Here is a 58,641-nt window from a genome sequence, read left to right as displayed (position 1 = left end):
TTCCATTCTAAAGCAGCCTTCAGCTCGAAGTGAGTGAAGTCCAGCAGGAGCAAGGCTAGACTTAGAGAGCAAAACAACCCTGCGAAGTAGCACTCTTGCCACTTGTGGATATAACCACCATACAGATCGTGTCAACATCGGACCTTCTCTGGAATGCCATATACTACCCCTGCCACAATGCCTGACGTTCGGTGGGCACTCAAGAAAACCTCCTCAGACCCTTACTGAAAAACCGGAAATTGTCTCATCTCTAAAACTCCCCAGGATGTGTCTGCCTGTGTGTGTTCTCCCCTCAGCACGATCAACCTTGTAACATTCATGGGGATGTTTCAAGCATGTGGCATCCTCCGGGGCTATGGCCGGAGCCCACAGCAGTGAGTTTGGTGTGTAAGAGCAGCTGAGTAGTCTTAAAAGCTCTTTGATGACAATCTTCCTAAGAGGCATCACACCCAGCCTTGCCCACGGAAGCAAGCGATACTGGAAGTATTTTATGCCTTTCTTGATGACTCAGGGTTCTAGGACATCCACGGCTGAAGTGTGTAGCAGTGCAATCTGGTCAGCGTAGGTTTAGGGTCTCAGGAACTGTGAGTGCTGTTGCCCTTGCTTTCGGGTGTCACTGTAGCTCGTAGCTTACACAAGTCCCTTGTACGTCACTCCTTTAATGTGCAGAGGAAGGGACAATCACAAAGAAAGCCCGGTTGCTACTTAGCATCAAGGAAAGGCCAAGAAGACTGACTGTGACCGCACGAAGGTCATCACCTCTCTTCCAGAGAAGTGGGTGTTACATATAAGCAGGTTGGCTGCTTCCTGGAGGGCACTGGGGGCCACCTGCACAACAGATTATTATAAAGCAGGCCATTGCTTCCTCTGGAAACAGTTTTATTCTTGGGGGTTGTTTTCTTTTAAAAAAACAACAGCAACTTAAGAGATGTGACCCCAAACATGGCATCATTAGATATTAAAGCTAAACACCTCGGCCATTTGCCGTCATCAATTGTTAGATTTTGCATCCAGCCACAGACTGCCGTGTACATCATCCTGCCTGGCTCCATATTTGAGTGATAGGAAGAGAGGCAGCCTGCTCCTAGTGTCCCAGTGAGTAAGAGACAAAAACCTCTCTTCTAACCAGGCCTGGTGGCTCCTGGTCCATTGCTTCTCTTAGAAAAAAGCCCTATGAAATAAGCACTAAATGCTGCACACATTGGTTGCATAAGGGCCCAGTGTACTAAAAGTACATGAGACAGCTTATAAAGATGCAGCTCCATTATATCACACATTTGGACTATCTGAGACCTAATGTGTTAGCCATAATAAACCTTAATTGATACGTTCAACAATGATAATTTTGCTGTCTCCTATAATACACAGGACCCTGAAGCAGGTGGTTCGAATATTCTTATGAAAATCAAGCCCATGGAAGTCCGAACTGATTATCTTTAAAAACCCTTTCCAGGTGTAAAGTTCAATTTGTCCAGCTGCCACGGTCTGATTTGTATACTGACATCATTTTTACTGCACTGACAGCAATAGGCAGCGTTTAATATGCTGCTATGAGCACCGCCTACAGATCAGGCTCTGGGTCCTCCTTGTGTGGCCCATGACATCCTTAGAATGATCCTATGAACTTTGTGCCAGCACCATCAGTTCTCTCTTCAGATGAGGAAACTGAGGCACTGTAAGGTTATTGGGTTAGCAATTGGCAGAGGCGAGGCCAAGCACAAACAGCGGAACCCAGAGTGTGGCAGTGCCTTTACCACTGCTTTATTATCAAGCAGTGGACTCCAAACCCTTCCGATTTTGAAAATATTGATTTCCAGCACATGGAAGCCAGGCAAGCTGGGTCACATCCCTGACCTCCCTCATGGTGTCCCTTAATGTCTCTGTGATGTGCCCTGTCTCACGCACCACATCTGTAAAGTCGAGGGGACGTATCTGACAGGTCTTGATATCCACTCTAACCCTAACACCGTGACTGTGACATCGCGGTGATGCTTCTAGAGAAGGAGAATCTCGAGTCGGGTCCTCCGTACAGTGTTCCCTTTGTCCCCACTGCTTCCAACATCAAAGTGAACGAGACCCTGTAAGGGCCTACGAGGGGTACTGACCAGGTCCTCTCAGGCCACTGTGCACTACAACAGGTCTACACTGTGTGCATTTTTGATCTGTGCCTATCCCCCAAACCACCTTGAGAGGCATCATTCTTCACGTGAGGAAACACACTCTGAAGCTAAGCCAACGGGGAAGCCTGTGAGCCATGAGAAGGGACGAAGGAGCAGTGTAGCCATACCTACTGGACCAGATGAAGGGATATTTGTCTGTTTCTCTCCTTCCTGTCCCAATCCACATGGGATCCTGTCTCCAAAATTAGCCAAAAGAGAAGGGAGCCCTGCTAAGGTGCAGAGTGTGGAGGAGGAGCTGCCCTACCCCCCAGGTGGAGTGCTATGGCATGCTTTCCGGAGACTGTTGAACACGCATTTAGATGGGGAGAAAGTTTTGATGGGCCAGTTTGAGTTTGGAAGCTAAAGGAATGGTCTGGGGGAAAACTTTCTAGAAGAAATTTATTTTGACCTAATTATGAAGCAACACAAGCAGAATCTCATCCTCAAAGTGGTTGAAAGGAATGAGTAAGACTGGACCTCTAATTTTGTTTGCCACTTGCCTACAGCATTTACTTGACCCATATTTCACTCAGATTACCCTCCCAGTCTTCATGAGAGGAGAACATCTTGTGGCCTTGGTGGAGTGTGGATGTACCTATTCAACAATTATTTACTGAGCACTGCTTATTGTGTGATGGGGAAGCCCCACCAATGGAGGAGGGCCCAGAGGAGTCTCAGAGGTCCCTTGGGCTCCTGCTACTTCCTACAGGGCTGCAGCTTCTTCTTTCTTGGATTCATCCCTACTAGATGTGCGGGTCATCTCCACTTGTACCTCAAACTGATACAGGGTTATGGAAGATGGGATGCTCTTGCTTTCTGGGCTCCTGTGCTTGTCGGGATGGTCCCTCTTTATTTAGTCCACCCCTCTGCATGTGTCCCATGTCCTAGGACAGTGGCCACGGGGCTGGCTCTGTTGTCCTTTCAGCCATATAGAAGGCTTCTCAACGGCTGCCCAAGTCAGGATCAACCTCCCTGAGACATCCACATCACCTCCTCCCCAATCTAAATGTATGCCCTTCCTTATCCTTCGTTTCTCTTCTAGTCTTCCGTTGCTTCCCCACCCCTGTGCTGATGCCTGCGCCCTTGCCTTCACATGTATGCTGGTCCCTCTGCGTGGAGCACACTCAGTCAGCCACTTAAGCGTATTGAGTCCTAAGTGAGCTCAAGGCCACACCAGTCCCTGGAATTGACACAAGAAGAAACACCCAACCTGTGTCCCACAGGGCTCACCTCCTAAAGGGATACACAAGAGCAAACTATTAAATGAGTTAGCAGACTACTGCGATTTACATTAGGTGCCATGTGGGAAGCATGAGTGGCGAGAGAGAACACAGAGACAACTGAAGTCACTGGGACAGAGAATGCCAGCAAGCTGAGACCCGGAGCCCCGAGTCAGCTGTCAGTGTCTGGCAGGGCTCCAACAGAGTCTGGCATACCCTGGGACCCATCCGTCAGCAACAGCGCGGCAGCAGGCCCAAGGTGGGCAGGCAGCACCATCCTGAACAACTTCCTACAATGAGGGAAATATCTGTGATGACTGCTTCAATCAGTTAAAACTACGTGAAATTTAAAACTCTGTCACATTCCAAGCACCCGGTAGCCACACATTGCTGGTAACCACTATTCTGGGCAGTGCAGGGCTCTGTAACTTGTGTCTAGTTTACCTTTCTAAGAGTAACATGAGAAGCCATTCACAGGTGTTAATAAAGGTGCTGACAAACTGTCCCACTTCCTTCCTTATTGCCCGGTTCATTCCTGTTATCCCTGAAGAACAATCTCCAAGCCAGATTTGATCTCCCTCCTGGAGCCTGTTGTACCTCCCCGTCCATATCCCTTGTCCTCCTTCATGAGACCCATGAGTCTCTATGATCTTGAGCAGCTTGGGGGAAGAAGGGAAGGACGCTGCTGTTCATTGCAGATTCCTCTGTATATGTTTGTTTGTAATAGTTTTTCATCTAGTGCACGAACAAGCCCGGATGTAGACCATCCCAGACTCTTGAGTCTGCTGGCCTCAGGGCACCACAAGCCTTTGTCCCTAAAGCCCAGTTTCCCTTAAGAGCTCCACCTGCTCCAGGGATCTCAGCAATGCACACTCAGCTCGCAGTCCTTATCTCTGGGTGTCCATGTGAACACAGGAGCCTGTCTTTCTCAGTTCCCAGGGTAAATTTATTCCAGAAACCCAGAACTTATTTAACCTACTTTGTCCAGGATACCCCAAGACAACCCCACCTGGGAACTCATTTCACTGGGATTCCAAAGCCCAAGCCTCACAGAGACCCTTGGTGACTCCTTTCAGAGTCCCGAACCCTGGCTTGGTGCAGGGTATCAGACCAGAAATGGACCTTGACTCATGAAGAGACCGTATGCCATCTTTCACTGAACTGCGGTCCTACAAGTTACAGGGGCACACAGAAGCTCCCAGCTGTGGCCCAGGAGATGGGGAAAATGGAAGAAGCCTAGAAACAGCAGAGGCCACGCCCACGTCCTTTTGGCAAGCACTCCAATTGGAGGACTAGAACATATGGCCAGGGCTAGAAACTTGCTATGTCCCTTTGGGCAGACACACAGCCTAACTATGTCCAGGAAGGAGCAGGGCTGACAGAGGGAGGAGACAGGCACCGAGGGGCTGGGCAGGAGGTCCTGGGTGAATCTAGGGCATGCTGGGCCAGCCAGCTAAGGGATGAGGCCTGGGTGTGCACTGAGGGCTCCTGGGCCACCAGGACTGTCTCAGAGCTGCCCTTCTGGTCTCTCTGGGTGGGGTGGGTGGGGCAGTTGCCAGCAGGGAGGGAAGGAGATGAATAGTAGCAGGGATTCAGCCCAGCGCTGGCTGACAGCAGCTGTCAGCACTAGACTTGTACTGCGCCCTGCCCTCCTGCCAACCCAGATCTTACTCTGCCCTCCTCACACTGTCTTCCTGAGGCCCGGCCTTCCCTCTCGCCTCAGCCTACAGCTAGTGGTCGTGCCCTGTGACCCCTGGTGGACCTCAGGGTTCTGGCAGTCCCTGCCTCACTCAGACACCAAAAGTCACTTCAAAATAGACTCCAAGAAGGGCCCTGGGAAGACAAGAATGGGGTTCTAGAGTCAACAGAACAATGTGTGCACCACGGCTTTGCCACTGCTAGCTGTGTGACCTTCAGTAAGCCACTTAGTCTTTCTGTACCTCAGTTTCCTTACTGGTAATGTCACGTTAGTAAAACCTTCCTCACGGGGTTCTTATATCCATAAATAGACCACACACACACACACACACACACACACACACACACACACACACACACACACACACACACACACACACACACACACACGGAATCCTGTAGGTGCTTGATAAGAAGCTAATAAGGGCTTGCTTCTTTCTCCAGCAGCATCCACCTCCTGTCTAGCAACCAGTCTTCCATACTCCTCAGGTCCTTTTGTCTTAATGGCAGGTCCCTCAGGCATTCCCTTCCTCCCTGGAACAGGGCCAAACGCCTCCCAGGGTCCACTAAAACTGCAACCCCCCCCCACTGTTGGTCCCTGCCTCCCCCACCCCTCTTTGAATTAATTCTTTTATATCAAGAGTGGCCTGTTATCCCCCTTGGGTTCTTGGGAGGTGGAGGGCCCCCCAGAGACCTTGTGAATCCCTTGACTTATTGGAATTGCCACGTTGGCATAGGGAGGTCTGGAGAGGTAGGCTTGTGATGAACATCCTCGGTGTCCAGCCCTGCCTCTTCCCACCTCAGGGGCACCGGTCTTCTCCCTGTTGGGTGGATGGTGGGGGGGGGTGAGGTGATGATCTTGATGCTTCAGAGGCAAGGGAGAGAGCAAAGTGCTGGAACAGGCCTGAGCTGGGAAGCGCTGCTCTTATAATGCTCTTGCAATGTCTTACACTGCGAGAATCGCTAGTATTGAGGAGGTGGGGCCACAGCCCAGGGAAAGGCCCGGTGGGAGTTGCATCTGGTAGGAGCTTGGGGTGTGTGCCTGGGAGCCCAGCGGGGCCCTGTGTTCTTCCTTTTTGTCTCACAGTCACCTGCCCAGTTCCAACCCCAGGCCTGCACAGCTTGCTGGTGATGTGATGAGTCACCTGCCTTTGCCTCCAGACGGCAGCCACACCCAAGGCAGCTGGCATCCTGCTTTGCTTCTGCTCTGAGCTGCTGGGCAGGCAGCCTGCCAGGTCATGGATGGGCATTGGTGGGAGCCAAGAGACTCCAGGGCCTTAAGCCAGGCTAAGAATCTGCTGAGTGTCAAAGCCTCCCGTCAGTATTGCCCCATCAGTCCAGTCAAAAGCCTTCCATGGAAAGTCAGGCACCTTCTTGTTAAGATCATCAGTATCAAGCCACAGCATCTCCCACAACTATGCTCAATAAAATCCAAGCTGTGGGTTGCAACAAAGGGTCTAGAGTCTCCCACCTGAGTGGGAGCCATGCCTGGTCACTGTGGTTCTCTGCCAGACATTGCTGCTATTGCACCAGAGCCCATCAGAAGCAGCTCTGTCCATTGGAACCGTCTCAAGCTTTCCCAATAACTGTCAGGATGCCTTCACCTTGGAGCAACCCCTCCCTTCCTCTCTCAAGTCTTACAACAAATGGCCAACTCTTATGCCCACTTTGGGGCATCACGCTGTCCCTCGGTGCACCCTAAGCTCTTTGTATCACCAGGACACCTGCCACCTAAATATTGAAATGCTTCATAAATGACTATCTAGCCAACCTGCGTTCCGTTCACATATTTTGTTATGGCATCCCTGTCGCCAGATCCCATGTTGGAAGACACCCACGTGGCCTTAACTTTAGATATTGCTGGGGAACACGCAGGGCTTGGACTGATTTTGACAAAGAGCCCTTGGGGGTTTGAGGGAATCCATTGATACCTTATTCTTCTAACCATCCCCAGACTTATGACTCTGCTGTCCTCACAACAACTAAGGGAGTAGAGCAGAGGGGCAGAAGACCTGAGGAAGGTAGTTCTCACTCCTTTCCAAAGCAGCATCTGGGTGTGCTGTCCACATGATATCCTGTCCTTGACTGGCACTCTCCAATAGCCTTTGCTATGCCAAGAAAGACCAAGTGGCCTTTATCATGGAGGATTTTTATCCTCACTCCTACTCTCTTGGAAGCTGGTCAATAAAATGGAGCCGAGTTGGCAAGAGGTATGAACCCAGGACTCTCCTGTTGATTCCTGAAACTCAGTTTAGGCAGCGATCCCAGGTGCATGGCTGTGGCACTCAGCTGAGGGCAAGGACAATGCTGGAAATGGCTGGTGACATGGGAATCGGATTTGGAGGGCCCATAGGATCCAGAGCATTCTGGAGACCACAGGAACAGGCAAGGTAGGTTTGAAGTTCAGGGCACAGGGTTTGTTTTCATTGCTGCAAAAGTGATCATTTGGATTCTCACAAAGAATGAATGCTTTCTTGGATCACTTGCTGGTTCAGGTAAATTTGCCTGTCCATCTGTTTTGATAATGTTCAAATCTGTCTAGTGTTTTATGGTCTTGGCTTCCTGTCCTGTATCTTTTGGGATCTGCTCCTCAATTCCTTGAGAAGTATAGTCACCTCCTTATGACACCTCCTCCTGTTGTGAGGATGAGAAACTGGATCTTGGAGAAGGAATGGGACTTGCCCAGAGCTACCACCACTTAGTGACAAGGCTGGATCCTGACTATGATCCTGAGACAAATGTTTTCCTCCAGGCCACACCATACATTCCTTAAGACATCTCTGGGAGGAAAAGCTGCTGAAGAGCATAGTCTCTGGGGACCTTTTAGTTAAGTAATGTCCCTGCCAATATCAATATCCTTACCACCAGAGCTTGAGAGGCAGGGTGCGTTTGAGAAAGAGGTCTTTGCTGGACCACAGCTGAGATCAAGTACTTTCCTAAGAGAAAGGTGGATGGAGGTCTGAGCCACAGATTGGACCAAGTAGAGACAGAGGCAGTGATAAGACCTCTGCTGCCACATGTAAGGTGTTCAAAAGCCTCTGAAAACTAAGAAATATGAAACAGGCCCCCACCACCAGATAAAGCCAACATTTTGGTTCTTGGCTTGTGGCATCTAGAACTTGGGGAGGGGAGAGAATAATTTTCTACTATTCCTAGATACTAGGTCATGGGAGCTTGAGCACAAGAATGTGATATTGATATTGACCCTAAATCCCCCCCCGTGGAAAGCATGAGCCATTAGCTTTCCTCAGTAATGGCAAGCATCTCGGTGGGGATAGGGACCCATGACTAGGGATGGAAGGTGCCAGAATGACACCATCCCTGGCAGTGGCACAGTGTTGGGGCCAGCTCTTGACCAGCACCAGGAAGCCAACCACTTATTCCCTGGCCCCACCCGCCCCTGCACCTGTGTTGATAGTTGGTTTTACTCCGAGCTGAGAGAAGAATGATGTCCCAGTGGCTCTCAGCAAAGTGAAGTGGCCACGGAGACATCACCCCTCTGCCAGGAGAATTTATGGAGCCAGTTACACCTCTCTGCCAGGAAGTCAGAGAAGCCCAGCCTCTCATAACTGCCAGGCTCTCAGCCTGGCGGCCCATCATTTTCATACTTTCCTACTTAATGGGATGTCTGCAGGCAGTCAAAGCAACGCAGCCACAATTAAACACAAGAAAACATAATAGGACTTTGTCTTTCTATGGGCCTCTCATTGGGGAGCTCTAGGGAGGCCACTTGTTACTTTATAATAATGGGGAGACTGAGGTCTTGTCCAAGAACAGAGCAAGCGTAGGGTCTGAACAAGTTACTCATTGGTACACGAAGTTCTGAAGGGCCTACCAGGTTGTAGAAGGAAATTTTTTTTCTTTTTTGGATTGGCATCTTCTTAGAGATGACCATAATGGAGTCCAAACAGCCTGTCCAACTCAATGAGGTATGAAGGGCTGGTGGGCTGTAGTGGCACTGAGGTAGACAGCATTGTTCTACTAGTCCTTTGTTCTTTGTTTGGCTTTATACAAAACAGGGTTCTGGGCTAGGCTTTGGCTACCAGCTTGCTGTGTGACTTTGGACAAGTCATGGCCTTGTCTGGGTTTCAGTTTGCTTGCTTATAGAAGATGCTCTAAGTCGGTAGTTCTTGGATCTTAAGGTGCAGCTAATCACTGAGGGATCTTGTTAAAACACAGATTGTGGTGTGGCAGGTATGGGGCAGGGCCTGAGGCTCTGCATTTCTAACAGGCTCCCTGGTGAATGCCATGCTTTAGGTAGCACACTTGGAACCAGCTAGCTAATCGTGGTCTGTAAAGTGCCATCGGCTCATCGTCACCACTGTCCCCAGGGTACCATCTGAAAAATAAAAAACAAATAGGCTAAGATGTGTAAGAGGACTTTATTGCTGTAAAGCCCTGCACAAACACAAAAGACCGCCAATATTATGATTAAGACCTGATGCTCGAAACCAAAAGACTTGGCTCAAGACCAAGCCCTAACACCACTCACCAGCTAAGGACTCCTCAGGTACCACTTCACTCCACATGCCTGTGGAGCAGGGGAGTGGATCAACCTCATAGGCTTTTGGGGAGGATAAAATGAGATAGGACCATTAAACTGCTAGACACAGATGATCCTGTGTATGATGACAATCACTGGTCCCCACACCCCCTATAGCAGCTGCCCACGCTGTAGGTTGGAGCAGTTGCGGGAACCTGGAGCTTTCGCCTTTCCTTGCTCCTCCCAACTGGACTTCATCTCTAACAACTCCTCCATCCCTAAGACCTCCACCTTTCTACTGTCCTGGAGACTAGACCTCCAGTCCCTCCATCCAATCCCCTTGATTGTACTGTGGCTGCAGAGTCTATGGTCTCAGCTGCCCACACCTAGTTGGGGGTGTGTCTGGCAGGGAGTCAGGGGGATCTGCACTTCTACTTTTCCCCTGGGAAACCACTTACTATCTAAAGTGTTTGAGGCTTGGCACGGATGACAGACAGTTTCCATGGTGATGACATGCTTGTTCCCCACATGATCTTGCCTCCCATCCTCTGTTGGCTTGGGAGAGAGGCGTATCTAAGGGGCCTCCTTCTCCAAGCAGGGGCTTCTTCCTTCTGAACCATCTGCCCTAGCTTAAGCAGTTTGCAGGAGGATGCTGGGATAGGCAAGAGCAGCAGGGGCCAGCCCCGTGGAAAGGATGAGTTACGGCCTCTCTCCCAACCTGTAGCAGTGAAGTCTGGTTATGTCTAAACAGAACAATTACCCTAATTGCTGTTTGTGCTAATTATACTGTCATCATTGGTCAGACAGCAGCATGGCATTACTCACCCACATGGCCGTGGAACAGCAGCCTGATGTAGGACCAAGCCTCCGGAGAGGTAGAGGCAGAGTGCAGACCCTGGCACAGTCTGTCCAGTTCTCCAGATCCCCCGGGTTCCACAGCAGGCTGGGACCCTTTGGTAGTGATTAGCATGTCTTAGTTTCCAGATGTGAAGGCTTGGATTTGCTATATGCAAATTTTATATAATATGCCTAAATGTACAGAGAAGGGCAAACTGCCATATTGTTCATAGTTCTGTGGATGATGACACTGGGGAAAAAACTAAACTTTCCTGTTCCTGTTTAAATCAAGTAAGGGATTATGTGTAACAGTCTTGCTTGGAACCATTCAGAGTCACTGTGTGAATAGTCAGTTCAGGGCTGGTCCTGCCCTGCTGATGGGCCCCTTGCCCAAAATGGACATTCATGGGAGCGTGGTGTTGGGAGGTTCTGTCCTCTGCCTTGCTCTCAGACTGCTTTTCTAGGGGACGTGGTGGTCCCCGGGGACTGTAGCCATCCTTTGTAGGGGTCTTGGGTGTGTGCCCTCATAGGTGAAGAGCAGGGCTCCTGTCCTGAGGTCTTCCACCAAACCTCTCTGTTCTACATAAAGGGCTTCCCCCTGGTTTTGAATCTGACAGTAGAGGAGGGGGCAGGCTTCATCCTGCCCACCTCCAACCTTTCCTGGTCTGTTTCTTAGTTGCAGAACGCTTGAGTCACTTCTAACTCTGTCAGCTTGAAGTCTCTTTCTTATCCCTCTTAAACACCCTTTCCTGGATGACAAGCCTCCCTGCTTTGTCTGATCCAGGAAGAGCTTCAGGGAAAGGGATGAAAAAAAGTTCTGGACGACACAGTAGAGATTTGAAAGCCATCAAATGTACTGCACAGGAAACTCAACGCAAGCCTGGGGAGAGGAGCACGCTGGGACTCGGCATCAGAAGAACTAGTTCTTGTTCCAACAGTGTCGCTGCTTTCTAGTGCTACCTTTTCTGGACAGAGAGAGGGGTGTGAGGGCAGAGGCATGGAGGCGACTGCAGGTGACTTGTGGGCAGTGTGCAATGTGTTGTGCAGAGAAACGCGTGTACTAGTACTGAGGCCACAAAAGTGTCCTGAGTGCTGTAGGTTTCGAGCCCACCTGGCTCTTAGGGACAAGGACTTCCCCTTCTGGTTCACCTGCTCATGGCAGCCCATTTGCCTTGTTGACTTGCATGGAGGCGTCATGAATCCATTGCAGAGACGGAAGGAGAGAGAGCATAAGTAGAAACATGAAATGAGTCTCCCAGACTTCTAGTCCCATTCTGGGATTGCCACTCAGGTAACCTTGCAGCATCCTCCTGCTTAGGGCCCATGGTAGCTAATTAAGTGGACCCTTTCTAGCAAAGTAAAGAGGAGCCTGGTCCACAAGGAATAAAAACAATGACGACAGCATCCCCACTGACCAGATGACTCCATCTGCCTACCTTTCAGGATGGCACATGGTACTTCTGGCCATCAGCCAGTGTCCACCGTCTTCCCAGTGCCTCCCATGGACTCTTGCTTGTGGTGGAAATCTCTGTGAACTATGAGTCACACTGAGACCCAGACGTGGGAGGCCCGTGCACGAGGGAGTCTTACAATGATGAAAGGGGTCAGGGGTTGTATTGGCCTTACCCACTGTGAGATCTCTAACCCTGAGAACAGCTCTAGATAGTGGCATGGTGAGCTGAGGGATCCTTTCTCTACCCATCTCTCTTTGTCTACTGCTGCTACTAGGGCAGCCATGTAGTTACCAGAAAGGGCAGGTTGCTGAGCTGATAGCCTGGGACCAGCACACAGATGGTAACGCTAAAGGTTTCCAGAAGGTTCCTGGGTGTAGTCTCTCATCATTTACACAGATGCCTCTGACCCAGTTGCTTGTAACTTTTCAGGTGTTTTTATTTCTTCCATGGGTTCCAGACTAGATAGCATAAAGAAATCTCTCTCAGGGGCTTTTCCCCAGAGGCACATTTCAGGGGCCACAGCTACAGCTCAGGGCGAGAGTACTTCATGGACAAGCTCAAGGTTCTACATTCCAGCCCCAACAACCCACTCCTGAAAGGGGACATAATTTAGGAGTCTTTCCAGGTCTGTTCTGGGGCTCAAGAATATAATTTTTTTTGGTTTTTCGAGACAGGGTTTCTCTGTATTGTTTTGGAGCCTGTGGAACTCGCTAGGTAGACCTGGCTGGTCTCGAACTCACAGAGATCCACCTGCCTCTGCCTCCTGAGTGCTGGAATGAAACGCGTGCACCGCCAACGCCCGGCTCAAGAATATAAATTTTAAGTCCAATTACTGTTTTGCATATTTTCATACTTTGGCAAAATATCCCACCCAAGCCATTCAGAAGAATACCACTGTAGCATTCACAACTGCATGAGCCATCCCTAGAACTCATCTCCAGAACTATTTGGCCATCCCATCCTGAAACACCCATATCCCCTGCTTCAGCCTCTCATGACTACATCCTAAGTTCTCTCTTTCTAAGTTTAAATTTTATTCATTCATTTATTGTGTGTGTGTTTGTGCACGTGTGAGTGCAGGAGACTGTGCAAGTCAGAAGAGGGCGCTGAGCCCCTTGGAACTGGAGTTACAGGTGGTTGTGAGAACCAAGACCCAGTCCTCTGCAAGAGCAGTAAGTGCTCTTAACCGTTGAGCCATCTTTCCAGTCCCAATACATCCTACTTTCCGTTATTGTGATTTGAATACTTTGGGAACCTGTGAAAGTACACTCACAGAACATCTGCCCTATTAGCATAGTTTATTTTACTTACCATAAAATGCTATCAAATGCCACTCATGTTATATTATGTACCAAAATCTCCAACCATGTTGAGGCTGAGTAATATTCCACTGTGTGTATATACCACATTTTGTCTATTTGTATGTCACTGACACTTGGATTGTTTCCATCTCCGAAGAATTCTGCTATCGACTTGGGCACACAAATATCTGGTCAAGTTCCTGATTTCAATTCCTTTGGCCTGTATGCTTTTGGTACTCCTCACTCTGCCGTATCATCCTTTCCTCTATGTTACCGGCAGGTCTTTCTCAATTTCTATCTTCCAAGTCTGATGGCTTGGCGAATTGCAAGAGTCTACCTGTCAGTCACTTAGACTAATGCTGCCATGACACGGACTAGTGGAGGTGTGTGTGTGTGGCAGCAGGGGGAGGGGGGAGGTTCTGCATCATCTCTGGATGCAGCTTGCCCTGCAAAACCCTGCAGCTCATACTTCCCCTGTCTGTAGGAGAATGTTTTCTAAGCCATTCCACCAACATGGCAGGCCTCTTCTATGCTGAACACCATCCTTTTCCCTTGACAAAGTTATGTTTTCTAAATAGATCTAACTTTTCCTCAGTAAACTCTGGGAACTGTTCGGAGTCCTCTGTATTTGCATTTTAAAAAGAAGGAAAGGAAGCCTTTTAGGCTTGAGAAGATGGTAGCGCAGCTCCAATTTCCACTCACCTCTATCCAAGCTCAGACATCAGTTTTATGTGCCTGTGCCCAGCATGTGCCAGGGAGAGGCACTCAGGCTAGGCAAGAGTGAAGCGCGGCCTTGTTTCTGAGGAGGCCTCAGGCATGAGGCAAGCTTTACAGGCATGAGGCAATCCAGGGAACAATACAAGACAGATGTGATTCATCCGCTTGATATCAAAGCAAATAGAGGGTGTGGACAGAGCTGCTCATGTTAGCATAAGCAATGAAAAGAGATGGTGTAGCCACTGTGAAAACACCTGGTGGGGCGGGGGAGGGAGCAGGGGAGGGCCACAGTGAAGAGGGGCTCCAAGAACTCCCTAGGGAAGAGGACCCACGCAAAGGCCAGGAACTGGTTCTCCACCGGCACCTCCTGGTTCAAGGTGGGGCCTGACTTTAAAGACTAGATCATTATAAAACTGAAGGAGATGGAGACAGGGCACAGGGGTGGGAAACCAAATCCAAACAGGCATCTAATAATTAGATATATAAGTTGTATGTCCACTAAGATTTAGGAATAGAATGGCCTAACAGAAAGCCTTGAGGCCATTATCATCGATGTGGAGAAAATGAATCAGAGACCAAAAGCAACATGGTAGGTTTCGGGAACAAAAACAAATGAAGACCATGTAATATAAAAATAATTGCTATCCATAAAGACAGGCAAATGAATCCGAAAATATATTGGAGGTGCAATTAAGGAAAAACTCCCTTTCGGTAAGGAACGGAGTGTGCAAAGATATGAGCACAGGCTACAGCAGAGAAAACTGGAGAGGGATCAACAGGGACACAGCGGAGGTATTGAACTTTAAAGCCCATGGAATTTCTCAGGTGTCAAGGCACAAAGCCAAATGGTTACAGGAGGAAAAACTCAGGCTCAACGCAGACTAACCCTCGTTCCAGACGACAGCAAAGCAATGCCTCCCAAAAACAGAGGAAGAAAGCTAGCTCAGGTCAGTCCTGCCCCAGTTTAAAGTCAACAGAGCCTCAGGTGTGAGGAGCCATCTTAAACCACACCTGACGCTCATCTCTGGATGCAGCTTGCCCTGCATCCAGAGGTGGGGCTCGGTGGTGGACCATGCCTGGCATGCACAAGGCCCCAGGTTTATTCTGTGAGCCCTGAATGAGTTGGTCATGGATGTCCTGAACGGAGAAGCCAGGGAAGAAAGGCTGATAGCGAGCTTCACCTCCATTTAGTCACACGGCTTTACAGAGCGGGTATAAAAGAGCCAGACTTACAAGAAAATGAAAATCATATGAACAACAAAAGTCAAGAGGTAGGGAAAGGGGGGTTGGGATGAAGCTGAGGAGCCGGCCATTTTCTCTCTCTTCGTGGCTTGTCAGCCAGGCCGTCTAAAGGAAAGCATATTAAAAAGTATAATTTTTAAAAATAAATTTTCTTATTCATAGATCTCATAGGAACAAATGTCTCTCATGGTTATGAAACATTCATCAAAGACTGAAGAATGCTTTCAAATTCCTTTTTTCTTCTCTTATATGGGAGTACAAATAGATTAATACTTTCAAGTTGTTTTAAATGTATCTGTTATATTATCACAAAATTATAGAATTGTTTACTTATCCACCATCCTACCTATATATTTGGAGACATGTCAGAACTGATCTTTAGTTGATATTTATATTGTTTACTCTGATGGACAGGATTTGGGGTGGTTTATTCTTTCCTTACATACTTTGGAGCTGCTTGGATGTTTACAATAAGCATGTACCATTTTGACTTAAGCTGTTGAAGTTATTGCTTAGAAATACTAAAAGCTTGGTGGAAATAAGGATGAGAATGGACACTTAGGACTCCCTACTGACCCGTCTTGACCTTCTGATGACAGAATGGATGGAAAGCTTTCGGAGCTTGTGCAGTTCGGCCTGGGCCTTGCTGACGGGCCATGTTGGTGGGGGATGCATCTTTTGCCAGACACTGCACGCTTTGCTTCCTCTTTACCCGTTCTTCATCTACATTGTAGGAATTCCATTTTGTAAATGAAAACAACAACAACAACAACAAAAAACTGAGGTCAGAGAGAAAAAGAAGATGAAGAACCTTGTAGACAGAAGCATGAAGAATTTCAGGAACTGGAATGCATCAGAGACAACACTGTGAAGACCTATCGTCCAAGTCAGTGGTTTACCAGAGCACTGAAGAGGGGCACGTCTCAGCTGCAGGGAGGGCAGCTCATATTAAAGGCTCCAAGGGGCGACCCTGTGACTGTGTGTGTGTAGGCTGCAGGGATAGCTGCAGAACTAGCCCATCATGTCAAGACCAGAGAGGAACTGGAGTAATGATTGGTGCGGTGAGATGTAGTACCCACTGTCCCATACAACATTTCATGGCCCTACAGGCAAGGTGTAGGCACTGGGAACAGCTTCCAAGCTCCCAGCACCCTTGAGCTGCCCCTGGATTTGACTGCAGTTCTTTCATGGAGGTCTCCATGCCTGAGGGAGAAGAGAGGAGGGTTAGGATGCTGCAGCAGCAGGCAAAGGCCATGGTGATGAATCTACTCACTAGACCTGCAGGGCATGGAGACTCAGCTCTCAATTGGGGTCACGCTCTCCAGGTCATAAATGGCTCTCCTGCTCCTTGCCTTCCAAAAGGTCATTAAGTCATTAATTACATAGCAAGTGGCAATAAAATGGTCTCGGTCTTCCTCATCTTCCCCAGAACCCAGGGCTCTAGGACCCACAACTCAGGGCTTTTGTTTTGAACCAGCTGCCTTGTTGTGCCTGGGTTTTGACGTCCTGGATGCATCTGGTCACTACCGGGATAGTACTTCTATCATAGTACAGGAGTCTTGGCCTTGAACTCCAGACCTACCTACATAATCTTGGAAAAGCTGTTCAGTTCTTCCTAAGTAGCCAGAAAAGAACTCTAGACCCAGACAAGCAGAGGGACCCAGAACAGTTCCAGTAAGCAACTGTCCGTCATTGCTTTGATGGATGAAGCTCATTTGTTTCTCTTCAGACAGAAGTCCCAGATCTCACTTCCACCTCCAGGGCTCTGAAATACCTTGTGAGACAAACTGCAGGTGAAGAGCGAAGGCTTTGGAATCCAATAAGTTTGATTCACGTTGTTGCCTTGTCACTCACCATTCCCGTGACCCCGGTAATTGTGTCAGCCTCTGAGAGTCTGTTTTCTCAGACATAAAATGGAGGTAAGATTATGTATCCCACGTGTCTGTCATGTAGTTCATGAAGAGGGGTAAGACGCACCAGAGGTCCCTTTCCTGATGGACACGTTTGCTGTTTCTTTCCCACTCCTGGCCCTCCTCAGACTGCGTGCATCTGGGGACCTGGCACGGCCAGCCTTCCTCCATAGGCTCAGTTCTCCACTGGCTTTGACAGGCTGTGACTAGCTGCGAGTCCAGCCCAACTGCTTGGCCTCTGGTCATCTGACCAGGCTTGAAGGGTGATCTAAAATAAATGGAATGTGAACTATGCACGTAATTTGCAATTTTTCAATGACTACATGCAAAAATAAATAGCTGGTAAACTTAAATTTAATTATATTTATTTAAGTCAATATATCAAAGTAGTATTTGATATTTCAAAAAAAACTTCATTTAAATTACTGTAAAATTTTATGTCATTTTCCTCCTATATACAATGTTTGAAATCCAGACTCTTTAGCCATGTCTGGTACCATGCAACACAGATTTTTAATGCAAAGGAACCAAGGGTTCCATCCAAGGAGGTCAATATGGACCAAAGAAGCACACTAAAAATTCATTCATTCACTCATTCATAACTGTGACTCCCCTTGCTTCTCTCCACAGTGGTAGGAGGACACTTGCTCTCAATTCTCCACTTTTTTCTGGTCCCCCAAATCAGCCATTCTTACCTTCCTCTCCTCCCTCTGCTCTCTGGTCCTGCCTGCCACAATACGGTACAGCTCTACATAGTGGAAGGAAAACCAATTTCAGGCCTCCTTCCCAACAACTGTGCTCTCAACAGGCCCCCTTCCTGGGCAGGGAAGTGACTAAGGTCAGAGACAAGTCCCCCTGGACCTCCATCTCTGAAAGAACTAGGGCACAAGAGCATGCCAAATAAATACTCTCCCTACGATTCCACTTAACATGATGCCGATAGCCCAGTGAAGGGCCCGAGAAGCCATGGCAAGTGGGTCACAAAATCCCTGGCCCCACAAGCTTGCTATTCAGAGGGAACCAACCTCATCGATGTACATGAGGCCTCACCTGAGTCTGGAAGAGCCTGAGGCCTAGAGACTCCAGAGAGCCTAAGGAGTTCTTTATCTTTCCATATCCAGGAATCCTAAAACATAAACAGATGAGAGTAGACCTGCCCACATAAAATAAAGCATGTGAAACCCGAACTCCAGTGCCAGGAGCTTCTCCTTTTGCCCCCAGTAAGTCCAGGTGGCTTCTATGAGGCCCTTGGATCCCACCCAGGAATCTAGCCACCCGCCAGTCTTGTGACATAGGATCTTCACAGGGCGAGGCCTCCATCATCCCTCCCCTGGACAGCAAGCCAGTCTGCCTTGCCACAGCCTTCCTAGAGGAAGGTTAGTCCCCACCAGCTACCGTCCTGGGGAGGAGGAAATGCAATAGTTAGGCCTCCTGGTGGTAACAGTCACTGGTCATAGTCTACTCCATGTTGCATGACCTTGCCATCCCACTCCATGTCTGGAATGCTTGCTGCGTGACTGTTCAATGATGTCAATTTCCTACCGCCGCAGTCATCCCCAGCTGAAGCAGCTAACCCTCCACTGTTAGATTCCTCGTTATGAGCACACATTCCTGGGAAGAGCTGGGTTTCTGTTGGTAGCAGCCATGTCATGCTAGGCACATTCCTCTCAGTCCGGCCAGACACCTCATCACCTATGAAACACTGTGGGAACACCTGCTCGCAGACGGCCGTGGGAATTAATGAGAGCATGAATCCAAAGACTTCTCACACCTTGTAGGCACTCACTGCAGGCTTGGTCTCTTTCCCCTTAGCTGCCGTTCAAGGAAGAGCCTGCCCACCATGTTCCAAGCTCTCAGTAAGAACGGTTTTTAATGTGTGTGTCTTGGAACTCAAGGGTCTCACTGAAGCCATCTAGAGCTACATGGGCAGAGGCTGGTTGCTCCTGGGGAGTGGGACTATGTATGAACTCCTCAAGGCCAGTTTCACCAGAGTGGCTCCACCTTTATCCTCTTTGCTGTAGGTGTGAATAGAGTTTGAAAGAGAAAAAGAGAGATGGAAGTCACTTCATTTTCCTTTGGGGGAGGAGGCAGTGTTAGAGTCACTCCGAATGTTCCAGCATTTGACATGCTGTTGTAGGCTTCCCTACAGTACAACCTCTACCAAATCAGGCTGCTCTGAACCCTTGGCCAGAGAATTGTTTACTGTTATACAAAGAAGGTTGGGATGCCCGTGGTGTATACCGAGGCAGACCTTGAAGGGTTCTTGTGGAGACCTAAAGTCCTAATGAGATTGTCTAAAACAAAAAAGCCACACGAGCAGGGTCTAAGGTTGGCCCATGTGAGTCAAATGTGTCTGCGACAGGATCAAGTGTGCTCTCCCTATTGGGGGGTCAGAAAAAAAATCATTGTGAAATTTTCAAAGGCACAAGCATAGAACCAGGAAGTGAAATAAACGTGAAATTTTAAAATAATAAAAATCAAGAATTTTTTTAAAAGATGGAAACTCATTTTTTAAAAGATGGAACTCATCTTTTTTTAACTGCCTCATCCTCTGATTGGAGGAGAAACAAATGTCTTGCTCCAAATCCTGGTGAGACTGGGATTCGGAAAATAAGGATGAAGCTAGTGTGTGTGCTGAATGCGGCTTAGGAATAGAGGACTGCTCACACTCGGGTGTCAGAGCCCACCCCTCCCCTGCTTCCTGAGCCTTGGCTGTCAGCATCCAGTGTGGGTGGGACACTCAGTTCCCTGCCTTGCTGGATTCTGTGCACTCAGCAGGGCATGTAAGAGGAGGAAAGCAGTAAGCCATAAGAACCCAAAGGAGAGGAGGGCCGCGGCCATGGGAGTGGTCCAGCCTACCAGCTGGGTGGAGTGATACCAAGCCAGAACGCCCAAAGCCCCTTCTCAGAGTGTGAGGAGCCCCTGTGTACAAGGAAGGCAAATCGGTCAAGGAAAGCCATTCCATAGACTGATACCCTGTGCCAGATGAACCCTGTGCCACCGTAGGACACAATGGTGACCGCCACACAGGCTGTGGCTACACGTTCCTACCCAGAGTTGGGGATACAACTTGTCTTGGCTTTTGTGCATTTACCAAAACCCATCAACATGTACGCTTCAGGCCTGTGCATTCTGCTGGAGGAAGACTGTGTCTCAATGGCTTTACAAAGATATTGGAAGGAGGCAGACTCAGAAGGAGAGAAGTTATGTACGTGCCTCTTCACAAAAGCCTAAGGAGAAAAGACTGCAGCAACTTCTAGAGATGGGTGTGGCTCCTTGGGAGGGACAAGATGGATGCCACATCCAGAAGACAAGGCCAGTCACACCCATCTGTGTGTGCACATTTTTGCCTGAATCTCTGTCCAGTCCTTCCTTCCCAGGCGTTCATATCAGCACCTGCCTCCAAGCTGTTACTCGTGTCCTTTGTCCCTTTCTGTCTTCATTCTTGCCCCCTTTGGGGAGACAGGGAGTCAGAGAGAGAGAGAGAGAGAGAGAGAGAGAGAGAGAGAGAGAGAGAGAGAGAGAGAGAGAGACAGAGACAGAGAGACAGAGAGACAGAGAGACAGAGAGACAGAGAGACAGAGAGAGACAGAGAGACAGAGAGAGAGAGAGAGAGAGAGACAGAGAGAGAGACAGAGAGACAGAGAGACAGAGAGAGAGAGAGAGAGAGAGAATTCCTCCGCCGGCAGCTTCATCTCCCAGTATCTCCCCACTGCCCTCCCTTCTACAGAGGAACAGGACATAGACACACTGCCCATGGGGAAAGTTGGGAGCAGTCATGGGCCAGTTGTGGACAGGGGATCTGGAAGCACAAAGGGAGCTAGAGCCACCCCAGATGACAGGGTGTAAGCTGCCAGCGGCTTGGGGAGGCAAGCTGGGAGCTGTGTCTCATCGCTTGGGAAGCCCGATGCAAGCGCGGACAGCTCCTCTGACGCAGGTTGTGTGTGTGTGTGTGTGTGTGTGTGTGTGTGTGTGTGTGTGTGTGTGTGTATGGGGGGTAACGTGGGTGCTGCCAGAGGAACAGTAACTCTTACCTGGGAGCCCATAGTATCCCCCACTATGGAACCTCCCCAGGACAGGGAAGGAGGTGTTCAAACAGTGCATGTGCCGTGCACCTGGTACATTTTTTTCTTGGGAATTCAGGCCCTGTTAGATCTTGCCTGGCCTCCTTCTGGGCAAGGGGGTAGTCCTTCCTGGCTGTGCAATGGGAGGGCTCCTGGGTGACACCTCCCTGGAGGATGCCAGGTTTCAGGTAGGAGGTCTACTAGATACAGCCAATAGCAAACAGCCACACCACACCCACATTAGCTGGAATAGGTGAGATCTCCCCCACTTTGTCCTCCCTGGGTCAAACCCATCTTTTCCCCTCCCTAACCTCTCATAATTGCTGTGAGGCATAGCTGGCCTTGCCATCTGCCCCCTTATGAGTTTTCCTATAACAGTATGGGGCCCAGCCTTCCCAGAACTTGGAAGGGGGTGTTCATTGCCCACCTATATGACTTAGCGCACTGGTAAGGAACAAAGGAGCTCATGGGTCCCCAGCTCCTTGATGGAAGCCGACACTATCCAGTTCCATGGTAAGACCCACCGGGGTAGGTGCAGCCGGAAGCAGGGGTTCCCAGATCCTGGGTTGCTCAGTGAATTGGGAAGGGCCTGCAGTGCTGCCAAGGTGAACAATGGGGACCAGATCCTTTATCACTAGAAGGCAAACACACAGTTCCCAGCAGAGAACTGAAAACTGTCAGCTCAGCAAAACGGGGCTTTTCCTTTGCTGTCACCCGGAACAGCACCATAAGAAGTGGAGACTAGACTGGACCTCCAGGAGGGTCCTTGTGTGCACACATGCCACCCTCGCCTCTGTGGCAGCCTACTCTGTCCCACATCTCTATGCCCACCTTTCCCAAGTCAACACACTTTACTCCAGTTCGGGGACTGTGACCCGGCTGCACCAACTAATGCTGGCACCAGGGATGGCACAGGACACTGGTGTGAGGGGCACCCGATTGCTCTGCGCAGGGGGGTCTCAGCCAGAACATGAGTAGATTCTCTATGCTGTAATGCAGCTTGGCGATGGGTCTCACACCCTGCAGCATGAACTATGTCCGTGCCCACGATTGCTGGAAACTGGCAGACAGGCCCTGGCTGTTTGTTCCTGCCACTGGGAGCAGGAGGCAAGGAAACAGCGGGATGGGACTGGCTTTTCTGAGTTGGAGGAAGGTCCACACAGGCAGGAGTGACCCGTTGAGAGCTGCCGGGGGAAGCATACTGGATGGCTGGACTTGGCCAGGACTAGCGGAGTCTAGAACACTGCTAAGACGTGTAAGGGAAGCCAGGAGATGGTAGGCCCTGTTGAAGGGGCTGAGAAGAACACCCGAAGCTGACGTCAGCGTAGCCCATCAGCTGTGGGCCTGCAGCTCAGCTGCTCCACAAGGACAACTAAGGCAGAGAGGCTCCCGGCCTCCTCCCTTGGGCCCCTCCCTCACCAGCCTGTGCCCCACATCGCGGCACCTCACCCAGGACATCGCGTCCTTGGAATACGACAGAGCTGCCAGCAGCTGAGGCCGCACCCTGAGACATCTCTCTGTGCTCTTAGCCAGCTCCACCAGATTCTCCAGGCTGAGATGGGCAAGGAGGGAAGGACCAACCCGACGCCATCTTCCAGGGAGAATGCCTTCCCTGGGAGCTCCGAGCCAGCTCTTAGCCGGAGCCCCTGGTGAGGCCTGGTTTCCTTTTCATTGCCATCAGTCATGTCTGTTGTCACCTTGCCCCTAGATTGGACTCTGCAGTCTTGTCCAGGTCATCCGAACCGATGTTCTGAAGGAACTCCGCCCTTACTGGGTCCCCAGAGAGACAGAAGAGACAGGGAGGTGATATGTAGGACAGACCCCTCTGTTCTGCTCTCCACGTCTTCAGTGTCCAGCAGAGGTACAGAAGGAAGCCTGAAATCTGCCTAGGATCCCCGAGGGGAGGAAGCAGAGCGAGGAATTTCAGGGAAGACTTTGGAGGGCTAAGCAGAGCGGGGACGGGGGTGGCGCAGCCAGAAGCAGTGGCACCAGTCTGTCTGTCAAAGAGCTTGTCCTCTGGCTGGCATTCAGTCCCATCTGGTGGACATTCGGAGCTGAGCTCCAACTTCCAGAAGACCCAGATGAGGGCTGCTCACGTAGAGAACTGCAGAAGGCAGACAGGAAGGAGATGTCTCTTTCCGGGTCAGAAACTGGGCTCCCAGGGACAGCTTGAGGTGTCCCCAGAGGGAGAGGCGACTTCAGAGAACGAACAGCAATCCTCAGGCACCCAAAGCTCCAGCCTTCCTTCCTCTCCCATCATTTGCCCCTCTGTTGTCAAGCTGTCCGGCATATTTCCCCACTGTAGGCATCCAAGACCTCCCTAGCCCAGCTGCAAGGCCTATAGCACCCCCTGGTGGTATATCTGGAACAAACTGTGGTGTACAATAGTGTCGTAGGAAGCCCAAGGTGGTGGTCTCTCCCAGCTCTGCCCTGCTGCGCTCTGCCCTGCTGCATGGACCTCGTGATACTGGTACCCTGGTCTGGGAACCTTACACCAGCTCCAGCTCCCAAAGCTCCTCCATGGGGAGAGAGCAGGACCACAATGGCCTCCCCCCACCTTGGGGAGTCAGGCGGGTATGGGGCAGTGGCACACGGGATTTAGAAATAACAATAGTACCTTGACGGAAAGGCGGCATTGTTTTGACAAGGACTTTAATTTTGCAGATGAGAAACCGGACTCAACAATGTTAACTAACTTGTCCAAGGTAAGAGACCATTAATGGGGGAGGCTTGATTAACCAAGGCATCCAGGGAGCCCTGAGCTAGAGGTGCTTGTGGAACACTTAATTGCAAATCCAGAACTAGATGGATTTGCTACTAATTCACTGTGACTCTAGGAAAGGCCCTTTCCCTCCCTGGACTTTACTTGCTCTTTGAGGGAGTTATACTTTGTTGTTTCCATGAGTGCCCTGAACTCATGCCTAGATGTGGAGTTGGCAGGGTTAGGGACCCCAGCTGCAGCCCAGCAGTAGTCTAGCTGCAACCCCATCCTCTGTACCCACAGTGAACTGAATGGATCCCTAGAGTCTTAAGGGGTGATGTTTAAAGTGGGTCATCAGATTATAGGTCGGTGCTCAGGGAATCAGTCTTCTTGTTCCAGCTCCCTCTTCCAGGAAGGACCCCTGGCATTTCCCTTAAACCCTTCACTGCTGGAAGCTGCCCTCAGAGCCTTTTTCACTCATGTGAGGCTGCAGTTCCTTCATGGTCACCAGAGGGCGCTCTCACGTCTTGCATCAAGGCTGCCCTCCAAACTTTGGACAGGACCTGCTTTGCATCCAGCGTCACATGGCTTCATAGCACCAGTCCCTAGAGTAGACTTTGGAACTGTTCCCCTAGGTGAAGACATTTCTCAGGGAGTCCCACAAGGAGAAGCCCAGCTGTGAGTGCACCTTGCAGGGCCTGGTGCTGCCTGGGGCATGCACAAAACAAAACAAGACAACAAACACCGAAGCCAGAACAGCTGCGCTAGACTCTGTGCGATTCCTGCACCAGATGCACATGTCACAGACATCCTGGGGAAGGTACCTGTTACAGGGCACCAGGTGAGGCCAAGCCACCTCTGGGCAGGAGGGCACAAGCGTAGGAAGGCATTCATAAAACATTGGAGGGAGCAAAGCCAGGACGGAGAAAGGCCAGTGCCGGAACATCCTCGGTATTGGAAGCAGAGACAAGCAGGACAGAACCGTGTGTACGTCTCCACACCAATAACAGCCACAGATAGCGGTGGGGACTTGACAAAGTCTCTCATACCTCAGGTCTTGGCCCAGGCATTGTCTGTGGTCCTGGTGTTGCAGAAAGGGTTTCTATGAGAGATAGGAGACCCTAACCTACCTCCTAACTGGATCAAAAAATAAATAAAATAAAATAATAAAAAGGAAAATGCATGAACATGACCTCTCCTAGGTAGGGTGGAAAAGAAAGTTTATTGTAGACATGTGGGAGAGCATAGTCAGAGGCAGTGGTCAAAACCACAGAGGACTCGGTACCTATGAGCTCTTCAGCACACACAGCCTCTCTACAGGTGCTCAGAAACCAACGAACAGCCATCCAACAGTGTGGGTTTTGTTTGCTTTTGCAGTTCTGGGACGTGAACGGTCCTGAACCAATCCCAGCAAGCATTCCACCGCTGATCTGTACCCCAGCCCTTGTATTTAGATGCCGGGTCTTGCTGTCCAGCTTAGGCTAATCTCAGATTAGCAGTCCTCCTGTAATTCTGAATGTATGCCACCACACCAGGCCAGCCCTGGGCCTTTCCTAAAGCCAGGGAAGAATGAGCTCAGGACCATGGACAAAGCCAATGTCGAGGGGCTGTCGAGATGATGCAGTGGGTAGGATGATTGTGACAAACCCAACGACTTGAGTTTGACCGCTGGGACCCACATGGTACCCAAAAGCTGTTCTCTGACCTCAGTGGTAGCATTAGTGTAAGCACCCGTGGTAATAGTCTGTGCATCGCTTAGAATGACTGCTGGTGCCAGTCAGTGCACAATGAAACCACAGAGCCTCTCGGTTGTAAAGAAATGCTGTGATACGGTGGAAGATGGTAACAGGAGAGCATGAAGCCAAATGAGAGGCTGTTCTAACCCAGGGCTGTGTAGCAGTAGCCCATCCCCCTCTGCCCATCTGAGACTCCACTGACTTCTGTCTGCCGTGCACTGTCCTCCAGCTGTGCTCACCTTCATGCCTCCAGCTGTGCTCACCTCCATCCTGAGCAGGGGCTACCTGAGAACTTGAAAGATGAAAGGTGCATGCCTGGTTTACCTAATACAACCCACGGTGCCCCTGTCTTAGCTGAGACACTAGGAGTCTGCCCAGAGAGGGGTTACAGCAGGGAAGAGGTGGTAGTGCTCAGGGCAGGGAGCAGATACTACGCAATCAACTGTAGGACAAACAGGCTGGAATGACAGCCACAAAGGGCTGTGTGGTTAACTTTGAGCACAAACATCCTGCACTCCTGTTTTGTAACAAGATTAGCATTGTTAATACCACTCTCACACTCAGCTGTGGATGAAATATTCACCCCAAAGTGATTATTTGCCTTCCTAAGTGACCCCGCTGCCTTTATTATATTAGCTTCTTGTCCATGGATATAGTATATCAAATCACTTATGCCTTATTTTCCCAGTAAAGTTTTATTATTTCTCCATGTGGAGTTTGTTCATCTTTGTTCTATTTAGTCCGAAGTGTTTCATGTATTCATTGCCACCCAAAGCAGTAATGTTTTTAAAATGATACTTTCTGATTGATTTCTGATGATTACGGAAGTACAGACTATTTTTATTTACATCTTCTTATCCAGAACTCCTGTTTAATTCTTTTAGATGTCTGTGTTATGGAACTGCGTCCTTTGGACATGGCATAGCCATGGCCATATTAAAATCAGAACAGCTGTGGTTACTTTGATGAGACCCTCACAAGGTTGAACACTAACATTCATGGAAGGACGGAAGGGCTCGCAAGGCTCATGGGGCACAGAGTTGCATGACTCTCCGTCCCCAGGAGTTAGTGATGTGGGGGTGAGTCTCGTCATTACTGTGGTACCCACAGCATGCCCGGGCTCCTGTAAGCAACCTTAGTTAATTTCTGTCACTAAGCAAGAGCTGGGCAGAACTGTTTCTTTGGCTAGTGGTTGCCCTCTCTATCCGGGATGAATAGAAACAGCAGACACCACCGACCTGTGGATAACTTTGAGAGGCAGAAACAGACCCCTCAGGGAAATCCATACAACACTTGATTCCTGAGCAGGGACACCACAGAACTGGGGAGACGCTTGAGAGGTACAGTGCCATTACCTCTGCTGTTATGACAATATGGAGCCAAGGTGTCTCCATTTGAAGGTGGTTATTTCTAGGTTGGCTCTCTATGTAGTATGGAGTGGTATGTGTTTTAATAATTTTTTCAGGTGCTGTGGGGATGACGTGGTAGATAAAGTGCTTGCTGCACATGCATGGGACCCGAATTCAAATCCCCAGAATTTCCTTCCGTCTCCTCCTGCTGCAATCACAAGGCAGAGGCCGCAGGGGAAATTCAAGGACAAGGCAGCTCCCTTGGTGAGGGCAGGAATGTACGACAGCCTTTCTGTACAAAGGCATCGGTGTCCCTGCCTGTGGGGGACGCTCTTGGTGGAACCCTCAACTCAACCACACATTGTCAGTCCATAGGAAGATGCTTTTGACATTCATCCCCCGCCCCTTGATCTCTGGCTTCTGTTGACAGGAGCCCCCAGGGTAGACTGCAATAGATTCGCCCCAGTCAGCCTGTTCCTGGCTCCAGGGAGGGACAACCGGCTTATAGTCTCCATACACACAACATTTAGGGAGGCTTCTGTCCTGCTGCAGGACAGTGGCTTGTGGGGAGCACGGGCCGGGAAAAAGGAGCGTCTGCTCCACAGACCTTCTCACCTAACTTGGCTTTCTGTCCTGCTGCAGGTGAACGCTATTCTGATCCACTCTCCCCTGGAGCCAGAGTCCACCCATCCTCCACCGGGAGGCCTTTGCTTTGGAATCCTTCCTCCAACCCACCAGCCCCAAGTTATTCTGCAAAAAATTCACCCTTCTTAGTCTGCAGCTTTAATGAAGTACAGAGAACACCCCATACCCACAGCCTTGATGCCCTCACCCAGGTCCCCTGCCCCCCATGACTTTCCACTCCAGAGGTCACAGTGGCTCAGCTTCCACCCTGGGCCACTCTCTCTGGAACTCCATCCAGGGGTAGACAGCCACAGTGCCAGGGGCACCCTGATTCAGCTCAAGACCACATCCACCGCCCTGCTACTTCTCCATCGACTTTGGCCCTTCTGGTCACGTCTCACCAGCAGCCCTCTTGTTCCCGTCTCACAGAGGAACATCTGCTGTCACTCTGGACTGGCTCCCCACGCCAGTGTGGGCATCGAGAGTAACGCTTGCTCCCATCCATCTCGTGGCTGTGGGGTGGGGCAAGGCTGGGATTCCAGGCCAAGTGGGGCTAGGAGCTGTATTCTGCAAGACATGGCATATCTCAGATGATCCTGAAGGGCAGTGTCCCCTCCCACACCTGCCCGTTGTGAAGACTCTGCAATACTGGGTGTGGGCTGACCCAGCGCCACCACAGTGGCATTTTTCTTGTGGACACATATTATTTGCTTTGCTAAAAGGAGCCCATCAATTAAAGACTCAGCGTGGTCTCTTAAACACCCCTATCTGACACAGATATAACAGGACATGCAGAGCAAGCATCTTATGTCCCATCCTGAGGCATGTGCCAGGCCACATGGGGACACTTAGGTGGATAGTATGGGCCCCTTAAGTAGCCAACGTCAAACCCCAGGAGCTTCCGTGATGGTTAAGTTAAATACATAATAGAATACTCAGAGAGGAGGGGGGATATCGGGGTCTCATCCCTGAGGCCAGAGGCTGGTCCTCTGGCTTGCCTTTCTGTTCCCATGCCCACGTGGTCCCCTGCCAGGGCAGCCACCATTACCTGTAACAATGAGGGTGGCTGTGCTGACAGCCTGACCCAGTGGATTCTTGGCCACAGCCTTGTACTCGCCACTGTCCTGAAGGGTCACGCTGGGGATGACGAGGGAACACACACCCAGCATGTCCGTGCTGTACAGCCCAGGGATTTTGTCCAAGCTTCTGTCGTTCTTGAGCCAGGTGACATGGGGCCGGGGTGAGCCCTGCACAGCACAGGTCATGCGACACTCGCAGCCCTGGGGCAGAAGGTGAGCCCGCAGACCCACCAGGAAGCGGGGCTTCCGGCTCAGGTCGGGTTCCCGGTGTGCTGGAGCCTTCACTGTGAACCTCTCTGTGGTGAATTCCGGGGCGGAAGGAAGGACGGAAGGATGGTTAAAAAGTGGAAGGCCTGACTGGGTCCCCGAGAGTCCACAGTCCTGCTGAAGGCCCTTTAGCTGAGGCTTCCCCACACCTCTTCTGAACAACCTGATGCTATTTTTATCCTTTTCCCACAACTATGTCTTGATTTTTTAAATTACTGAAAACTTTAATGTTTCAGGGCAGTGGTGGCGCATGCCTTTAATCCCAGCACTCGGGAGGCAGAGGCAGGCGGATCTCTGTGAGTTCAAGGCCAGCCTGGTCTACAGAGTGAGTTCCAGGACAGCCTCCAAAGCTACACTGAGAACCCTGTCTCGAGAAAAAAATTATTTTTACTGTGTGCAAATCAGAACACAGAGAGAAAGAAACAAGAATAAAAGCCTATAGGCTTACTACCTATACATGACTGGGACTGACATTTGGTGTAAGACTTTCCACACATTTTTGTATTTTAGAGAGGTGAAATGATACAGCTAGTTTTGTAATCTTATTTTTCTAGTTGCCTCTTTAAAGACTTACACCTACTTTGGTTTTTAGAGAAATATTAACTTCTGTTTTTAACTCATTGCTCATTGTAATTTTTGATAATTCACCCAAAGGCCTCTAGACATTCCTGACTCTTTCTGCCCGTTGAAGTGGGGTCCATCCTGAGTCCACTGCTGTGGGCATCTGTACAGGTGGGCACTGAGCAGGAGGCAGGAGGACCCCTACATATCTGGCTAGACTGAAGAGCCCCCGTTCCAGTACCCTAAGCGTAGAGGCAGACAGCTAAGCTCCTCCCTCTTTGGGGGACCCTTACCTCTCTGCCTGGGGATACACCAGGGTTGGCTGGTGTCTGAAGGTTCACTGGTCCCCAGCTCATTCTTGGCTAGCACCCGGAAGTGGTACTCATGGCCAGGGAGGACCCCCAGGGTGAAGCGGTTGGTGTGGACACGGTCAGCCACCTCACGCCAGGATCCATGTGACGAGGAGCGCATCAGCACTGTGTAGTACAAAGGGATGCCCTGAGCCTCATCCGGGGAGGGTTCCCATTGGGCTGTCACTGTCCCAGGGACATTCTCCTGCAGGAAGATGGGTCCCGGTGCTTGTGGACATGCTGCCAGAGAGAGAACAGAGAAGCCATGCAACAGAGCAGCCATAGAAATTCTGCTACTACAGTCCTCTCTGGGCTGCCAAGTCTTGTGGGGGTGAGGTGGGGGAGTGTCCTGCAGAACGCAGTGTTGCCAGGCAGGAGACGGGCCAGAGGGAGCTAAGTCTGCGTATACAACTCAGACTCGGCTTAACTCTGGATTCTGCCTCAGTTTCCCAAGTCTGGGATTATAGGTACCTACCACCACAGATGATTTCCAAAAAAATCTTATTAGCTCACTTATCTTTTTAAAGATAAAATGAGAGGATATTCTGGGCAGGGGAATGAGAGTCACTCCAGGGAAGGGAAAACCTTATCTTGCACGAGGGTCATGGGCAGCTCTTCCAATGGAGTCCTTTCAGTGAGGCAGTGGTGGGAACCACATTCGCTCTTGGACTCCAAAAGAAGAACAGGGAAGAAGAGAGGCTGTGGTGTCTCCAAGTTCGTGGGTCAGAGCAGCGGGGGCCTCCTGGGACTCTCCTGCCCTGCTTGCCGTGCCTTCATGTGCATCAGGTCAAGCGTGGTCACCTTGCAAACCCGGGACAATGACCTGTGCCCAGGACAGGTGCAGCCTTGGCCAAAGTCCACAGTTGGTCCGGCCTCACCTGCCACACTGACGCGGAAGCTGTAGGCAGCCTCCTTCCCCTGTGGGCTCCTCAGCATCACGGTGTATCGGCCGCGGTCCGAGAGGCTAGCTGCAGGAATCAGAAGCTGGGCCAGGCCTTCCTTCACTGTGGTCACAATTCTTTGGGGCAAGGGCAAGCCATCCTTCAGCCAGGTCACCTCAGGCAAGGGGGCAGCCTGAGAAACAAGGGCAGAGACACATTGACAAGAGGAGGTTTCTTTTTTCAAGTGTCTATTCAAATAAATTGTTTAAGTAGCATGTCAAATGATGGTTTCATTGTGACATTTTATTACATACATGCCACTGTATCTTCCTGATAGTGTCCTCTTCTGTTTTCATATCAAAAATCCCCCCCTCTGTCTCTGTCTCTGTCTCTGTCTCTCTCTCTCTCTCTCTCACACACACACACACACAGGAGAGAGAGAGAGACAGAGACAGAGACAGAGACAGACAGAGATGGAGACGGAAACGGAGACGGAGATGGGGAGATAGAGCATGCTATTTTCTTTCTTCCCTTAAGGCCATCAGCCTCTCTTGACCCCTGTCCTTTGATCATCATTCTTCGTGGAGGAAATCGGATAAAGGGAAAGCATATAAACTGGGCCTAACATAAAGGACAACAATCCCATTCTAGGCGGGTGGGCGGGGGGGGGGGGTGTGTGTGCCTGGGCGCTTGGAGGTGAACAAGAATCTCGTTAGGAATAGGCTGCCAGGAGGTAGTGAAGTGTGGACTTGGCCGGAAGGTATGGTAGGATGATGGGATAGGAAGGGAGGCTTAGCTGGGAGACACAGTGACACTGTCCTGGCCTTCAACCCCACAGCACGCAGACATCTAGATTTCATTCTGAGGGCGCTGCTACTGTTAGATGTTCCCGGGATAGTACAGCTGGTTCTGATTCACATGAGATGGAAGTGAAAAGAGACTAATCTGGAAGGGGTATTCCCTCCCAGGTTACAACTATCACTTTCTCAGCCTTTTGATCAGCTCAGGGAAGAAATGGAACACTCAACATCATCTGAGAGATGAGGAAATTTAAATACAGAGAGGGTCAGAGATTGTCCAGAGTCAAACTAGTGACTGATGATGACATCGGGCAGTTCGCATTTTTAACTGCTACGTAGGTTACTATACAGAGTCAGGTGGTGTTGATATTGGCTTAGGATCACTTGCACAAAAGTATATCCTAAAGGCAAAAATGGTTATCCACCCTATGGTTATCCACCCATTCCCACAGTCCCCAGACTAAGATGAATGATGGCGAGGGGAGGGGGTGCTCTAATTTGGAGGTGCAGTATTAGAAGCTACCACTAGAGGGGTGTGTGCCCGGAACAGGAAAGTAGAATGGAGTCCAAGAAGTCAAATGCCAGCTGTGGCTTCAAGTACCACCTTCCTTCCGACCACGTCGCACTGGACCTGATTTCTGAGACAGGCCCAAGTCTGTGACGAGGGCTGAAGGACGAGGAAGATTGTCTAGTTTCCTGGTTGCCCTGGGGCCCCGTGCCCTGCCGCACACCCTCCAGGTATACTCACTTCAAAGGACACAGGGACTCGAATGCTGTCTCCGACTCTGACCATCACCGTATCCTTTGCGCTGGAGTCCATGACGAACTTGGGACAGACTAGAATACACAAAGCGGCTTGTCACCTCTCTTCACAGTTGGCTTCTAGCTCAGGTTACCCCGCATGCAGACAGAAGGCTAACCCAGTGTAACGGCCTGATGGAGAAAGCTTGGGAGGGCGCACTGGGGAGAAATGCCAGGAGCTGACGGGGACAGTCTTTTGGGAGGCTCAGACGTAGAGACAAGGCTGCTATCAGGGAAGGTGAAGGACAGTCTGGAGCAAGGATCCCGGGGACAACTACGCTTTTATTTGAAGGTGAGCGTACCATTAGCCCGAGCCAGAGAGTGACCTTCCTGGTCACATCAAGTAAGGGGCAGAGCCAGGACAAGAGTTTAGCATTCTGGACTCGGGGGTTCTGTGTTTTCCATTTTAATTGTCTCCTTATTGCCACTGTGACAACTAGAGGAAGTTGGCACAGCTCAAAGAGACAGAGGATTTGCTTCTAGCAATTAAGGCCCAAAGGGAAACACAATTCACCCCACAATAACAGAGATCTTGGGCATGTGCTTTCTCAAGCTAAGCAGTGCCCATGCCTTGGAGTCACTTGTTTTAAATCCTAATTCTATATCCTAACAATGGGGATGTCTTGGGCAAAGCATCTCAGACCTTTGTTTCCATCTCTGTAAGTTGGGAGTCAAGAATAGAAACCATGTAGGACAGGAGCTATAATGAGAAAGCATTCCTCAAAGGGGCCTACTTAGCTCTGTGCTGGATGCCACAGCCTCTCAGGAAGAGTCTATAGCACTCAGGATGGGGAAGGAGGTGAGTGACACTCACCAGCAGCAGGCATGGCATGAACCCCTGAGTCCAGGGAGGTGGCCTGGCCACGGCCCCCCTCATTAACTGCTGTCACCCGCACCGAGTAGCCTTCTTGGGGCCGCAGCCCCTTGGCTGTGAAGGTGGTGCCCTGCACAGTGCCCATGTGACATGGGCTCCACTGAAGGCTGTCTGAGCCACACAACTCCACAATAAACCCCTGGGCTTCATCATCAACCTGGGTGTCCGGCCAATTCCAGCTCAGGGTGATGCTGCTGTTAGATGTGTCTGTGACCCGGAGATCCCGAACAGGCCCTGGAGGTCCTGGCAAGCACCATGGGAATTTTAGGAATGTGTCAGGTTCCCCCTGAGGATTCTTCCTGCCAGAGACTTGGGAATTCTTTCACTTAGGGGTTTCTTCAGAGCCTATCAAGAATTGGCATTGTACCCCAGCTATATGTGAGTCCCTAGTTACCTCCTCTACTCACCCGTCAACTTGCCAACCCCTAACCATCCTCCTGTAACCCTTGAAAGCTGGCATTTTAGTTGATAATCTTTTGTGTTCCGTTGTGTCTGGGGACTGCAGTTCTGTGACTGTATGCTGAATTGTGACTCTTGGCTGGGAACAACACCAGCACGGATTGACTGTATGCTGAATTGTGACTCTTGGCTGGGAACAACATCAGCACGGATTTCTTGTTCTTAATTTGTTAGATGGGAACAACAGCAGCTCTGCCTACCATGGGGACCCTGGAACAAGTTGAAGGCAGATGTGTGTGATTTGAATATAACACTGCAGGGTGGAGTTCTGGCTGTCAAGGCTAGTTGCACATTACACATTCTGTGAGATACCAAAGTCTTTATTTAATCTGGGTGCAGCGAAGGCACCAGGACTGGTAGGGAGTCACTGATATTTCTAAACATGTGATATTTAAAACTACTGGTCTAGGGGAGTGCCTCTCAGTCTTGAATGTATACTCAAATCATTGGATGACTTCATTAGAAACACAGATCTAATTCTGAGGTGAAGTCTAAGACACTCATTCTTTTCTTTCCTTCCTTCCTTCCTTCCTTCCTTCCTTCCTTCCTTCCTTCCTTCCTTCCTTCCTTCCCTCCCTCCCTCCCTCCTTCCTTCCTATATATCTACACATGTATGTATACATGTTTGCATGCATCAGTCTGTCTGTCTGTCTGTCTATCTAAAATTCACGTCTCTGGTGCAGCTCCTTAGTGCTAGGCTTGCAGGCGTGCATCGCTACCTGTGACCTGAGATTCTGCAAGTAGGTTTCCAAGTGTCATTTCCAGCTTACACGCTTTGCTCACAGTAAGTCTAGAAGGCACAGTCAACTGCTACAGCTGCTGCAGACGCTGAGCGTTCTGTTTCCTCCACTTCCCATCCCCAACGAGAGAGCCAGTTGTCAGTAGTGAGAGAGGATAGATTTGGTCTATTTGCGACAAAAAGACGCATGGGTCAACTCATCTCCCTATCCCTTGTAAACTTATAGAATGCTCTATTGTTATTGGAGCTGTACAGTCAGTCAGTTACCCAGCTGATTCCACAGGTGCCTCCAGTGTGCTGCTGCCTTGATGACTTGTCACCAGCAGGTTTATGTAAGGTGCACAGAGGGACATCTCTAAACTTTGTGCCGTGGGGTGCAGCTTTTTTTTTCCTTTTTTTTGTTTTTTGTTTTTGTTTTTTTTTTTTGTTTTTGTTTTTTTGAGACAGGGTTTCTCTGTGGCTTTGGAGGCTGTCCTGGAACTCACTCTTGTAGACCAGGCTGGCCTCGAACTCACAGAGATCCGCCTGCCTCTGCCTCCCGAGTGCTGGGATTAAAGGGGTGCGCCACCAATGCCCGGTGGGGTGCAGCTTTTAATAAGAGGGGTATTCTCTACTTGAATCTGAGGGGGTTAGAATCAAATTAGACAAGTGTCTTTCTTGTGGGGCATGGACGTGTGAGAGGTTGGTGTCATACCTATCTTTAATGTCAGACTTTTTGCTGTTTCTGTTGTCCAGAGAATGTTTCTTGACATCTCTGATGCTGCTGAGACTACAGACAGGTGAATACTGGCCTAGGCTGTCTGTCCAAAGGCAGAGGCTGGGATGGGGGCACCTAGCTCCTGGAGTAATGCTGGCCACCTCGATAGTGATGAACCACATGAATCGGGTAGAAAACTGAAGTTTTCCTGCCACCTGTTCCCCAGGGATGAGACTACCCACTAGTGGGTAGGTGACACCATTGGACTGGCATGTGAACTAACCTCCCCAGAAGGCCATACAGTGGATAACATCATCTTAGGAAGTTCTCATGCCTGGCCTCTGGACCTGTTTGATTTCAGTTTAGACCTTTTAAGATGCATTTAATTCTGTTGGCCTTTCAACCCTGACTCCCAGCCCCCCTGACCCTCTCCCTCTTGACTGCCTCTGACCTGTGAACTTCTGTCCCACAGTTTTCAGAGCTATACCCCTTGCACACCCGAACCCCACATCCTGGATTGGTGTCTTACTTACTCATGGGATCCCGAGCAAAGACAGCATCCGATGGAGGCCCTGGCTCTCCAGGGCCTGAAGAGGACACAGCCATAACCCGGAACTCATACTGGCAGCCCTGTCGCAGACCCATCACAGTGCATCTCCTTTCTGTGAAGACCACATCTCACATTAGTCTCCCATGGTGGGACCAGGAAATGGTCCAAATTCAGATGCATGGGCTCTAACACAACCCTCCTGCATCACACCAGCCGGGTGGGACAGGGTTGCTTCCAAAGTGAAAAGAGCTGTGCTCAGAGTGTTTTCACCCCGTCCTGTCTCCATCATGACCTTGCTGGATGGTCTTGAGGTCACTTTGTTGTCTCTGATTCATGCTTCCTCAGAATTATAATACATAAATACTAAATGGTGACATTAGAGATGTGATTTTTTTAACTCCTATGTGGCATGGCCATTACAGGGCTCCTGACGATTTATTCCCAGCCCTGTCTTGGTACACACAGAGTTCTGGAAGCTTCCTTCACACCTGCTCCACCCTTAGTCATTTCCAGGTTTTTTCTTATCTCGGGAAGCAGCTAGCTTCTAGGATGCTATCTAGAGGGTCGGGGCACTTCCATCTGTGTCATCAGTGAGGAAGCCGAGCTCAGAGGAAGTGGGCTGCCCAGGGCCACGGCCTGAAGTGGAAGGGTAGGGAGGTCAGCTTTACTTCTGGCTTCCAGCTTCCAGTCTGAGACTTCTATCCCAGGGGTCCTCAAGCTTAGCTCTGTTGACAGACTTTGCTGGATGATCCTCCTGGTTTGCGGGGTGGGATGTTTAGCCGCATCCTTAGCCTCTTGACACAAGTTGTCAGGAGTACACACTCTCCACCCATCTGTGACTATCATAAATAGTTCTAGACATTGCTAAATGGGGGTCAAAACTACCCCAGCTGAAGAGCAACCATGTTAAACTGATCTGCACTAGTATCGCCAAGGGATCCTGCCACCAGGGGGAGCTCTAAGGCAACTTGGGATGGGGCCAGTGAGAGGCTGCCCTCAGGACAACTCACCAGACACTGGCTGCTTGCTCACAGCCATCCAGGTGTTGCTCCCCTTCTTGCGCTTCTCAACCAGGTAGCCCAAGATGTGGGCACTGCCAGGGCCCCGTGGTGCTGCCCATGTCAGAGTGATGCTCTGGCTGGAGGCTGAGAAGATGTCTGGGGCAGAAGGGGGCCCTGGGGGAGCTGAAGGCAGAGGGCGCCAGTCAGCAGAGGTTGAGGCAAGCACCAGTTCATGGGAAGTCACAGTGCTGGAGAAGGCACGGGGGACCTGAGGGGCACAGCCGCACTGTAGGAGTTCCGGTGTTGAGCCAGCTTTCCCTAGGACACCATTCTGGCTTCTCTGAGACAGAGACGATGAAACAGAACATGCTCTCTGACCTTGGAGTCTAGAGCCACTCATGAGATCCTTAACCTCACCCACTGGTAGCTCATTCCAGAACAGGGGCATGTAATAGAGAGAGATGTTGACCAATATGCAGGTTCCAGGGTGTGGGGGTGGCTGTGTATCTTAATTTGAAAGAGCCCTAAAAGGCTACTAAATCCCCAATGAGCTGTCCACTCATGAGTGTCCTCTGTGCTCTAGGAAGGCCTCAAGCCCTCCCCGCCCCCCCAAACACAGCTAGCAACCCCTCAGCCTGCACACTGAGCACCGTAGAGAGGGCAGGGAGTTCTCTATCCAAATGCTATCTCGTCTCTCACCCTTAGGAGCCACCAACACCTCCTCAGACTCCAAGGCATCCCCAGCTCCCTCTGAGGTCACAGTCCGCACTCGGAAGGTATACTTCCTGCCCTGCTCCACGCTGGCATCAGTGAAGCTGGTACTGTCTGGTGGGGGCTCCCCCACCTTCAGCCAAGTGCTCCTTCCAGCCTGCTTCCTCTCCACTACGTAGTGTTGTATGGCCTGGCCCCCATCATCCCTCGGGGGCCGCCAGCGGAGACAGACACCTGCTCTGTGGCAATCCTGCACCTCCAGGGGTCCCTGTGGCGGCTGAGGCTTATCTGAGGAGTCATGGAGAGGAGAAGAAGGAGAAAGAAGTCAGGGAAGCTGGAGGGGGGCATGCCATTAACCCCTCATCAGTGGGTGCATCTGCAAGGGGGTGGACTGCCCAGAGATATGCATGTTTCCTGACATAGACAGAGGCTGGGGTAAGGTGCCAGCTCATGGGGAGATTCCAAACATCTCTTGGTGTCCCTGTTCTCTACCTCCCCAGTCCTGCCCTAGGAGGTGCCATGGAACCTCCAGCCTGTACCTAGTTCCAGTCAATTGCCTGCATGGTTTCCTGCTTAATTCTCTGGTGTTAAAAAAAGAATCAGAGAGGACCAAGCCCTGGGACCCTGGGAATCATGAAGAGTCTAGAGAAGGAGCTAGTCATGAGAACTAACTAAGGGAATGGGCTGAGTCAAAGAGGCCAAGGTCAGACCTCACTAAGAACTTCCTGGTAGAGAAGGAGACAAGATATTGGGCTGGGAAAGGCTTGAGTTGGCTTCATAAAAAAATCTGAGATGGTTCCAGACAAGACACAAATTCAGGGCTTCCACAGAGGTCACAGGGCAGGGAAGGGCTGGGCCTCACCCTGCATGATTAGACTGGCTTCAGTGTGCTGTCTGCCGCCCACGAAAGTGTATCTCTCAGCCTGGGTCCCCTCCACGTGGGTGAGGATCAGTCGGTGCGTGAGTCCATCTTGCTCGAAGATGACCCCATCATGGGCAGTGATCTGGAAGACAAGGATCACCATGGAGACAGCCGCTCCCACGATTCTAATTCGGTCCTAATAGCTGCCACCTGAACTAGATGGTCATCACCACTTGCCACTGCGCCTACTGTCCCCACTAATTCTCCAAAGCGCCCTTTGAGATCAGTGCTGTTATAAGTCCCGTTTTATAGATGAGGAACTTGCCCGAGGTCACAGCAGAGCAGGAATCAGGGGGGCCAGACTTCACTGGCATCACTGTACTGTATCGTTAGATGGGGCACAGAGCTGCTCTGGGAGACTAGAGAGCCCAGCTGGTCAGGATGAGACGGTATATTTGTGCAAGGCCTTCGAGGGTGAGTGGAGTTCATGAGAGACGCATTTGGGCTTGGGGGAGGACAGCAAAGGCTGTGTCAAGGTAGGAGTGAGTCACACATTCATAATGCGTTTATTTGAATACACCACACTCCAGCTGTTTAAACGCCTCCCAGAGTAGAAGTCTTAGTACAATGACAAGTGAAAACTCCTGCCTAGTCTCTTCCTTCTACCTCTCTGCTTCACCATGCTCCTCACCCCTACCCACATTAGTTAGGAAAGAGAAGGTGTGAGGTTTGAGGCGCCAGTACCTTGACTCCGTCCTTGGACCAGGTGCCAGGCCCCAGGTCACTGGTGAGGGCACAGGAAAGTACGGCGGCTTCCCCCAGATGCACCTCTGTATCAACCAGACCCTGAGCGAAGTGGTCCACGGAGCCTGGAGAGACACAAAGTCCCCAAAGCCCAGCCTCTTATTCCCTGGCCTGAACTGAATTCTAGGAGGCCTCATGGTCCTGCCCATAGAGCTCAGCCAGAACCAATGCCCAGCCTCCTGTTTTCTTAGTACCTAGGCTGATGCACAGATGTAAGGTAGATGAAGAACACCTCCCTGCCCCCAAGTCCCACAGATGGGAATTCTGGGTCATAGAGGCAAGCTAATACTCTGGGACTTTGGACAAAGGGTTTCAAGACCTTTGAGTTTCACACAGCTTGGGTACCTTCTGCATGGGGAGGGAAGAGGAGGGGCTGCTCCCTGAATTTGCATGGGGTTCTAGAAAATGGAGACACTAGTCGGGATGAGTTCCCATGCTGAAGGTACAAATGGCATGTGGGCACCCCAGTATCCAGCGACCTTACCCTCTGGCTCCACCCTAAGGAAGCCACCAGCTGGAGTACCTACCTCGGGCCTCCGTAGAAGAGCCGGGGCCAGGCTTGTATCTGGATCTGGGGCTCTGGGTAGCATCTTGTCCCTGGCCACAGACATCTGGCCTGCCATCTTGGGTATCTCTCCTGCTGCCAAGATGCCTGTGGGGATCTGGCCTCCCATCTTCACTCCAGGATTCTCTCAGAGACCCTCTGTCCTCACTGCTAGTCCAATGCCCCAGGCTTCTGGCCCTATGTGTAGCCTCTCTCCTTGCTGATGCAACTTCAGTTCCAAACTGTGTCTGAAATGTGCTTCCACAGGGACCAGGCTTCCTGCCCAACCAGCCAGGGTCTTTTTCTTCCTGCCCCTCATACTTCCTTGAGGCTTCGGATCCTTGGATGGTGCCAGTCTTAGTCTCCCAGGACCCCCACTCCTGGAGGGATCCTCTTCCATCTCCCTGCCCTGTCCCTAGTTGAAAACCTGGCTCCTGGGTTCCTCCTGACACACTTACGAAGTCCCTTCTGCCTGATGCACTGTCTAATTCATCCTGGGGTTCCTGGGGTTTTGAAATGAAACCATGTCCACCCACAGTGGAATTCCTTCTGCCTAGGAAACTTGAGCCCTCGGTCAAGCCAGCCCCGCCCCTTCTAAAACCTGAACTCTCCAAGGAGCATGGAACTTGACATTCACCAGCAACCTCTTGTCCTGTTGCGTATCCCCTGCCCTTAGAGGCTCCTTGCCCCTCCCTGGTTTGCCTGACAATGGCATCATTCTCCTGCAGTGGTCTAGAAGCCCTGAAGCCACCTTGAACCTGGTCTTGCCAGCCTGGAGCCCGAGTGTGGCTCCTGTCTTGCCCACTGCCAGGCCCTGACATTGACTTGGTCTCTCTCCCAGGTGTAGAGCTGCTGTCTATCACCTGGCCTGCCCCTGACAAGCTTCCAGAACTGGTTCCCCTCCTCCTGCCTTTCAGGGGGCCCCCACATCCCTGAGGTGTCACTTCCCCCTGGCCAGCAACTCTACACCGGCCCGTTGTCTCCAGGCCTGATTGACTAGAGTCTGAGTCATTTCCTGACCCCAGAGTGGCTACCCCAGACCCACTGTCACCCCCCACTGTCCCTCTACCACCACGAAGCCTGGAAGTCCCCATGACTCCTGCTTGGTCTACAGATCCTCCCTCCTCGCTGGGAGCCCCACTGTCCCTAGGAGACCCTGGGAAACCAGAATCATCTTTCCATTCCCTGATACCTGATTTCCCCACAGAACCAATAGCCCCCAAGTCTTCAGGAATTCCTGCGAGTCCACAGTTCCCAAGACTGTTCTTGATACTCTGCCCACCTGAAAAGATATGTGGCCCTCCTGGTGTCCCCAGCTTCCCATGGCCCATAGCACTGTCCCTGTGTGCTATGCCACCGTTAGTGTTGGGTATCCCAGCCACCCCAGAGCCCACCCCAAGCCTTGTCTCATCTGCAAGCCCCATTCCTCTGCCCTTCTCTCTGCCTACCTCTGCTGCTGCCTGGCATCCTGACCCAAGACCCGTGGACTCATGTTCTCTCCGTGCCGTCAGTGAGCCTGGCCCTCCTAGCCTCCCTGAACTGTCTGCATAGTGCAGTCTACTCTCTGACCCCATTTTCCCAGGCCCCACTGAGCTTCCCCTATAACCAACTTCATTCTTGAGTTCCATTCGTCCTGTTTCTCCTAAGCCGTCCCTTAAACCTGACTCATTCCACAACAAAATGCCTCCAGAATGTTCTAAGCCACCTTGATAACTGGCTTCGTCCTTTAATGAAATAATTTCAGAAGCTCCTAAGCCATTCTTATGGTCTGCTTTACTCCCTAATTCCCTGGCTTTGTGAGCCTGGATGTCATTCTTATAACCTGCCTCCCTCTCTGACCCCAAAACTCCAGAACACCCACTCTCATTCCCATAATCTACCTTGCGCCCCAATCCCATGGCCCCAGAGCCCCCAGCTGCATTTGTATAACTTGCCTCACCTGCTGGCCCCATGCCTCTGAGGCCTCCTGAGACATTTTTAAATGCTACTTCATCATCTAGCCCTATTCTTCTGGGCCCAAGACCCTTTGACTCTGTTCTCTCAGACCCAAGACCTCTTGACCCCTCTCCATAAGCTGTTCTGTCCTCGGTTCCCCGAGGCTCTGGAATTCCCCATCCATCCCTGTAACTTAAACCGTCAGGTATGTGAGCACAGTGGCCTTCGGAACCAGCCTCACCATGAGGAGATAGTGCCTCAGGGTGCCTGGCTTTGCCCAAATTCCCAGTCCTGGCTCCAGCGGTCCTGACACCAAGGAACCCAGTCCTTTCTCCGTCTCCTTCCTTGTCCCCTCTCCCCAGAGATCCTGGTTCCATGGGTAATGGAACCCCAGTTTCATCTTCAAAGTCTCCTTCTCTAGAGGCCCCCGGGACTCTGAAACCCTCATAACCTCCAGTGTGACCCCAAGAATGTATTCTTCCAGAATCCCCTGGTTCTGCTTCCATGTGTCTGTCCCCAACCTTTCCCACTGTTCCAGAGTCCTCCATACCATCTCCACCCACAGATCCCACTGTCCCAGGACTCCCTGGGTCACTGTCAGAGTAGTGTTCTCCACTGGGACCTGTTTGTCCCTGGCCTTGAAATATGTCCCAGCACGGGGCTTCATGAATGGCCACTCCACAATGGCCACCTGAGCCATTTCTGAGGCTGGCATCTCTCCCAGACACCTTTCCTGTAGTACCACATTGACCTTTGTTTCCAGACCACAGTCCCCCAGACACCCCTGAGTCATGCCTGTAAGTACCCCATTCCCCAGACTCTGTCTCCACAGGTGCCCCACCGGTGGCTCTACAACCAATGCCAAGACCAGACCCCGTTCCTTCTGGCACCCCTGAGCCACCATGATAGGTAACTCCATCCCTAGAACCCATCCCTTCAGAACACCCGAAGCCCTCCTCATACCTAGACTCCACCCACCCGGGACCTCCTAAGCTTCCCTTGTAGTCCATCCCACCTCTGGACCCTTTTTCTCCAGACCTCTCTGACCCATTCCAGAAATCTGCTTCAGATCCTACCACCCCTGGGTCTCCTAATCCTTCCATGTCTCCCAGTGCTCCCCCAGAGCCCTGGACGGCCAGGCCTGGAGATGTAACTAGCCTGTGGTTTCTGGCATCTACCCTTTGACTAGACACTGTTAGTCCAGCTACTTGGGAACCATCCATGGTCCCTTCCTTCCCACTGGATCCCAGCACTCCAGACCCAAAGTGGGCCCCAGTCTTTCTGAGATTGGACCACGTGTCACCCTGAGGACTCGTGTTTTCATGGGTCTCTGTTCTGCCTGGATCCCCTGCTTCCCTCTGCCACACTGTCCGTCTCTGAGGAAACTGAAAACGTCTGGAGCCTTCCTCCGTCCTGCCCAAGGCTCCAGCTGTGCGTTGGCCGTCCCTTCCCTGGAGCTCTTGTAGGCCACCTTTCCAGTCCCTGGGATCTTCTAGGCCTTCAGGGACAGTTTTGTAGCCCCTCCCCACAACCCCATGACCACCTACGCTGTGTAAAGAGCCCTCGGCTTTGGCCTCAGGACTCCTGCACCCCAGAAGTTTCCCGCCTCCAGATAGGGATGATTTCTGGGTGTCACTGCCAGCCAATGTCTGTCCTGGATATCCCCCTGCCTCCCAGTACACCCCAGCGTCTCCATGGCCAGAATCTCCACCTGCTTGAGTCACCCAGCAATCAGGGCCCATGCCTACCTCAGGGTTGCAACTTCTTCCTCTAGGAAACTCAGGGATGCAAGGGCTTCCTGCCGTATTGTGGCCTCTAGTGACGCCAAGGCAGGCCTTACTAGCCCAACCTGCCTCTGTTCCCCTCTCCCTGCTCAGGACACTCCTTCCTTCCATCTCATCCATATGATCACCCCACATTTCTGCCCCTTCCTTTCTCAGTTGAAACCCCTCGGCATCAGACTGGGATGCCCACAGCACCCTTTGCCCTGCCCCAGCTGCCAGGTGAGGGTCGTGGAGTTGTCCCTGGACATGTCTGTCCAGTTCACTGCCACAGCCCTCTCTGGGCTCCCTTCCTTCTCTGTTACTCTCAAGTCTTCCATCCTGAGGGTGGCTGGAGCCAGCCTTCCAACCTCCTGCTGTGCGCCATCTGCTATTCCCACTGTCATCTCTGCCCTGACCTTTTTGTCTCCCTACAAAGCTCACTTCTGATTCTGTGTCCCCTCCCCGGAGATGAGACCTTCCAGGAAGGCTTCCACGACACTCTCCCTCTCTGTGTGGCTGACTGTCCCCGGGAAGAGTGACCCTGCCTTGTTCTTCTTCCAGAAAGCCCTTTTTGTTCTGCCCAGGGCCCCAGGCTGAATTAACTATGTCTTCACCCTGCACCAGGGAACAGCCATGCTTGTCAAAGGCTCCCCTGTCTGGGCCTGCTGTGCGCTGTGCCCCACTAGTCTCCTCGAGGAAGCCCTGCCCTCTGGGTTGCCCTCCCTTGCTGCCGATGTCCCCAGAGGCTTCTGCTTCTGAGGCCAGGGCTTCTGGAGTTTGCAGTCGGTGGTCAGTATCTGTGGTCTGAGGGCCTTTTTCCTTCCCACCTTCGGTAAGGTGTTAATTACACAGAGGTCATTAGCCCATAGAGAGACAAGAGAAAAGACCTTGTTAAATGAGGGCAAGGCAGCTGTCTGACATGGCTGCTTTGCCTAGCTCTCACCCTCCCCAGTGGAGAAGCTGCCCATTGGAGGAAAAATCAAGGCTGTCCTAGCCTTGGTAGATAGCATCCCATCACCTCCTCCCTCAGGCCTGTATCTGCAGGCCACCCCATCCTGCTGCATGAGTCATGCGGTTTTGACACATAAGCTTGTATGTCAGAGTTGTGAACGTATCAAGCTGTTGTGGGTTTTAGAACACCCACTTGTCCTGCTGTCTGCCTCACTTATGCCCAATTCATAGTTTCCTGGGATCGTGTTGTTCCCAGATACCAGTGCTTGAGGGGATTAGGGTATTTCCTGGTCTAGCCCAGGGGCTTCTCATTCACATCAAAATTGAATCACTGCCACAAGTCCTATCCCAAGTCTTGAGGGTCGTCCTGGATCTAATGCCCCAGAGTAACCCTAAGAGATCGAACAGTGTACACATAGCTGGGCTTGGCTAGCCATGAAGAGGCCGTGTTGTGTTAGATCAAGAATTAATCTAAGGAGCCTCCCTCATTCTCTCTGAGTGAGAGAGGCATACAGAAGCAAATGACGAAGCAGAGAAAAACCCCCTGACTGCAGTCTGAGACCTTGTCTTGGTTAAGACCGGGGTGGGGGGTGGGGGCAGGGGTGGGGGATGATTCAGAAGTGCAGCCACTCACCTTCAACCACCAGCCAGGCACTGGAGGTATGGAGTCCAGTGTTCAGCGAATAGAGGCCCATGTCTGAGCAACTGGCCCCCTTCACAACCAGCCGGTGGGTTAGCCCATCAGGGGACACAAATACTTCATATTTGTCGCTGAGCCTCAGTTTTCTGTGCTGGAAATGCCAGGTCGCATTGGGACAAGGATTGGAGAGTATACATTCAAAGACTGCATCACCCTGCTCCTCACAGCGGGCCTCTGCCAGCGGGACCACCACTCTGGGGGGGATGGCTACCATGGAAACAGGAAAGGGAGACATCACTTTGCAGTGTGACCTGGGAAGTCCAAGCTAGGAACTAAGAAACCTAGTTCATGCCAGTTAGCAACAATCTTCCTTTGTCTGGGTTACCCCATCTTCTGTAGCCACCACCAGGTCTTTACTGAATGCATCAGTAACCCCATACACACATAAGATGTGGGGTTGCAATCATATTATGATCACTGGGTGATCTTAAATTCCCTTTTTACAAATGAGGAGACTGAGACTTAAGAAATTTATCGATCTAGGTTATTCACTGATGTAGAGTTATTCACTGGTAATCCCAGCTACTGGGGAGGCTGAGGCAGGAGGACTACAAGCTCATGACCAGCCTGTGGCCTGGAGGCTTTGTGACCAGCCTGGACATCTTTAGAGAGATCCTGTCTCAGAATGAAGAACTGATGTGTTTGCATTTGCCTAGAATGAGCTAGGCCCCAAAATGAAAGCATGACTTGTCCCACCCTGAGATGGCCACTCAAGCCCATGCTCCTCTGCCCACGGCACATTGTTACTCAGCTTTGAAGCCCACCCTAACACCCCAGGCCTGCCGGATGTCCTTTCTTGTTCTTTATGACCTGCACAAAGCTTCCTCCTTGGGCCTCTCCTTGTCCTTCCGAGAGGCTCCTGGCCAGGTGCTCTCTAAATGATGTAGACACAGTTCCTGGTGGGCACAGGCCAGAGTTCAAGGAGGGACATTCCCAGGTGGGGAAGGAACACAAGAAGCAGGAATGGAAGAGACCTGAGCTGCACAGGCTGGAAAGCCAAGGTAGAAATCCTTGCTTGGGAGTTGTGGGGAGGACATTAATCAGAAGGGGTGATGTTATCACAAAAGGCCATGGTTTGGATCTGATTTGAAAATGTTCATGTGGAACAGAAGGTCTGTGGGCAGGAGAATTTCATCTATGCCTGTATCCCTGACTCACTCAGCAGAGTCCAGTCGGGTACCAAAGCAGACATATCTGGATGCGTCCCTCTGTCATCCCAAGTGTCATCCCCCACCATAGCACCAACATGGACCTTCTCCTCTCCTCTATGCAAATCTCTGTGACAAAGAACACTCACTGTTGGCTTCTAGCTGTGTGGAGAAGACCACAGCATCCTCCACCATGACCTGGTAAAGGCCAGCATCCTCAGGCTGCAGGTCCTGGATCAGGAAGTGGTAGCGTTTCCCCAACCGTCTCAGACAGTGCTTGGTCTGGTTATCAAAGCCATAGGGGATCATCTCACCATCCTGAAGCCAGAAAAGGATGGTTCAGGGCCTCCATGTATCCAAAGAGCCTCCTAGCCTAGTCTCACTCTGAACACCAACAACAGTTTTCTCTACCGGCCAAGGTCAAAGACAACATAATCCTATAGCCATGAACGATGTGCGGGCTGTGGGATAAGGGCAGAGAGCAGAGCCTGGATGTGGGTGCATGGGTCATGAGGTAGGTGGAAATGTATGTTCTAAGAACGTCCAGGCCTCCTTCAATGAGTGGGGAAAAATCTATGCAGTTTATGCAGAGACATCTAAGATTGCTGACCCAGATTGTGCTGGGAAGAGAGCTGCTCTGCAGCCCTGTGTGTTAGCTGGAGAGATGATCCTATGGACTGGAACCAGCTCTTTCATTCACCAAGGGGAATGGTCAAAAATGCCTTCAGGGCTGCACAAAACATAGTCCGTTTATACATATGCTCACCCTTGCTAAGCCGTACATAGATTTTCTACCTGCTGAGAATTAACGATAGCTAACACTTATCAGATGCTTGCTGTGTGCCAGGCGCTATTTCAGGTGCTTGAGCCATTATGAAAAATAGAACGAGATCCCTGCCCTGAGGGAACTAAAACCCCACAGGTGAGAAAGACAACTGATAAGCACCATAAATAAGTGATTTGTATACTGATAACAGAATTAAAAGAATGAAGTGGTTTAGGAGGGTAAGAGAGTCAGAAGCACCAAGGAGGAGCTGGGAGCACAGGGGGATGAGGGACTAACCACACGGACGTCAGAGGTGAGCGTGCTTGGCACAGGGGCGGCTACAGCAAAGGAACGGGGACAAAGAGCAGTAACAGAGCATCAAGGAAGAAGAGAGACAGATGGGAGGAGCCAGGCTGCAGGACAGACAAACAGGCACAGTGTCATTTGGGCATTGCAGTATTCTGAGGTAGCTCTTCGGATCCCCCACTTCATCGATGAGGAGGCTGAGGCTCAGGAAAGATGTCTAGTCTGAGGCGATGGAGCCAGGGTGAGTTTTGGCTGCAGAAGGAGTGCATGCTTTCCAGACCCCAATCCCACATACCCATCTGGCCTCATGTGGTTGGCATACGTTCAGAACTCTGATCTTACCCAGATCTGCAGTAGATGCTATACAGAGAGACTGGCCTGGCTCAAGGAGAGGTAAGAGGTGTCTGGAGACTGCCCAACACGGAGTGTGACCTAACTCTAACCAGGAACCCCATGGGTTAGTGCTTATCCCCTAGGTGTTCTAGATGGCTCCGTGGGATCCATTACTTCCCCCCCCCAGGACCCACAGCCCCATCAGGTCCTCCAGCCTCACCTTGTACAGGTAAATCTTGCTCTCAAGGTCCTTGAGATCCAGCTCCAGGTCAAATGTGGCCACTCCTTCCTTGGTGACCCTGACGTGTCTCAAGTTGGTAATGGCGTTGACATACTAGAGGGCAGACAAACCCATGAGAGGGATCCCAAAGCAGTTTCTTTGGGGCACTCCAAATCTTTGCAGGATCTGGTCTCAGCCCTAGCCCACAACGACCCTGAAGAGCAGGACTGTATGAGTTCTCAAGTGAGGATGCTTAAACCCTAACTGAAGAATATTCAAAGATAAAGCCATGTGAGGGAGAAAACCGAGAGGGCTCTGAGTGTCCATCTACCTGTTGCACCTGCTGACAAACATTAGGTGGGCATCTTTAGGAAAAGCTGTGTGCTGGCCCCATGTTGAAACAGGCAAGAGTGTTTGAAAGGAAAGCTGAGGCCTAGCTGGGAGGCTGGAGAAGTCGCCTTCCAATGCTACTTTCAGAATAGTGAAAACAAGTCGTTTACCCAACCCAGAAGGAAAAAGCAGACTTAGGTCAAGTTAGACACAAGAAGGAACTTCCTGTGTAGTTTATACAATGCTGGAATTGGGCTGGAGGGATAGCTCAGCTATTAAAGGTTAGGCTCACCACCAAAAATATAAGATGCTAGGATCCCCAAGAAACAAGGCCCCAAGTCTGACAATAATAATGATGACAATGATGACAAGGGGCATTCATTAGACCCTTACTATGTGTTAGGCACTAGGCACATTCTCTTATTTGTAGCAAAGTAGATTTTGCTACAAACCCTGTTATACATATGAGGAAGACACCGAAGCTCTAACTTTTCTGAAGTCTAGAGTTCAGTAAGTACCAGGCCCCGGTATCGAACCCCAGAGCAAGTATAGAAGTCTGGATTCTTAGCAGAACCTCTCAGTGGGGCTAGATGGAGGTAGAACATCTACCATACTGGGTTTTCCAAAGACAGCTCCGGTTGTGTGAGATCCCTCCAGGCCTCGTGCTCCAGGTAGGGGGTGGGAGCAGGGTCAGAATACCTGTGCCATTCTGTCCTCCCGCTCCTTCTTCATCTCCTGCAGCTTGCGCAGCATGCCCCGGAAGTCGACGATGCCGTACTGCATACAGATCTTCTCGTAGTCCTTCCGGTCCGCCGTCATGAGCAGCTGCCACACCTGTTCAGGCTCCATCTTTTTTTCAGGGACTGGAGGTGGGGTCCTGGGGGTCAAGGCTGGTAGGTCAGAGGCCAGAGGAATCCCCGGTACGGACCAGCTGACCCTGGCAACCTGGGTGGCCTAGGGAAGCTGTCCTATGCGTGCTTGAAGAGCAGGCATGGGGGGGGTGTAATCTCAGGGGCGGGGCATGAGCTCAAGTGGGAGGTCCTAGACAAGCCATACCCTGCGGCTTGGGCTCCTAGGAAACTCTGGGCTCCTAAAAACTGGCAGTGTTGATTTTGGAGTAGGTGGGCGTGAGGTTAGCACTGAATTGTTCTGTTGCTTTAACACATATTTTAAAATCACTGCTCAAGTGATTTTTCAAATGGGACTGAGGGGAAAGAAGACTGACTCAGGGGTACAGAGCTTTACAGTGGCGGATCCAGGATGCCCAGTTCTGTGTTCTTTGGTGCCCCCTTCTACTGGTGGCGGTCGGGCTGCTTCCTTTTATCAGGGGTGGAGGGCGAGCCCAGTTTGTTTATGGAAGGAGTTGAGGTGGGTACCATGAGGGCTTCCAAAATCCTCCAGACAGTCCCAGACCCACCTCTTTTTTAGCATCTTCCGAAAATTCGTTAGCTCTTTCCTGAGGTCTAGAAAATGAGAAATAAGTCTTGAATCCCAGGTAGGGTCTGAAGCAAGGCTATATGGTCCAGGGCTGATCCAAGTTCTTATTTTTCTATTTATCAGCAATGCCCACAAGGTGTGCATGGTTGTAACAGATGGGGAGTAACATGCAAAGGCCACAGAGAGGTGTTCTGACCAATCTACATACCCTCCTGAGGTTCCTTTTGCCTTTTTCGGTTCTTCCGAAAACCCACTGGACCATCCAAGGAGGAGAGGAGAGAGGCGGTGAGCACAGACAGGGAGAGAGGCAAAACACTTGGATGGTCCCTCTGGGAAATAGGCCAGGCCCCAGAACCCTGGCCTCCCATCTGTTCTATCATTTGCTGCGCAGCAAACATCCCAGCAAAAGGGAGAGGTGAGGGTGGGGTTCTTCCATGAGCTTTGATACCTCAAAGCTTTACCATGAACACCATTGCACAGGGGTGACACTCACTCACATGTCTGCAGGGAAGTGGCAGGGGTAAGGGAAGTGGCCACTGGCAGCCACAGCAAGCTCGAGGGCATCCAAAGAGCATCTGAGAGTTGCCAGTTCAGATGATGGGACCCGAACTGCCACATACATCAGACTCGGCTTTCTGACTATTCCCTCAGTCATTCGTCATCCTCTTCTTCATCTGCTTCCACTGGAGAGTCTAGGGAAACTCAATACACACTTTCCTCTTGCGAGTAACAGCTACACGTGACATAGTTCTAGCCAATGACTTGTACAAAAAAACTCCTGGTTATTTGAGTTTTGAGTTTTTGCTTCCTCGATGAGAGAGGCGGGTGTACTTGGGCCTCCCCTTTCCCTCTCTTCTTGCTTGAGTGTGGATTAAGTTTGGATCTGCAGTGGCCAGTCAGCCTGCTGAGGGCGGCAGAGAGTGTGACAAGAAGAGCTTGCTCTCCTGTGACAGCCAGGGCTGTAGAATGAGCCCTGGACTTTAATCTCAGAATTCCTTACTATGTGAAGCAATCCCATATCTTTATTTCTAGGACTTCTCTTAGGACTTTCTGGTACTTAGAGACAAGATGAACATCACCAGCTTACTTGAGAGACTAAGTTTGCTTCCTCGAGAGGTGTTAATTATTACAAACCAAAAACATAAGGATCTTCAAACAGCATGCAAGCAAACAATAACAAAAGCAAAAAATGTCTGAGATAGGATTTAGTCTTTGTGTTACCTATTTGTCCCCTCTGATGGAAACCTATACAAATATCTCTGTAGAGTGGGAAAATTGAGACCCAGGAGGGAAAAAAGTGACTTAGCAGAAGCTGCAGGACTAGAAACCAGCACCTGGCCCCATGCAGAGCAAGGCATGGCTGAAGGTGAGCCTTCTTAGGCTCACTGGGTGCCACTGGATGCAGCCAGGGCTCCTGCACTGGGGAAACAGCAGCAGCACAGCTTCTGGGTCCTCCCTCTCCTCCCGCCACCCTGTGGTTCCTCTGAGGGTATTCTCTGGAGAAAACTGAGGCCCTGCTCCCTGATGGGCTCACGGGACAAGCCCACCTTCAATGACAGTGAGCCTCACTGAGCACGTGGCTTCTCCGTAGGCATTCACTGCAGTGCAGAGGTACAGATCTGAGTCCTCTCCTGTCAGCTTGTTGATCTGTGGAGAGGCCAAGGTCAGGGGAACAGTGCTAACACTCCATTCCTCCAGGCACTACACACGGTTGTGTGTTGGAAGTATGAAGATGTACAGACATGGCCTCTTTTCCCGTGAAGCTCACAGTCTTTGTCACAAGATGTAGACACCAGAACAAATGGAAAGGCCAGATGGTGGATGCTCTTGCCATTGGAGGCAATGTGGGTCACAGAAAGAGCTTGCTCTGGGGGTCAGATGAACCTGGCACTGGAGACGATCTCTGCCATGCATTGCTAGCTATGGCACCTTGGGCAAGTTACCTGACCTCTATGAATTTTAATTTCTTAGCTTGTAAGATGGGGATAATAATATCTCAAAAAGCAGTGAATGATTAGGATTAACTCATGTCCTCTGTGATAGATGTTTGGTTCAGGGTCTGACACTTATGAGTGTTTCATGGCTAGTGTCTACAATGTTACTAATATTAACCCATGGCTAGTGTCTACAATGTTACTAATATTAACCCTAATTGATTGAGAGGGCAGATACTGCTTGTCTGGTGACAAAATGGATACGTTCTAGTACACCTCCTATACGCTGAAAATAGTATCAATTGAAAATGTATTTAGTACAGCTAGCCTTGCTTACCTTAGCAAATTTTGCCCTAGCTTTGCTTACCTTCATGTGAGTTAGCACTTCCATGAGCCTGTGTTGGGCAAAATGATTAAGCCCTTTTTATAAAATGGGGTTAAATGCCTCATGTAATTCGGTGAACACATATGCTATAGAATACAGTTAGCCTCTGACTGATGGAGGCTGCAGGTTGCTGCCGTTGCTCAAAGTAAGTGGCTCGAACCTAGATATTTCTAACTCTTGAGAAGATCAAACTGAAAAATTAAAACCTCAGTGTGTGGTTTCTGCTCAATGCACATCGCTTTTCTATCAAAAATGCAAGTGAAACAATGATAAGTCAAGGGCTGTCTGAATTCAGTTTAAAGTGGGACAATTTACATGAACTTTTAATCTCTGTAACTATTTAGAGTATTACTGTAATTATGTTATTCCATACGTGAGGAAATACAGGCAGAGAGAGGCAAGTAGCCAGCTTTCCAAAGCTAAGATGATGAGGCCAAGGACTGTGTGAGCAGTGGTTTCAGCATCACCTGGCTCAGGAGACCTTGAACCATGGGTTGGAGTTGAATAGACCCAATCGTGGAACCATCTTTACCTCCCCCTGGGAACTGGATGCCCTTAAGAATTTAAGGAACTGTAGAAGCTCATGGACTCCAGACTAACAACTGGGGAACCTTCATGGAACAGAACTAGGCCCTCTGAATGTGGATGACAGTTGTGTGGCTTGGTCTGTTGGGGAGGGGGTCCTGACAATGGGACCAGGACTTATCTTTGGTGCATGAACTGGCTTTTTGGAACCCATTCCTTGTGGAGGGATACCTTGTTCTCCCTGATACTGAGAGAGTCGGGAGGGGCTTGGTCCTACCTCAACTTGGTATCCCAGATTTCATTGACTCCCCAAGGGAGGTCTTACCCCTCTGAAGAATTGATGGGAGTGGCATGGGGGAGGTGGGGGGCAGGAAGAGGGGGCGGGGGACCTGTGGTTGGTATATAAAATGAAAAAATTAAGTAAAAAAGAAAAGAACTTAAGGGACTAAGAAGAGACCCATGAACCCTGGGTAGCAATGGTTGTGGCACTCACCTGCAGCACATGCTCCATGCTGCCAGGAGCAGAGGAGATCTGGTACTTGCTGGAGTCGCTGAGGTCTCCTTTGGTGCTCTGCCAGTGCACTTCGGGTCTGGGCTCCCCACAGACCACTGCCCGAAAGATGGCATTTTTCCCTGTGGCCGGAAGAAGCAACGTGGGGGGGGGTAGAGTGGCAACAGATGTTTAGATTTACACTGACATCTTCCTCCCTGTTGTAGGCATCCCAGCTCCCTATTCCAAAAGAAGTACCCGACTTGGATCCCCTTGACTTGGGACTCATAATGCCAAGCAGAAGTTTCCGGGTACCCAGAGGCAGTGCCATCCTGACATCCACCATGTAGAGGCCTGGTGTCCCCAAGAGAAAGATGTGACTGTGTGGTCTGTGGTCGGGGAGGTAAGCTGCTGGAGTGGGAGATGGATTTCTTTGAGAGCGGGTGTGTCAGGAAGCTAAGGACTCTCCCAAACCAAGGAAGTGTGTGATAATTTGTGAGTTTGGTTCCTCCCATCTAAGAGGATGGGCAAGAGAGACTTGGAAAGTCATGGCTGGTACTCAAAGGAGCTGGTCCCGAGACATAGGACTCCAGCCTCAGAAAAGACCCACAGTGCCATGCAGGGCAAGATGGTGTGGGAAACCCTTCACCATCACAGCCTGGCTACCTCCTGCCAGGGACATCTCAGCAGAAGGATCTGAAGGTCCCAGGGCCCTTCCTGTGTCTTATGACCTTGTTTCAGATCTAGGAAAGTAAAATACTGTTCCATTATTTTTCTTATACCGAATGTTAACTAAAATTTATGGCGGGATCATTGCCGGGGAAGGAACACCACATCTCTGGGTGCTCCTGTGTGTGGCCTTTTAAAATGGCACACCTGAGCCTAGCCTGTGAGCCACTAGACATGTGGCTCTTTAGGGCGAGCTTGGAAGACAAGGTGTTTGTGTGTGTGTGTGTGTGTGTGTGTGTGTGTGTGTGTGTGTGTAGAGATCAGAGGTCAAGTGTCTTCCTTGTTCACATTCCATTTTTTAAATGTTTTTTCTTCACTTTTATGTGCATGGGTGTTTTGCCTTCATGTATGTGTGAGCAACACTTGTATGTGATGCCCTCAGAGTCCAGAAAAGGGCATTGGATACCCTGGAACTGGAGTTAAGCTATGAGCTGCCATGTGGGTGCTGAGAATCAGACCTTAGTCCTCTAAGAGCTGGTAGTCTTAACTGCTGAGCCATCTCTCCAGCCTTCCCATCTAATTTTTTGAGACAGGACCTTAAGACCTGAAACTCATCATTTGGCCAGATTAACTGTCCAACAAGTCCCTGGAATCCTGCTAACTCTTCCTCCCCAATGTGAGGATTACAGGCACACTTGTGTGTACCCATGTCAAGTTTTGTGTTTTGTTTTGCTTTTGCTTGTTTTGTTGTTGTTTTGTATTTGTATTTTGGTTTTTTCCAGACAAGGTTTCTCTGTGTAACTGCCCCAGCTGTGCTGGAACTCACTTTGTAGACCAGGCTGACCTCAAAAAACAAAAAAAAAGATCTGCCTGCCTCTGCCTCCCAAGTTCTGGGACTAAAGGCATGTGCCATCACCTAGTTTAGTGTCCAGTTTTTTATGTGGGTACTAGGAATCCAGAATTAGGTCCTCATGCTTGCATAGCAGACACTTTGCTGACAGCCATCCTCTCCACACTGGCTAAGAGATGTTTAAATAGCCTCTTCTTATCAAAGATTTGAGGCAGAGAGAGGAGAGAAAAGAACCTAGGCTCCTGCCTCCCTGTTTAGCATCAACCAGCACTTGCCCCCCTACATAGTGAGCACTCGCTTCATTGCCTTTCCCCACAGTATCCTCGGCTCCTGTCCCTCCCAGGGATCCAGGCAGACATCACTTGAACATAGGTAATGAACACAGGAATAGAAAGGTTAGGTGTCCAAGCTTTTTGAGGACTGGGAGAGCAGAAGCCATGACTCCCTCAGCAGAATCCACTAGGATCTCACCTTCTGGTAGAGCCTGGGTGACAGGCTTCTGCTTGAAATCTGGTGTGCTGCAGCCTTCGGGGATCTCATCCACCAGCTGCCAGATGCTCACCCCAGGGATGGAGGACTTCTTAGCAGGCTTTCCTGGAGAGCATAGGAGGAGTACATCTTGATCTCCCTCCCATTCAACCAAGGAATCAGGTCCCTCATTTCTCTAGCCATCGAGGCAGGCTTGTCCTGCCCACCTGCTGTCTGTAAAGGATGACTTTAAGCTTTCTGGTGGGGATCTGGTGGTTCTCCTCTGTGTGTTCTCAGAAGACTCTGGGTGTGTCACTAGAGAAAAACCAGTTAAAAAGGGCAGGGAAAGCCCCTCTTTAGGTAGAAGTTCAGTCCATATGGAGGCTCAGTCAAGCAAAGCAAACTTTAAAGTCCTCACTGAAAGAGCAGAGATGATGCATTCCCAAAGAGCTCTCTGCTAGATCTCCTCCCTACTTTCTATCCATGTGAGGGGCAACAGAGAGGGGTGGAGGGCCAGCTAGCTCTCTTACCTGCCATAGTTCCAGCTTCTTCTTGCTCTTCTGAGGGTGGAGACTGATCTCCTGAGGGTAGCAGATGAATGGCTTATCAGAGTTAGTGTCAGCCCACCTCTCCCACACCACCAGGATCTAAGATGGATGTTGGGGGCAAATGATGCTCCTAAGAACTTGTCTAAACTCCCCCAAGTGAAAATTATTAGTTTCCTGTCATCCCCTAGAACAGCTTCACTAGACCAATTCCAAGGGAAATTTCCAGGGAAAAAGTAGGTGCTGCCCAGTTCCTGAGGAAAGAAAACCATGGTGTCAGGACTGTACTGAGGGCCTGGTCTCCTGGTGACCCAGGCTCTTCACCAGTCAGAGGATAAAACCAAACTCATTCAGGAGACTTAATCAGAAGCAGTGACCTCTCAACTTTGGAATGCAAATTCCCCAGCAATATCTTGGATTTTCTTCTGGAGACTGGGAACCTTGTACCTCCATCTTAAAATCTCAAGGTCTGTAGTGTTGACACCCTAATTTAGTAACCCTGAAGCTTTTCTCTCCCCAAACCAATGAGATCACCAGAAACCCACCCTCTTCCCTCTGAACTGCAACATCAGATGAACAGGAGCATGTCCCCTCCTTCCAAGCGTGCCCACCATCCTCTTCCCCTCAGTCTCCTTTAACTGAACCCATATGGTCTGCACCCATAGGAGAAAGAGCAGGGTTGGCTCTGGGAAAGGATGAGAACTATGAATGAGTTAAAGGGAGACTTGTAAGAATCTTCCAGCAAGCTACCACCTGGGAGGCTGATGCATGGCCAAATGGTTCCTTTTGGGGGAATGTGCTTCCTGTACTTCCCAAAGAACCCAGCCATCACTATAGAATCACACATGACAGAGCAAATCCCATACTCTAACTGCTATGGTTTCTGGCACAACTGCCCACTCACTGGTACTTCTGGCCCCCTCTGCAGCCTAGTCATGGCCCCGCTGTGTGCAGGAATGCCACAGTGTGCCAACCGCATTCTGGAGAGGTCATAAGCACCACAGGAGTCATAGCCGCTGTGCTCAAAGAAGTCACAAGGGTGGACAGGAGAGGGGACAACTTGGACAATCAGGCTCAGCTGGCTACACCAGTGTGGGGAGGTACCCCAAGATTTCCATTCCTCCCTCCCTCAGGTCAATATCTGATAAAGGGAATCACTGGCACCCAGCCACACTGGAGGTTGAGTTTGACCCAGCATCCTTATCACCATCACCATTAGCTCTAGTAGACTGCGTGGCTATTTGTCATGTGTCAAGGATAACCCAGATACCAGCCTCTTACCTTTGCTTCCTGAAGACTCAGTTAAGAAGCAAAGAAGTAGGAGTCTGAGGTGCTCAAGGATCCAGTGCCATGCAACTTCAGGAATGATCTAGAAGTACAAACTCAATGACTAATGAGTGAGAGGTGTGTTTGGCTAGAGAACAGAGGGATGTAGACTTATTTAAAGAGGATGGGAAAGGGGATTAATTCCTTCCTTCATGATTCATTTCCACATTTGGGGAGACTCCCTACTATTAATGCACTATTTCAGCCTATCACAACTAGACACTGAGTTGGGTGCCAGGCTGTGCCCCCCTCATCTCTTCCTAGTTCTTGCCTGCTGCCCCAGAACCTGTTCCCTTCTGCCAGCCTAGGTCTCTGCTACCTCCATTTTCTCAATAGAAAGGAAGAACCAAATACAGTTCCTTTCAACTACTTTGGACTTGAGGTTGCTACTCTGAGCTGCCAGTATGATTTTTAGCTTAGTTGTCATATTACATTCTCCACCAGGCAGTGCCTGGAAAATCAGAGCCAGGAAAGAGCCACTCAGGCCTAACTCGCTGAAATTCCCTCCTCCAGGGATACCAGGGTCCCCTAAGAGGTGTTAGAAATGCACTCCAGCCTGTGGTCAGCCAGCCAGATATCCATGGGGCACGTCTGATGACCACTGTCTGCTCTTTCCTGCACAGGAAAGCTAGGGCACAACCCAGCGTCTCCCTCCTTGCCCTTCCCAGACCATGTGGACAGCCAGGTACAGGTACACAGTGTGCACTCACCTGAAGGGCCCACCAGCCTCCAGCCTCCTCACTCTCCTTCCTCCCTCTTTGCAGCTGCTGCCGGCTGCCAGGGACTCTGAGCTGTCTGGCGGTGGACAGGCAGAGCAGGAACAGATGTAGGTCATGGCAGGCGCCTTGCTGCTCTTTCGGCCCCTCCCACTCACCCCATCTCCTCCTTCTCTGGCCCAGGCTTGGCAGGGCAAGGCCCCCAGGGCTAAAGGACCAGCTTGGGAGGAGGCCAGAGATGGAGGGGTCCTGTGGCATCTACTGGTCCAGCTGATGTTTTGCAGAGTCTTAAGCTCTTTACCAGGTCAGCCGAGGGTACATTTGCTCCACGATGCCTCATGTATCTGATCCCTTTGAGCGGGGGCGTTTTCATCATGCTCGGCCTCCAATTTTCAGTTAAGCCCATCCCATGGGACCCCTGGTGCAGTAAGTCACACTGGTACATAAAGCCACTGTCCTTTTGATACTTGTATCCCATTGTGGTACCAAACAGTCAACAAACTTTGAGAGTGAGTCACAAGACCCAGAGAGACTGAAGCATGGAACCCGAGGGCTTCCCTCCAGGCTCAGTACTGTTAGGCCCTGGGTATACAAGTTGAAGCAAACACTGGGTCTTCCCCTCATGAAGTCTACTAGGACAGAAAGATGTTGACCAGCCAGTTTCACACTGTGGTCTCTGGAGAGCAAGCCTGTGGGTAGAAATCTGGGAAAGGGCAGCTGCAGCTGAGTTTGGACAGGTAAGGTCTAGAAGTCTCTGTAGGATTCTGACTTCTCTGGAAGACTCTAGAGTGATGACAGAATCCAACCTGAGTTTTAAAAGTGCTTACCCTGGCTGCATGGAGGGGGAACTGGAGGAAGATGGAAGATAGATGCAGAGTCTAGTTCCCAGGAAGGCAGTCCCGGAGCCTCCAAGCATCCCAGCTTATGGTAGAGGCTGGAAGAGAGGCTATGGACATGGCCTACCAGGAAACCGTTAGTACTTCAGATGTCTCTGCTGCACTCAGGGAGGTGATGCCCTCTTCTCTGAGGCCTAGGGACGGCCATGAATTGGTTTTCACTACAGACTAACATCTATCTCCCATGTTTTATTTTTTTAAAGATTATTTATTTATTATGAATATAACATCCTGCCTCCATGTATGTCTGCACATACCAGAAGAGGGCGCCAGGCCTCATTTCAGATGGTTGTGAGCCACCATGTGGTTGCTGGGAATTGAACTCAGGACCTCTGGAAGAGCAGTCCGTGCTCTTAACCTCTGAGCATCTCTCCAGCCCTTTCTTCTTCTTCTTCTTCTTCTTCTTCTTCTTCTTCTTCTTCTTCTTCTTCTTCTTCTTCTTCTTCTTCTTCTTCTTCTTCTTCTTCTTCTTC

General features: G+C 50.5%; 1 protein-coding gene across 5 annotated transcripts; it reads right to left on the bottom strand.

Annotated features, from left to right (window-relative positions):
- Positions 1–27,635: 27,635 nt before the first annotated feature.
- On the bottom strand, positions 27,636–58,413 carry Igfn1 (immunoglobulin like and fibronectin type III domain containing 1). 5 transcript variants are annotated; one of them, XM_040737267.1, is made up of 24 exons: positions 57,267–58,413; positions 56,512–56,599; positions 55,216–55,266; positions 54,689–54,811; positions 52,702–52,841; positions 50,912–51,011; positions 49,573–49,617; positions 49,345–49,390; positions 48,627–48,804; positions 47,598–47,711; positions 46,122–46,290; positions 44,759–45,031; positions 39,459–44,000; positions 38,872–38,996; positions 38,128–38,269; positions 37,254–37,553; positions 36,564–36,737; positions 35,537–35,665; positions 33,049–33,351; positions 32,182–32,270; positions 30,631–30,826; positions 29,696–29,992; positions 28,544–28,870; positions 27,636–28,062 (listed from the first exon to the last, which is right to left on the bottom strand). In XM_040737267.1, exons 1-24 carry the CDS (start codon positions 57,528–57,530, stop codon positions 28,049–28,051), a joined length of 8,229 nt encoding a protein of 2,742 aa, XP_040593201.1. In that variant the 5' UTR covers positions 57,531–58,413; the 3' UTR covers positions 27,636–28,048. The 5 variants fall into 5 exon arrangements, 4 of the variants coding, with proteins under 4 accessions (XP_040593201.1, XP_040593202.1, XP_040593204.1 ...); XM_040737268.1 differs by lacking the exon at positions 33,049–33,351; XM_040737270.1 differs by lacking the exon at positions 39,459–44,000.
- Positions 58,414–58,641: the final 228 nt, after the last annotated feature.

The sequence above is a fragment of the Mesocricetus auratus genome, unplaced genomic scaffold (genome assembly GCF_017639785.1).
Source record: "Mesocricetus auratus isolate SY011 unplaced genomic scaffold, BCM_Maur_2.0 Super-Scaffold_100676, whole genome shotgun sequence".
Taxonomy (NCBI): Eukaryota; Metazoa; Chordata; class Mammalia; order Rodentia; family Cricetidae; genus Mesocricetus; species Mesocricetus auratus.
Note: the sequence above shows the minus strand (reverse complement) of the source record. Positions and strands in the feature narration are given on the sequence as shown.

What these genes read in the sequence shown, in the direction of transcription:
- Igfn1 (XM_040737267.1), bottom strand. Translation starts at nt 57,530, where the DNA reads ATGCCACAGGACCCCTCCATCTCTGGCCTCCTCCCAAGCTGGTCCTTT. An exon ending in GCAAAAGGAACCTCAGGAGG is followed by an intron (nt 49,391 to 49,572) that starts GTATGTAGATTG and finishes CTCATTTTCTAG; the next exon opens with ACCTCAGGAAAGAGCTAACG. An exon ending in CTTTGCTCGGGATCCCATGA is followed by an intron (nt 33,352 to 35,536) that starts GTAAGTAAGACA and finishes GGTGCTTGCCAG; the next exon opens with GACCTCCAGGGCCTGTTCGG.